General features: G+C 48.9%; 1 protein-coding gene and 1 pseudogene across 1 annotated transcript; both read left to right on the top strand.

Annotated features, from left to right (window-relative positions):
* Positions 1-1547: 1547 nt before the first annotated feature.
* On the top strand, positions 1548-8160 carry LOC136483812 (disease resistance protein RGA5-like; annotated as a pseudogene).
* A 19240-nt stretch (positions 8161-27400) lies between these two features.
* On the top strand, positions 27401-34020 carry LOC136483813 (RNA polymerase II C-terminal domain phosphatase-like 3). The gene is made up of 11 exons (XM_066480981.1): positions 27401-28348; positions 28442-28586; positions 28657-28712; positions 28802-28862; positions 28951-30219; positions 30506-31075; positions 31159-31305; positions 31390-31658; positions 31742-31853; positions 31931-32235; positions 32360-34020. Exons 1-11 carry the CDS (start codon positions 27696-27698, stop codon positions 32418-32420), a joined length of 3648 nt encoding a protein of 1215 aa, XP_066337078.1. The 5' UTR covers positions 27401-27695; the 3' UTR covers positions 32421-34020.
* Positions 34021-72089: the final 38069 nt, after the last annotated feature.

Here is a 72089-nt window from a genome sequence, read left to right on the forward strand (position 1 = left end):
TGCAAATGATATCAGAATGACCAAATCTCAGTATTAATCATTAAGCGGCTGCCTGCTGCTACCCATAGGCCCATATGGTCAAGGCTATAGAAAAACCATTCAGTTCTAAAGGTCAGAGAGATCTAGAGAGCGTGATTAATAAAAGAATTAGAAAGCAAAAAGGGATTAAATCAAGCACAAATATGGGCCTAATGAGATTAAGTCCCATTACGCAGAGATGCGAGCACAAATATGTATGTGTGTGCATGTGAGTCGTGCGTTAAGCCGCCCTTCATCCGCACAAGTCGAGGGCTGCGATGAATCTAGAAGCTTGAGACTGCTTACCGTGGTGGGCACTTTTGCCCGCCTCGAAAAATCGATTTACCGAGACGGGCACCTTAAAATGCCCGCCACGGTTAATAGGTATTAACCGTGACGGGCATTTTAAGGTGTCCGTCTCGGTAAATCGATTTTCCGAGGCGGGCGCGTTATAAGGCCCGCCACAGAAAATGGCCTGGCCCAACCGGCCCAAGACGAAGCCCGATAGCCACTCCAGATATAAATAGGCACACTTACGGTTTCCCAGCCACAGCCGAACTCCCTCCCTCCGCCTCCGTGAGCACGGATAGCAACCACTCACAGGCACACAAAGCATCAAACAAGATATGGCTGTGACTTGAGCGAGTTTGTTTCGTGTCATCCCATCCCGTGCGGTGGTTTGCGGCCAGGTCTTCTCTGGCGCCGGCGGCCCTTCCACGGCGAAAGCTCTCGCGGCCGCGAGTCTGCACCGGAGGTGCCCGCAGGTGGGGGACCCGCGTGACTCCAAGCCCGCGGCCGGCGGTGATGTTCTGCGTCCACCCCCTGCGACGGTGGCCGAGCACGGCCTTGGCCTGGCGTCTGCAGCCTCCGTGCTCGGCCCGCTCCTTTTCCCTTCCGCAGAGCAGATCCAAGCAGCCGTATCTTGTTTGATGCCTGTGAGTGGTTGATATCCATGTGTAGGGATGTACAAGTTCCTCCTGACATGCTTTGATCCACACGGCGCCCCTGCTCCCTCTCCTCCAACTCTCACTCGTGCCCCTCTCCCTCACACCGTCTCGGCTGGGGCGTCCACGACGACGACGGTGACTGGGGCCAGATCCACGACGGTTGGGGCCAGATCCATGGCGGCGGCACCTGCTCCGGCGGGGATCCACGGCGGCGCGGCGCGTGGAGGTAGGTACAGCACTTCCCTCCCTCTCCCTCTTCCTTCATCTCCCTCTCCCTCTTCCTTTGCAGATGACGACGATGAGATCCGGCCACCATGGCCCAGATCCAGCCCCCACGGCGCGTATCCGGTGGTGGGTCCATCCACGGCGCCAGATCCGTGGCGTGTGGGCCGCTCGACTGAGGTGGTGGGCGGATCCGGTGCGGAGGAGCTCCCTGGCCGCGGTGGTGGGCGGATCCAGCAAGGTGGGAACGGGTGCGTCGGTGGGTTGGGCTGGGAACGTACGGGCTCGCTGGCGGGCTTGAGAATGGGCTCGCCGGCGGACTCCTGGGTTTTTTTTGTTTTTTTAAATGATTTACCGCGGCGGTAAATCGATTAACCGCAGCGGGCAAAGCGGCCCGCCGCAGGAAGGCCACGATTTACCGTGACCTTTACGCGGTGGCGGACGCGTTTGCCCGCTGCGGGAAAGCAAATTCGTCCGCCACGAAAAACGTTTCTGTAGTGTGTGCATGTGAGTCGTGCGTTAAGCCGCCCTTCATCCGCACAAGTCGAGGGCTGCGATGAATCTAGAAGCTTGAGGCTGCTTACAAGCTTGACACGATACATGGGAGCTCATCAGATTATACGTGAACAGTGAACTCCATGCACCTGCTAGCATGCTTGGAGCATAGAGCACATGCCCATGCATGTCCCTTGCATGCAAGCACGTAAGGAGTATTAACACATACATGAATAATACACATGTAACATGCTAGCCTCTTTCTTTTTATTTTCAGAGATAAATAGCACACGTGAATATACGCGCGCACACATGTTGCCTATTTATTTTCTTCTCTTGAGATACAAAATCCTTCTTGATAGCACATATAAATATACACACATGTGGGAAAATTTTGGTACAAAATCTCATCAGACATTATCATTCTCCCCAAGCTCTACGACTTTCGTTAAAGGGTCAGGATCATTTGCACTTCAGATTAGTTGCTAATTAAGCCCTAAGTTGACACCGCCAGACGAATGCCAAAGCCAGAGGACCAAAGAGTGGCACGGAAGGAAACACAACTTTCAGCAAGTTACTATAGCTAGAGGGTAGTTTTGACTTTTCGCAGCTCCATTTGATACCCAGCTAAAGTGGACGGAATGACGCGTTGGGCAAAAGAGATAAGCATCATGGCACCAGGGTCCGTTCCAACTTTTTAGTGGCATGGAGGAAGGGACCATCTTTCATAATGACACACAGGAAAAAGGCTCAGTTATCATCGTCGTCCACTAATGGCTTTTAAATTAAATTAAAAGCAAAGACGACCACCAGGGTAAACTACCAGAAGTCGTCAAGTCTTGCAGGCTTTTAAAACTTAAAGCACAATAGTCATTTTGGTCCCTCAATTATTATTCGAGGCTCAATTTCATCCCTAAACTTTCAAAACGGCCGTTTAAATCCTCAAACTTTAGTTTTAGGCTCAATTTCATCCTACAACTATGAACATGATCGTTTCAGTCCTCAAATATTGTGTTTTGGGCTTAATTTCATCCATAAACTATCAAAGTGTATTTAACTTTTATTTTCAACTCAATTTTGTCTATTCAAAAGAAAACTTTATATTTTAGGCACATTTCAACCATAAATTATCAAAATTATAGATCTGCTATTGTTTCAATATATCTATGTATTCTTAAAGAATAAATAGTGTTCGATGCAACTGTAATTGCTCCCACAAATATCATTTAGTCGGATATATATAAATGGTACCATTATAAGGTAACACTAAAAATAACAGCTTGGAATTATTAATGGCCACAAAAGAGTTTTTGGATGAATATTATTTTTCTATCTCCAATCGCTGGTGGTGTTAGAGCTAACCAGGTGCAACAGTGCAGCGTTCCACGTAGAACGTAGACAAAGTTGAGTTGAAAATAAAAGTTTAAAGAACAAAATACACTTTGATAGTTTATAAATGAAACTGAGCCCAAAATGTAAAGTTTGAGGACTAAAACGATCATCTTCATAGTTCTAGGATGCAATTGAGCCTAAAAGTAGAGTTTGAGGACTAAAACGGCCGTTTTGAAAGTTCAAGGACGAAACTGAGCCTCGAGTAATAGTTGAGGAACCAAAACGGCTATTCTGCCGAACTTAAAAGCAATAGTAGACCACCAGAATAAACTACCACAAGCCGTCCAATATCTGATGGAACTGCACTCCAGCTTCCATCTTTGCTAGGGACGCTATGTCATAATGTAAACATTCTTATCCTCCTTAGTGCGCTATTGAATGGCGCGTCGTGTAAAAACTATCTCCTACTTAATAAAAAGATGCGCAATTTTGCGTATTCAAGGAAAAAAAACTCCAGCTCCATCAACACACATAACTGACCCTGTACCAAAACTGATGGAACTGAAACAATAAGGTTCCTTGACGAACATAGGATAGGAAAAATACCCCACAAAAAAAAGATAGAAAAAACAAAGGAATAGTGGAAACATAGAAAATGAGCTACCATATATTTCTCTAATCCTATGGAAATTGAAACAATAGGAAAGTGAGGGCCTTTGGTAGCACCTCATGTAAATCAAAGAAACTTTTGATGCTTCAATTTTCTTTTTAATTTGAACGATTAGCCGTTGCAATTGGTGATGCGCCTATATATATCTACACACCTGTCTATACATGTGTACGTTTGCATTTGCATTTCATAAAGAAACTCCACCGTAACGACCAACTCATCTGCACGTCGAGAGACCTGACCAGCCGCTTCATCGTATGGTTAGTCATAAGTCTCATAATTTAACTTTCCTTTGTGTACGCAATTATTGGAAGTGAAAGTTATTTGTTTGTTGCACATCTCAAATACTATCATCTAGTAGAAACACAAAATGATTATGAGTTCATTTTATTTATTCTCCTTACCACAGGAGATTCATGGCAACCATCGTTCTAGTAACAAAAAACTGATGCATACACCAAAACTATTAGAGGCGTATGCATACCGGTTCCAAAGATTTTATTTTTCTTCGCAGGATTGGTTTGTTGCCTCGGTTTGAGAAAGGGTGTCAGTAGCACCTCAGGTCCTAGGCTTCACTCCTCGTAGGAACGAATATTCTAGGATTTAACGGCGTGCTTTCAGTGGTAGACGATGTTCTATTTGACAGTGCTTTTAGTGGTAGACGATGTTCTATTTGATAGTGAGACGCCTGTGGTGACTTTGTTAATCTCAAAGATTTTTTGTCATCTCAGTCTTCAAAGAAACTCATAAGAGTAGAGTTTATGTACGTGAGGGTGAGCGTGCATGCGTTGTAGCATGTAATTCTAAAAAAAAAGATTGGGCCGCCGGACAGCTGCCTTGGCCATGAGGTGAGGCCGTCTTCCCAACGAGGTTTGGTCCTCTCCCGCGAGTGAGGTCCATTTCGGTTCTTCATCTCGCTAGCTGTCGCTATTCCTTCGCGGTTTGTTGGGTGCCCGATGGACCTCGTGACGGGCGCGATGAGCACGCTGCTGCCCATGCTGGGCGACCTGCTGACGCGGGAGTACCAGCTGCAGGCGAGCGTCCGGGACGACGTCGCGTTCCTCAAGGCGGAGCTGGAGAGCATGGAGGCCGCGCTCCTCCGGATCTCCGAGGCGCCGGCGCAGGACCGGCCGCCCGACGCGCAGGACAGGCTGTGGGCGCGGGAGGTCCGGGAGCTCTCCTACGACGTGGAGGACTGCGTGGAGGCCTTCCTCGTGCGCCTGCACCACCACCACCACCACCACGCGCTGCCACCGGCGCCACCCAGGGACAAGGACCTCCTCCAGGGCCTGAGGGGCCTCATCGACAGGGGGCGCGGCCTGCTCAGGAGGGCCAAGATCCGCCGCGACATGGGCGCTGAGATCAGAGACATCAAGCGACGCGTCGTGGAGGTCGGCGAGCGCCGCGTCAGGTACAAGGTCGACGGCTTCCCGGCGGCGGCGAATCCCGGCCGTGGCCCGCAGGCCTCCGACGGTGGCCTTCGGCTGTCGGCTCTGTACGCCGCGGCGACGGAGCTTGTCGGTACCCAGGAGAGGAGCCGTCAGCTGGTCCGGTTGCTGATGGTGGAGCGCGATGAGGCGTCGAATCGGCTGCCCAAGATGGTTTCGGTCGTTGGTTTTGGAGGATTCGGCAAGACGACTCTCGCTAGGATTGTGTACGAGGAGCTGAAAGGCCAGTTCGACTGCGCAGCTTTTGTTTCCATCTCTCATGATCCTGACATGGAGAAGGTGTTCAGGGACATGCTCTTCCAACTTGACAAGAACTGTAACACCAACATTGTATCTTGCAGTGAAGCACAAGTTATCGAACAGCTAAGGGAATTCCTTCGAGACAAGAGGTGCATAAGTACATTTTCCTTCATCCTCATAGATGCTTGTTACACTTTGACATGTATTAATTCCTCTCAGTTGCCCCTTGTAAATTGTATGATCCTCTTGAATCTGTTTTAGATTTTATTTTTAGTACTGGAAACTGGAAACGGAGTTTCTTTCACTACTATTACACATTCAGTGCTTAGATTTGGCATTGCCTCATCACCTACATACCATTATTCTCTCTAAAAGGTCATTGCCTCATCGGCAGCTGATTTTTTCGTTCACGTCACCTCTATACTGATCTCTGCAACTAAATAAACTGTATTAGGAGCATTACTGATTAACATGGTTCTTTGCTGCAATGATCCTCTTGAATCTGTTTTTAGATTTTTAGTACTGCAAACCGGTACCAGAGTGTCTTTTATGACTATTACACACTGATTGTGCTTAAATTTGGCATTGCCTCATTACCTTCATACCAATGTCTGTTTAAACAAATAGGCGTATAACCATGAAAGAGAGAAGTTCAATGTCAGCTGAACTTTTTGTTCATGTTAACAAAATAATTTTAATTATAAGCTTTACTAATTAACATGGTTCTTTGGTACAATCCAACAGCTACTTCATTGTCATTGATGACATGTGGACTTGTTCAGTATGGAACACAGTCAGGCATGCTTTTATTGAGAATCAATGTGGAAGTAGAATAATCATGACAACTCGTATCCTTGGTGTTGCCAAGCAAGCCAATAGTATCTATGAACTAAGACCTCTTTCTCCTGCTGACTCAAGAAAGTTGTTCTACCAAAGAATATTTGGCACTGAAGATGCAGCTCCTCCTAATCACTTAGCTGAAGTATCAGAAAATATTTTGAATAAGTGTGGCGGTGTACCTTTAGCTGTCATTACAATAGCCAGTCTATTAGCAACTAACATGAGAAAGGAAAACACAGATAAGCAGTGTATCAATCCATGAGTTCTGGACTTGAAGAAAGCACGGATGTGAAGGACATGCGAAGGATACTGTCTATCAGTTACTATGATCTGCTGCCACATTTGAAGACTTTCTTATTGTATCTGACTTTGTATTCAGAGGATAATGGTATAATAATCGAGAAGGTGATATACAAATTGATAGGTGAAGGTATTATCCGGAAACATCATGGGAAAACTTTTTATGAAGCGGGAGAGGATTACTTTGAAGACCTCATCAATAGAAGTATTATCCAACCAATGCTTTTTAACCATGGGAGTAAGGTATGGTCTTGTTTTGTGCATGACATGATGCTTGATCTAATTGCTTCCATATCGGAGGAGGAAAATCTTTTACAAGCACTTGGTGGTTCCCAGACGATGTGTAAGCCAACAAGTAAGATCCGCCGATTGTTCCTACAAAACATGAAGGTCGAAGATGTCAAGAAGGTGGTAACCATGAACCTGTCCCATTTGAGATCACTAACCGTGTCATCGGAAGCATTCACTTTGTTGCCTACCCTGTCCGGCTTTCCGATCATACGTGTGTTGGATTTATATGGCTGTACTCAGGTGGATAACAGTCACTGCAAGCACATCTGCAATTTGTATCACCTGAGATATCTAAATCTATCTTTGACATCCATCACTGAGATACCAAATGAGATTGGGAACCTACAGCTTCTGCAGTTCCTGGACTTGAATATGACCAACATAAAAGCGCTTCCACCAGCATTTGTCCAGCTAAGAAAACTAGAGTTCTTGTGTGTCGACAATCGGACTAGACTACCAGAATGCCTTGGGAACTTAATTTCTCTACAGAAGTTATCACCATGTATAACAATCAGGTCCCCAACAATGCTGTGTGAATTGAGCAGGCTGACCGAGCTGAGGCGTTTGATGCTCCGCTTCGATGACTGGGACGACGAGAGCTATGAGGAACCTTTTGTGCAGTGTCTATCCAACCTGGTCAATCTTGAATCCCTGCAGATATTTGATTGCCACAATGGCCTTGGTTCCAATTCCAACATTGGCATGTTGTTAACACCAGGGCCTCAACAGCTTCGATCCATGAACATAGGGCCTGGCACCGTAGGCTGTGTGCCAAGATGGATGCCATCACTCTTTGCCCTGTCCGCACTAGACATCACACTGCTGACACTACAAGAGGAGGACCTTCAAGTCCTTGGCAGCATACCATCACTTCGCAGCCTCTACATATGGGTGAAGGAGCACAGAAAGGACAGGCACAAAAGGTTGGCCATCGGCAGTGACGACTGTCCATTCCGTTGCCTAACCAAGTTCAGAATCGGGCCTGGTGCCATGGAGGTGGAGTTTGCATCAGGAGTCATGCTAATGCTCCGAACACCTTGGATCAGTTTGGCGACTTCGAGTGTGGCCTGGAGAGCCTCTCCTCGCTCGACTGTGCTGTTGTTCATATGAACTGTTACGGCGCAGAGCTTGAGGAGGTGGAGGAGGGGGAGGCTTCGATACGGAAAGCGCTGGACTTGAATCACAAAAGACCCACGCTTGAGCTGGAGAAGGTAGCGTAATTCTGCATACCTTATATATGTTTGGTTGCTCGTTTATTTATTTCGTCTCGTTTATAACACTTCTTACTTACATCTGCATGACTTGTCAACTGAAGCATGGTGGCTCATGGAGATCTGGCTGATGTGGTATCTTTGATGCGTATTTAAGCTGAGCTGGAAGGTAATAAATACTGAAATACTAGTAGCATCTCTTTTTGTTTCTTCCTATCTTTTTGTGTGCTTGTTTTTACATATTTACGTTACATCACTGCCCAAGCTGTGTTTTGGTTGGTCGGTGGACATTATAACCAGTTACGTGTGCCAGTATATGAAATCCATACTCCAAGGCAAATGTGTTGTGTGGACGACACTGAAGCTAGCACTGTGGCAGGTGTAGGTTCTAGTACGTTTTCTGTAGGTTTTGCATGCGCCAGTACAAGCGTAATCAGCGAGGCCAATGTCGATGGTTACATGAAACAGGGGACTGTGTATGTAATGTAACGGAAAAGCAGCACCAGCAACAAAAAGCGTAGATAGCAAATCCGTGTAGATCCCGCGTTTTGTCTGCCACTCAACAGGATATGAACGTTGCCGTTGCCGGTAGCAGTTATCCCCTTCTCCAGATCCTTGTCCTGAAGAGGTACGGCGGTCAGCAGGGGTGCAAATAGTAGTATTTGGTACTACATCCTCGTTCCCTTTTCGAGGTGCATCGTACTTTTTGGGTTCAACATGCTCGTATTTTGGATGAAACCGCGCTGTCCAACGCCGTACTATCTGTTTGCACATTTTTCCCGGTTTCAGACCTAGTAGTAGTTGCATATTATGTTAGCATATATGTATGTATCCCTTGATATATATATATATATATATATATATATATATATATATATATATATATATATATATATATATATATATATATATATATATATATATATATATATATATATATATATATACTACAGTACAGTACCATTTTTGTTATTACATTCCAACTGGTGTATGTGCTCCCTCCCACCCTGAATGAATGGCTGAATGCCTGAACCTGTTCTCTGCCTCTGAAGTATATACAATTATTCTCAAGTAATTATTAATTTGTTTCATTTTTATATATATCTGAATAAGTAGTCCTTTAATGTTTGTTTTGTTGTTGTTGTAAAAGATGGCGTACTGGAACTCTTGGATGTATGGTTCGTTAAGGTTCAAGGCAGGTTTTCATGAAGAGGTGGATAAATTTATTGAAGCCGCAAAGAAGCATGCAACGACATTGAAAGAGAATAAGGATATAATTATTTGCCCATATAAAGATTGCAAGAACCGTATGACATGGACAGATGTGACTATCATCAGATCACATTTGATTATGCGAGGATTTGTTGAGGACTACACAGTGTGGATTCATCATGGTAAAACGGTTATTGTTAACGACGAGAATGAGGAGGAATACGACGACGAAACCATAGAATCACTGTCCTAATATTCAGCAGAGCATGATACACGAATGGATTTCGAGTTTGGCAATGAACAAGGTGGTGATGCTGGTGGTTGGGATGGTAACGACGAAGGTGGTGCCAATAATGATGGTGGAGCACGTATCGGGGATGAAGATGATTTGGAGGACATGATTCGAGCCCTTGGATCAGAGATTTTACTAAATAGCCCGAAAGGTATAGAAAATTTGAAAAGGGTGACAAAAGCATCGAAGGAGACTGTGTATGGTGTTGAAAAGGGTTGTTCGACACATTGGACATTGCTACGTTTTGTGCTTGAGCTGCTCATCCTGAAGGCTAAGTACGGCTAGTCAGACTGTAGTTTCAATGATCTATTACATCTCCGGTCATGGGTGCTGCCACAACCAAACTCAGTTCCCACCACCAACACATATCGATTCTCAAGACGTATACATATCGACAATCCTCATTAGCTTATATGTTTGTATACATACTTGTAACGTTCACTTTTGGATACTAACAAGTTGTATTTGCTAAAATAATTCGAACAAGGCATTTAGGTTCTATGTCACTAATCACCATGGAAGGCATGATCCAGCAAGGAAGGAAAAGCTGGCTATAAAAACACTATGTGCGGTAAGTGTAACTTACTTCTTTAGTACTCCATTACATGGCTGTCAAAAGCATTACTTAACATTTTCATATGCAAAACACACAGTGCCCCAAGCAGAAGCCTGGGAGTGTACATTGTGGATACTATATATGTTCTATAATGAGTAACACCGGTGCCTACAGGAGACACCCCTTAAGGGTAAGTTTGAACCTCTTCACCAGTAGTATAAAAACTTCGTAAATGGTATGAAATACTAAACCGAAACTTGTTCTCTTGTAGTGGAGAGAAGAGAAAGGAATGAAAAGAGATCCATACAAGGATGACGAACTCTTAGAGCTTGTCGGCGACCTTTGCAACTTCATATTGGACCAGATTGTACACGTCAGAGGCGTCTACCATGACCGAGAGTCTGAGTTAGGTACAAATCCTTAGTACCAACACCTTCGTGAGACTGAAAGGCTAGCTCTAGGACGTTGATAACAATGTGTATGGAATTTATATATTTAATTATGGATTGTATATATTCTTGTGAATTGGACTTGTAATTGTAGTTTATAGAATAATCTTGTGCTTGTAGTCGCGGTCGCGGGGCGTTCGGCAACGCGAACGCGGTTCGGAACGCTGGTCGCGGGGTGTTCGGCAACGCGAACGCGGTTTGGAATGTTGGTCGCGGGGCATTCGGCAACGCGAACGCAGTTCGGAACGTTGGTCGTGGGACGTTCAGCAACGCGATTTTGAATTGTAAATTTGAATTTTTTTTTACGGGAAAACATACTGTAGGGGCGGTTCTACAAATACCTGTTTGTAGGGGCGGCTGGTACTACAACCGTCCCTACAAATCGATTTGTAGGGGTGGCTAGTAATACAAGTCACCCCTACAAATTGATTTGTAGGGACGGCTTGTAATATAAGCCGTCCCTACAAATCGATTTATAGGGACGGCCTGAGAACCGTCCGTATAAATGCATGATTTGTAGAGACCCTTGCGTAGAGACAGCTGGACAAACCGCCTCTACAAAAGGGTTACCAGCCGGCCCTAGAAATATTTTTTTAGTAGTGAAAAATACGGAGCCTGCAACCTTTTGCAGCATTGTGAGTTCTGAGGGGACGTGCAGCGCAAAGCTAGCGACCTTGTTCCTCTCCGACAGACCAGATAAAAACGTAAATTCTATGTTTTACTGCGTTACGTATCGGTAGTGAATGAATGAATTATCCCTTTACATAGATCCCATAAGCTGAACCTTTTTTAACCTCTCGTTTCCTTTTTATTTAAAAGAATATAAGATGGAGTAACAAATACGTTTTGCAAGAGCCTGCTTAACTTACCTTTCTAGCCCAACAAAAGTCTCTCTCACGAACCATACTCTCCCTCCCAAAATAAGTGCACATATCGCATCCCGCTGAGTCAACTCAACTCAAGTTTGATCATCCCTCAAAAAAATACTCAAGTTTGATCAAATATATACCAAAATGTACTAATATTTATGTACTAAATAAATATTATTAGATTAGTTATGTTACTTATTTTCATAGTAAATTTATTTAGAGATAGAAATATCAATACTATTTTTGATAAATCTAGTCAAATTTAAATTCGTTTGACTCCTTGGGATTTGAGATGTCCACTTATTTTGGGACGGAGGGAGTAGTACAATAATATTTCTTTATGCATTCCTCCCTACAACTAATTAATCAAATGCAGCTATGCATGAGTTTTAGATCTCGTCGAGCACTATTACTTTTGATATAGAGTGTGTCTCTATCCAAGGTCATTTGAAAACTTCAAAATTTAAAATCTGATAACTTCATTTATATATGGAACCCTAAATGTTCTCAAACAAAACTTTTTGTCAACTACAAAGTTTTAGATCTCGTCAAGCTATACAATTTTAATATAAATTTTGTCTTTATCTGACTTCATTTTGAAAATGTTATGAACTTATTTGTGCCGCGGCTATTTTTAAGGACAATTGACTTAGTCAACTAACCCTTAAAATTGATTTCTAGGGATTGTGGTCTTAACAAAACCGCCCCTAAAAATAATCTATTTTCATAGGCGGTTGACTTAAGCAACTGTCCCTAAAAATTATATGATTTTTAGGGGCGGTTCTTTTAAGCCATCCGTCCCTAAAAATATAGTAAACCGTTATTGAAAAATATACCTATTTTTAGGGACGATCAATTCAAAAGAACCGCCCCGGAAAATGGGTTTCCAGAGGCGGTTTGTAAGCTATAGGTGTGAAAGTGGTGTGGATAACTCACCACTCCGATTTGAATCCAAAATTTTAGGATATGGAGAAGAATTTTTAATATCCATGCGAATACAGATAATTCGAATCTAATTATATGCGGATGCAAAGTAGGATTGGAATAGGCAAAATCCGCGCGATTGTGGATTGTCCCCAAATTCTATGTAGATTATCCGATGCTTAAAATAGGATATGCGATTATACTTTCTTTCACTTGACGAAAACCAAGAGGAATGAAGAATTTAGAAAAAGCTTGTTAGTAGAGAACACTAATTTTGTGATGTGGTTGTTTGAAGTTCTAGTTTTTGAATTGAGAAATTGCTGGATGTTATTACTTATTGGTTAATAACTTATCATTTGTGAGTGAAGATACCATGTTAGGTGTTAATTGTGTCGGTATGATAGCAACAACATGGAATGCGACGCAAGATTATTATCCATTTCTTATTCTTGGTTCTTTACTAAATCATTTGGTGACAAGCATAAAATTCTCTATATATGCACATATTACTCAACTATTTAAATTTGTCTTTGATCCAATTCCGCTCCATATTTGTACCAGTTCCGATATTTGAAAAAAAAATCTGCATCTGCATTCACATCGTGTATTATCTGCTCCGCTTCGAATCCGACTAAGAAAAGCGGGTTAGGATATGAGGAGGCATTTTCGTTTTCATCCCTAGTAAGCCCCAGTGCTCATAGAGCTAGTTAAAATCAGTTTGCTGTGTAGAGCGTCTTTGGAAAAATAAGAGATGCCAATAAAAATAGTTTGTACTAGTGACCTATGATTTTTATGCTTCAGTAATAGCAAGTTTGGCCGGATCTTCTTTCGAAACATCAAGTATTTGTGAACCCTGGAGTAGCTACACCCCGATCATCAAATAACTTTTTTTTTTGCTCTGAATAACGAAGAATATAGCTCACTCTATCAAGGAAAAAAGAAGTTCACTAACATAAGCCTCATCAATAAAAAAAAAGGAAAAAAAAACAAGACGCTTGACACACGGGAATAATTGAGGAAGTCCCTGTCCCTTCTTTCAGTTTCAAGAAAAGGGTTGTGGTTGACCCGAATCCTAGAAGAAACTGGAAGGTTCATTCTTTCCTATGGTCAGGAAAACTCTGTCTACAGTGACGTATCTATTGATTCTGTTCTCAGACAATTTTTTTTCTCAAAACAAAATACGAAAGCATATGTTCATATACACATGTGCAGTGTCACATAACACGCATACTCTACCTTATTAACATCTTAGGTTGGCGGATCTTGCCATCTTGACGTTGATAAATTTAACTAAAAATCTCTGTCAACCGTTTGTCTACCACTGAAAAATAATAATTAGCCAAAAATATGAACTTTTGTCTCGAGCTTAGTTTTCTCTTTTATTTTTTCTTAATTGATTTGCTTGTCATTTTCTTAATTGATTTGTTTGTGAGGTTGCACCTATGTTTGAGCTCGATTAAGCATTAAGGGCCTGTTTGGATACAAGGGCTACAAATTAGCATTTCCCTTTTAGCCCTTAGAGACCCAAACAGTAGCCCTTCGTTAGCTCATTAGGGCATGTTTGGATCGCATGGCAAAAGTTTAGTCCTACACTTTTAGCCCTTTTTTGCCATAAGAAACCAAATTGGTGAGCTCAAAGTGAGCATGACTAAGTTTAGTCCATTTGCTCCACAAGGGGCCCTAAACTAGGCTAAAAGTGCCACAGAGGGCGCACTGGACATCCCATACCCCCCACCCACCCGGCGCTCTCATCCCTTAATTAAATGAGGGGCAAATCAGTCATTGTATGATGAAGGACTAAAGTTTAGCCCAATGATCCAGATGGTCCAGCAGGGTTAGGGGCTAAACTTTAGCCTATGGACTAGTGATCCAAACAGGGCCTTAGTCTGTTTAAGTTGGGTTAAAGAGGGCTAAAAGTACTAACATGTGACTTTACTCACTTTCTCTCTCTTCTCCCTTTCACCTGTTAGTCACCTTTATTTAAGCTTTAGTCACGTATCCAAACAACCAAAGAGACTAAGCTTTAGTCCCTTCTTTAAGAACAAATCTTTAGGCCTAGGCTAAACTTTAGCCTAAATGAAGTAGCAATATATACGGAGCCAACTTGCCAGCCAAACACCAGCACTAACAGAATGATTTCATATAGATGAACCAATCATGGAGCTTCGGGCAGGTGTTCTACTGCTGCCTCTACAAAGGTAGTGGTTCGGTTATGAAGGCCTGAAAGGACCTAGGATGTCGCCGAGAGGGGGGGTGAATAGACGTTTCTGAAACTTAACACCTTTAATTGCGGAAATGATTAGTAAAGGGAGTTTCCAAAATGAAAACTCCAAATAAGAGTAATACCACCCCTCACAAGTTAGCCACAGAGTATACAAGGTATGAAGAATATATCTAGAAGCTATAACCCTGCAACACAAAATTAGAATAGCGAATAAATATTTTCAGCACAGAGCTCTAATACCGGACGTGTCCGGTATGCACGGTTTCTGCAGAACAGCCCCAAACTTGCTCCTTTCGATTTCTATCTTCAAACCAAACTGTAGGTACCTACTAGAGATATCAATATACACAGAGAACCTGCACAAGAGTTGGAGCAACACAAATATCAAATGAAATGTGAATTGAGACACGATATTTGTTTTACCAAAGTTCGGACTCGTTCGAGTCCTACTCTCCGTTGAGGGGGCTGCGGGCAACCCAGCGAAGGTCAGCCCTAGAGGGTACCACGAAGGTCACTCTAGCCGGAGTCTTTTCCAACTCCTTTTCCTCCTTCCACTAAATGATTCCAAGGCGGCGGAATCGACTGTTATAACTTTCCGTAGCACACCACAATCTCTCGGGTGCTCTCCGGCGACGCCTAACCATCTAGGACCGAAGAGTCCAAGAGTAACAAATGCGAATCACAAGATTGACAATATGCACAAGTGCTCAAGTGGTGGCTTGCTCTCTTTTTCAAATTCTCTTCTTAACCCACAAATGGATTTTGCAATTTGTATCACACACTCACTAAGAGAGGGTTTAGGAGAGTTGGCAAGGCTAAAAAATGTGTGTGTATGTCAGCAGAATCAGCAGCCTCCAAAGGTGGAGGCTTGGGGGTATTTATAGCCCCCTTGAAAAACTAGCCGTTTTATAGCCATTGCCATACCGGACACGTCCGGTATGACTTACACTGCGCCAACGGTAACTAAGTTACAGTGAAGTTGTGAGGCGTTGGAACTCCCGATGAATGCCGGGACTTCCGACCGTCAGAACTTCCGACTCACGTCGGAACTCCCGACCCTCAGCAAATTTGAAAAACATGTAACTGAGTTAAAGTTAGTGAGGTGTCGAAACTCCCGACCCTCAAGGCTTTTGGAAACTAGCCGTTGGCTTCTGGTCATGCATACCGGACAAGTCTAGTATGAATACCGGACACGTCCGGTATGACCAGGACAGTGAACCCTCCAAGTCAATTAGAGTGCGAGACGTCAGAACTCCCGACCCATGCCGAGACTCCCGATCGTCGGAACTCTTGACTTACGTCGGAACTCCCGACGAACCAACCCGAGAACAACAGTTTTATAGCTGCTGGACAAATACCGGACACGTCCGGTATGAATACCGGACACGTCCGGTATTGCCAGACCAGCAAGAAATCAGTTAGCTCTTTTGTCTCTCAAATACTTAAAACTCACATGGGTTGGCTTAAGCACTTATGAATAATTATCTATCAACATGATGCATCCCTCTTAATAGTACGGCATACCTATTAAACTCAAGATCAAAGGAAACATGAATTTATACCACTTGAGTTGATCTCTTTTGAGTTGATGCCATCCCTTCCAATCTTCATCAAGTAAGGATGCAAACATGTTGATGTTGATCTTTTCACTTGAGCATAGCCATCTTGAGCATGTGACTTGATTCCATTCATCAAATTTGAATAATCCCAAATGTATCAAGTCACTTTCATCAAACACTCCATTATAGATTTGATCCTTCACATCAATATGACCATCTTAGCTTGATTAGTACCTCAACTAAATGCAAGTACTTTCTTCTTCACCCTAGCTAGGTTCTTCGGCCACCAAGCCATCGCTTGCCCTTCACCCTTGCTTAGTACGTCGAAGCCTTTCCTTGCTATCTTCACCATCTCAAGCCATCAAGTCACATCTGGTGTTGAATCATCCATTCATATGTATTGTTATCTTTTTTATTTTAATTTAGCAAGCTTCAAATATGAGACCATTGCATATGCAATCCCTCATGTCTCATTAACTAATAATCACGAGCTTGATTTCACATAGTACATGAAAATCCCACAATAAATAAGCCTTCACATGAATTCCATTTGCATTGTTGTCTTGTGCTTGAACTAGATTGTTTATACAACAACACATCATTTTGGCTTTCATTAAGTACCTGTGAGATAACCTATTACCTGTCCACACTTAGCAAACGGGTTAGTCCTTTAATCATGTTGTCATTCAATCATCCAAAACCCACTAAAAGGCTAGATGCACTTTCAATCTCCCCCTTTTTGGTGATTGATGACAACTTGATTAAAGCTTACACAAGGATATAAACATTTAAACTTTTGGGTTCAATGATTTATGAGAGGCTCCCCCTTAATATGTGCTTATGATTAGAATTCACAAAATGACCTCAAATGTCAATTACACATACTAAAACATATAGGAGACTCCCCCTAAATCATTGCATCCGTGGGGTGCATGTGTGTGTGACAAAGTGAAACCGTGATGCATATGACAAGATATATCACACAAGAATAAATAGAAAGGCATCACATCAAATATTTTCATTCTAGCATGCATAGTCCTTATGACAATAAATATAACTCATGTAATTCATACATAGCACTCATTACAAATTTTCTCAAGTCCATAAGCCACTGAAATATATATATTAAGATCATGTCTCACGAGATATATAGATAAAGCATAAGTCTCATCTCTCACATGATACATGTCTATCTCAAATCCAAGATACATCAATGAAGTTCAAAAACAAGAAACTACAGCCTGCAGTACATATCTTTAGGTATAAAGATAAGCAAATGAAACTATCCTGAAGCTTTAATCAGTCTCTCTCCCCCTTTGTCATCTATCACCACAAAAGTCCAACAATGACATACTAAGGACAAAGGGGCTACAAGCTGTCACTAATCTCTGGCATCACTCATCATCTTCATCTTTGTCTCTCCCAGCATCTTCGTCATCAGAGCGGGTAACACCAGCTGGACGAGAACTACCTGCACCAGAAGGGTCATAGCCACCAGAGCCGTAGTAGCCGCCACCACCTGTCAGGTCACTCCACCAATCTGTAGCATAGTCGTCTGCAGTGCTGGGACGTGGCTGAGAGTGAGTAGGCACATGAGCCTAAAGTGGTAGAGTGTCAGGGTGCTCAAGTGCCTGCTGCTGCTGCTGTCGCTGTATGAACTCAACATACTCTCTGTCATATCTGGCCTATTGCTACTCCTCAGTCTCCTGCTCACTAGCTGCCTCATCTAATAGTGGAGACCTAGGAGGCTCAAGCTCAAGCCTAGAAGCAATTTGCTTCAAAGTCCGAGTATCCTTCCTCCTAGCCTCCCTCTCCTTCTGCTGCCTGGTCTGGATGTCTCGGCACATCCCAAATATGGAGCTGAAAAGCCTGCGGATAGGCGAGGGAGGACTGCCACAGTGTGAAGTAGAACGTGAAGGAGCACGTGGTGAAGGTGAAGCTCCTACTGGTGCACCACTCCCAGGTGCATCTGCCTCTGGTGCTGCTGCTGCTCCTCCTGGTCCTGCTGGAGGTAACCCTGTCTCAGGTAGATCTACAACAATCTTCAGGGCCTTGTGAATCTTATCATACTCGAATATGTGCCCTGTCACCTGCTCGATCATATGCATGATATAAGGAGCAAAACCACATCCCTTGAGGGGCCTCTCTCCGACACTCCTGATCTTAGACCAAATAAAGTCAAACTAGCTGAAGGGCCGAGCATCAGGTGCCATCCTGTGGAGTAGGTTCCTAGAGTAATTAGCAATGTTGCCCTTGTCTCCACCCTTGTAGTCAATAGTCTTCCTGAACATCATGTCTAGGTATTTGTAGGTAGGGTGAAGACCTAGAACCTTCCCCACAGCTCCTCTCTCACCACCAGGAGGATACATATATGCGAGCTGCTCAGGAGGTAACACCTGCTCGGTGTGGATCCCGTCCCTCTAGAGATCATCCTCTGAGAAGCCAAGCTGGGCGGCAAAAACATCATAGTCAACACTATACCACTGGCCCTCAAGCATCCAGTGCATCCGCCTCTCATCCTCCTCAACGAACAGAATAGCATAGAACTGAGCCACTACCTCTGTGTTCCAGTCATGCTGGAACTCCATGATCTCATAAACTCCTGTGCTCTGGCAGATGGCAATGGCATGATCAACTGAGGCCTTCTGCAACTCTCTAATATATTGCCAGTCAATCCACTAAGACCTGGCAATCACTAGGTTCCTGGTGAGAATTACACTGGAGTAGAAGTCCAGGTGAAAGGCTATCTGGAAGCGGTGATCGTATTGAACCTTAGGTAAGCCCCTCGGATCAACCCTTTGCTCATCTCTAGCTCTCCTGGTCATATCCTTTCCCCTGTAGTCAACTCTGGGAACATAGGAGGGCACATTTGGTAGACGTGTCTCAAGGAGACCATAATGCATCCCCTGACTAGGCTGGTGCTGAACTGGAGGAACTGGCTCCTCCTCCTCAATCTCCTGCTCCTCATCTGAGCTATCACCATCTGATCCTCTGTCAGTGCTCTTCCTCTTTCTTTCTTCTCTAGACTCCACTCTGAACTCATCAGTGTCAGTGTCAGAAGAAGAGCTCCTTGATCCCTCTGCATACTGAGCTGTTGCACTAGAGGCAGCCCTGGTAGACCTCCTGCTGGTTGGCTTGAATCCAGGATGCATCTCCTGTCTCGCCTTCTTGTACTTCTCAAGTGCTGGATCATGCCTATGCTTGGACCTTGGCTCCTGTCGTCCACTCATGGCTGCTGTCCTATATCCAAAGATTTTCATAGAATTTTAGATACATGCCCATAACTTATTCTCGAATTGCGATTAGACATAGAATCTTTTATCTATGGTTTTACAATCATCTTGACATACAACTGTCAAAAAGTTTGCAAAACGTAGATACAAAAGAAGCTAAGCCTAACAAACAATTCTAGGATAGGATTGAATCAAAGGAGAGCAGAGAGCCTGCTCTGCTGGGCCATACCGAACACGTCCGGTATGGGCGACCAGCAACCCTAACTAGGGTTCCTTGATTCAAACCATCACGGATCAATTCCAAACTTTGGGCATTGCTTCTATATCACCAATGCAGCATATTTACCGAAGGAATTTCAAAATCATGCATTGACCATGTAGATCGGACGAGGTCCGTGATTAGGGTACCTTGAGAGGAGAGATGAGAAGGCGATGAGAAATTCAAGTCCCCGGGCCTTCAATCTTGATGCAAGCCTTCTCCAATGCGATCTCCTTCTCTCCTTTTTCTTAGTGAAGTCCTTGGTCGCCCTAGGTGAGGAAGAAGGGCGTCAGCTGGTTGGTTTTGGAAGAACAAGTCTGTCTGGGCCGAAGGGGTACGCTCGGTTATATAGTCTCGCTCATACCGGACACATCCGGTATACGCGAGCTAGCCCAAATTATTCCAAAATGTGTTTTCTCTTTTCCAATCCCCTTTTCTGTTATTTCTCAGTCCAAAAAGGTATATAATCTTGATCCAAACCGAGTATCATCACTTTCTTTATCCAATGCCATGAAATGATTTTCTCTTATCCAAATATTTGGCATAAACAAGATTTCACTTACTTGAGAGAGAAAGGGTGAGACAAAGTAGATTGTGGACTTAAGAAAGCCATGTCATGTGTGATTAGCCAATCAAACAATCAAGGAGAGCTATAATCATCACATGACAAGGCTAGGTCACAAAGACCAAGATTCAAATTATTTTTCAAATTCACACCACCTACACATGCTAGTTAAGGGTTTTGAAAAACATCTCTCCTATGTCACACAAATGCACATTCTAACATATAAAGGACCTTAGATGCACTTACAATGTATGTATGTAAACATATACCTTTGCCTTGAGCCCACAAGTATACCACTAAGAAGATAAACAACATGATGATCTTTATGTTGACCTTAATTGCCAAATAATCATGCTAGATACATTTTCATCCAAAGAACTACAAAGAATGCTAGATAAATTTGTTAGTCCACAATGGTGCAAAATAGAAATTTAGCTCCCCCTAAATAAGTGCCTCATGTAATTTGAATGACTTTCAACAAGCACATTATTCTATTAAGAATTTGGGAGTCAATTTTCTATTTTGAACCACAACCAAATAATTTGCCATATTTGAAAATGAGTTCAAGAGATGCTCACAATCCACTTAGTTTTGATAAAACACAAGCTTCTGAGTAAGTTAAGGATATATGAAAAAAATACGGAATAAAGACTCAGTTGTAATTCAAATTGTGTTATGGTTGCTGCAATACCGGATACGTCCGGTAGGTATACCAGACACGTCCAGAATACACAGAACAGAAACACTCGATTTCTGTTCCTAGTCATACCGGACACGTCTGATAGTAATACCGATGTGATCACAACCTCATGAGCTACCTCAAGCATGAAGCTTGATTCTACTACTTTATCATGAGACCACTTTGGATGAACATAGTTTGCTTGTAGCACATTATACTTGTTTGATAGTTCATCTAGCCTTGCCTTGAGCTCCAAGTTTTCCTTCTCTAGTTGTGAAATACTAGAAGAGGATTTAGTAACTAAAGCATGCTCAATTGACAATTTTTCATACCTTTCACTTAGAGCCTTTAGTTCTTCCATCTTGGAGATGAGAAACAATTCTTGCTTTTGAAGTGATTGCTCTTGCTTCTCAATCTCTTCTTCAAGCTCATCATTCTTTTCAACTATCTTCATGATGATGAACTTGTCTTTGCGGTTGAGATGATCAAGGTTGTAGTTGTCTTCAACTTCAACATTACTCTCATCTTGATCATCTACTTGTGCTTTCTCCTTTTCTTGATCTTTCTTGTTATTCTTTTTCTTGCTTTTCTTGGCCATGAGACACAAGTGATGAGTATCATGAGATACTGAGGTTGACTCATCACTTGGTTGCCTCTGGGCTTGAGCATCGTTGCAAACAGCTACTTGCTGGTCTGCTGCCACGGCCATACCGGACACGTCCGGTAGGCATACCGGACATGTCCGGTATGTGCAGGCAGACAGCAGGTCATGCGCTGCTTGCTCCAGCTCGGCGCTCTTTAGGTCTTGTGAGGCTTCTTCGCTGTATGATGACACAATGGACATACTTTTCATTGACTCGACCTCAAGTGCATCATCACATTTGGATTTTCCATATAAATCAAAAAGTCTAGTCCAAATGAGATGAGCACTCTTCGGAGGTGGTTGTCCATTGAAGATTGCCTCATCTTGAACCTCTACACTCAATGTACTCAAAATAATATTAATAGCTTGAGCATTGAGTTGCACGCATATCTCTTCCTCTTTTGACACATTTTTGTAGTTGCTCCAATCAACTATAGGAAGATGTATGCTTGCATTCACAATATGCTCAACAAAAGGACTAATATCTCTAAAAGCATTTAGTACATGTATTGACCAAGTTAGAAAGTTTGAACCATCATTTTGGAGAAGCACCGGCTCCAACTCGATAGACGTCGACATCCTTTTCTCACGGCGGTGAAGCTTTAGGTGAGAACCTCACTCTGATACCAATTGAAAGGACCTAGGATGCCACCGAGAGGGGGGGTGAATAGGTGTTTCTGAAATTTAACACCTTTAATTGCGGAAATGATTAGTAAAGAGAGTTTCCAAAATGGAAACTCCAAAGAAGAGTAATACCACCCCTCATAAGTTAGCCACAGAGTATACAAGGTATGAAAAATATATCTAGAAGCTATAACCCTGCAACACAAAGTTAGAATAGCGAATAAATATTTCCAGCACAGAGCTCTAATACCAGACGTGTTCGGTATGCACGGTTTCTACAGAACAGCCCCGAACTTGCTCCTTTCGATTTCTATCTTCAAACCAAACTGCAGGTACCTACTAGAGATATCAATATACACAGAGAACCTACACAAGAGTTGGAGCAACACAAATATCAAATGAAATGTGAATTGAGACATGATATTTGTTTTACCGAAGTTCGGACTCGTTCGAGTCCTACTCTCCATTGAGGGGGCTGCGGGCAACCTAGAGAAGGTCAGCCCTAGAGGGTACCACAAAGGTCACTCTAGCCGGAGTCTTTTCCAACTCCTTTTCCTTCTTCCACTAAATGATTCCAAGGCGGCGGAATCGACCGTTACAACTTTCCGTAGCACACCACAATCTCTCGGTTGCTCTCCGGCGACGCCTAACCATCTAGGATCGAAGAGTCCAAGAGTAACAAATGTGAATCACAAGATTGACAATATGCACAAGTGCTCAAGTGGTGGCTTGCTCTCTTTTTCAAATTCTCTTCTTAACCCACAAATGGATTTTGCAATTTGTATCACACACTCACTAAGAGAGGGTTTAGGAGAGTTGGCAAGGCTCAAAAAACGTGTGTGTATGTCAGCAGAATCAGTAGCCTCCAAAGGTGGAGGCTTGGGGGTATTTATAGCCTCCTTGAAAAACTAGCCATTTTATAGCCGTTGCCATACCGGACACGTCCGGTATGACTTACACTGCGCCAACGGTAACTAAGTTATAGTGAAGTTGTGAGGCGTCGGAACTCCCGATGAATGTCGGGACTTCCGACCGCCGAACTCCCGACTCACGTCGGAACTCCCAAGCCTCAGCAAATTTGAAAAACATGTAACTGAGTTAAAGTTAGTGAGGTGTCAGAACTCCCGACCCTCCAGGCTTTTGGAAACTAGCCGTTGGCTTCTGGTCATGCATACCGGACACGTCCGGTATGACCAGGAAAGTGAACCCTCCAAGTCAATTAGAGTGCGAGACGTCGGAACTCCCGACCGTCGGAACTTCTGACTTACGTCGGAACTCCCGACGAACCAACCCGAGAACAACAGTTTTACAGCTGCTGGACAAATACTGGACACGTCCGGTATTGCCAGACCAGCAAGAAATTAGTTAGCTCTTTTGTCTCTCAAATACTTAAAACTCACATGGGTTGGCTTAAGCACTTATGAATAATTATCTATCAACATGATGCATCCCTCTTAATAGTATGACATACCTATTAAACTCAAGATCAAAGGAAACATAAATTTATACCACTTGAGTTGATCTCTTTTGAGTTGATGCCGTCCCTTCCAATCTTCATAAGTAAGGGTGCAAATATGTTGATGTTGATCTTTTCACTTGAGCATATCCATCTTGAGCATGTGACTTGATTCCATTCATCAAATTTGAATAATCCCAAATGTATCAAGTCACTTCCATCAAACACTCCATTATAGATTTGATCCTTCACATCAATATGACCATCTTAGCTTGATTAGTACCTCAACTAAATGCAAGTACTTTCTTCTTCACCCTAGCTAGGTTCTTTGGCCGTCAAGCTGTCGCTTGCCCTTCACCCTTGTTTAGTACCTCGAAGCCTTTCCTTGCTATCTTCACCATCTCAAGCCATCAAGTCACATCTTGTGTTGAATCATCCATTCATATGTATTGTTATCTTTTTTATTTTAATTTAGCAAGCTTCAAATATGAGACCATTCCATATGCAATCCCTCATGTCTCATTAACTAATAATCATGAGCTTGCTTTCACATAGTACATGGAAATCCCACAATAAATAAGCCTTCACATGAATTCCATTTGCATTGTTGTCTTGTGCTTGAACTAGATTGTTTATACAACAACACATCATTTTGGCTTTCATTAAGTACCTGTGAGATAACCTATTACCTGTCCACACTTAGCAAACGGGTTAGTCCTTTAATCACGTTGTCATTCAATCATCCAAAACCCACTAAAGGGCTAGATGCACTTTCAATCTCCCCCTTTTTAGTGATTGATGACAACTTGATTAAAGCTTACATAAGGATATAAACATTTAAACTTTTGGGTTCAATGATTTATGAGAGGCTCCCCCTTAATATGTGCTTATGATTAGAATTCACAAAATGATCTCAAATATCAATTGCACATACTAAAACATATAGGAGACTCCCCCTAAATCATTGCATCCGTGGGGTGCATGTGTGTGTGACAAAGTGAAACCGTGATGCATATGACAAGATATATGACACAAGAATAAATAGAAATACATCACATCAAATATTTTCATTCTAGCATGCATAGTCCTTATGACAATAAATATAACTCATGTAATTCACACATAGCACTCATTACAAATTTTCTCAAGTCCATAAGCCACTGAAATATATATATTAAGATCATGTCTCACGAGATACATAGATAAAGCATAAGTCTCATCTCTCACATGATACATGTCTATCTCAAATCCAAGATACATCAATGAAGTTCAAAAACAAGAAACTACAGCCTGCAGTACATATCTTCAGGTATAAAGATAAGCAAATGAAACTATCCTGAAGCTTTAATCAGTCTCTCTCCCCCTTTGTCATCTATCACCACAAAGGTCCAACAATGACATACTAAGGACAAAGGGGCTACAAGCTGTCACTAATCTCTGGCACACTCATCATCATCATCTTCGTCTCTCCCATCATCTTCGTCATCAGAGCGGGTAACACCAGCTGGACGAGAACCACGTGCACCAGATGGGTCATAGCCACCAGAGCCGTAGTAGCCGCCACCACCTGTCAGGTCACTCCACCAATCTGTAGCATAGTCGTCTGCAGTGCTGGGACGTGGCTGAGAGTGAGTAGGCACATGAGCCTGAAGTGGTAGAGTGTCAGGGTGCTCAGGTGCCTGCTGCTACTGCTGTCGCTGTATGAACTCAACATACTCTCTATCATATCTAGCCTGCTGCTGCTCCTCAGTCTCCTGTTCACTAGCTGCCTCATCTGATAGTGGAGACCTAGGAGGCTCAAGCTCAAGCCTAGAAGCAATTTGCTTCAAAGTCCGAGTATGCTTCCTCCTAGCCTCCCTCTCCTTCTGCTGCCTGGTCTGGATGTCTCGGCACATCCCAAATATGGAGCTAAAAAGCCTGCGGATAGGCGAGGGAGGACTGCCACGGCGTGAAGTAGAACGTGAAGGAGCACGTGGTGAAGGTGAAGCTCCTGCTGGTGCACCACTCCCAGGTGCATTTGCCTCTAGTGCTGCTACTGCTCCTCCTGGTCCTGTTGGAGGTAACCCTGTCTCAGGTAGATCTGCAACAATCTTCAGGACCTTGTTAATCTTATCATACTCGAATGTGTGCCCTGTCACCTGCTCGATCATATGCATGATATAAGGAGCAAAACCACATCCCTTGAGGGGCCTCTCTGCGACACTCCTGATCTCGGACCAAATAAAGTCAAACACGCTGAAGGGCCGAGCATCAGGTGCCATCCTGTGGAGTAGGTTCCTGGAGTAATAAGTAATGTTGCCCTTGTCTCCACCCTTGCAGTAAATAGTCTTTCTGAACAGAAAATGAACTGGAGAGAGCCGTTTCGGAAATCGAGGCAGAAAATGAACTGGAGAGAGCCGGATTCGGTGAAGCCATGATTTCGAGCTTCTCCGGCTCCGTGTTACAGTACTGCTACAGTGACGGCTGTTCCATATGTTAGAAAAAATATGATTTGATATGATTAATATATCTTAGAAAAATCATATCTTTTTTTTTGCAAAATTAAATAAAGACAATTTTTATATGAAAATTATAGATCTCGACGAGATCTACAACTTTCTAGTTTTGAGTTTTTTTATTTGAAGTCGTTAAGATGCTAAAAAAAATTAATGACATATTTAGACTTAAGGGTATTTTCGACTTTCACACCTGCAGTTTGACGACATTAGAGCCCAGACTGACGGCAGTGGCATGGAGGGCACAAAAAAATTAGAGCAGTGGCGCTGAAGACCGCTGAACTTTTCCAGAGACACACAGAGCATCGAGATCTTTTTTAATGGCACACAAGGAATTCCCCCTAGATTTATTGTGCCTCGTTCTTAACATATACGGATAAATGTCGAATATTCCATATTTTTGTTGCATACGGATCTGGAATCAGATAGAGAAAAATAATGAAAAATAAAATCAGATACACCCATTTAGCATCATATTAGACACGGACGAATACGGATATCCATGTTACATGTTTTACGGATACAGATTCGGATTTCCATACGTCTATTTCTATTCCTAAGAGCCCATGTGCTTGCTGTCACCATTGCTTTAGCTGACAAATGCAGGGAGAAGGACTGGCTAGTGTTGGGTAGGTTAGCAGCTCCAGTTTTTCGTGCCTACGTACGAGTACGTGGTTTCCAAGTTTTTGCCGAAGCCAACGATGGTGAAGCATCGACCTGTTTGACTTATAAGCCACGATTAAAAATACAATTAGCTAATTTAATATAAAAAAATATTATTCATTAACTTAAATTATGATTTATACCCCCGGCGCGAACAGGCGAGCTGTTGCTGCCTGACGAAAATGGATATAGGGGCTTGTTTAGATGATGGTTGAGAATCAGTATTTTACACTGTAGTATTTTCGTTTGTATTTGATAATTATTGTTCAATCATGGTCTAATTAGGTTCAAAAGATTCGTCTCGTAATTTATAATCAAACTATGTAATTAATTATTTTTTTATCTACATTTAACATGTGTCTAAAAATTTGATATGATGAAAAGAGAGTGAAAAAACTTGGAATCCAAACAAGGCCTCGGTAAATGCAAAGCAGAAAGCAGTGCAGAATCAGCCGCAGGACTGGCAGGGGAATCCAAGCCGGAGCGTGACATCAGCCTACAGCCGCGCCGCCATGTCGTATGTGTAGTGTAGCCTTGTGTGCACCCTACCCAACGCGAAGAGCCCCGGCAAGACGTGTCCGCATCGAGCACCGTCCAACTCAAAACCCCAACGGCCGGATCCGACCCGGCGTGCTCTACATATCCGTCCCGTCACCCCGCTTCCCCGCTTCCTCTTCGCTTTTCTTCCCCCCAAATCTCGCGTGCTTGTCTGTCTCCGTGTCCTGCTCCGCCCCGCTTCCCCCAAGCGCGTGCGCCTCCGATCCAGCGGGTTCCGGCGCTGCGCCCGTCGATTGACGCGATTCGTCTGCCAGGGTACCGGCCGGCGCCTGCGCGCCCCGCGGATCGAGCACCGGGGTCGCCGGATTTGGGCGCCGCGGACGAGACCTAGCTCGGCGCTGGAGTTTGTGACGGAGCTAGCTTTGGCGTGGTTGGTGGAGGGGAGGAGGAGGAGGAGGAGGAAGGGAGCGGTCGGTCTCATATGCGCGTGACGGTCACGCCCAAGGACGAGGAGAGGATGGTCGGCTTGATGGCGCGGGAGCGGTCGCGGTCGGCGGTGGTTGCGGCGGGCGGAGATTTGGTCACTGCTCCCGGCGGGGGCGAGGGGTCGGATGGGGACTCGTCGGGGTCGATAGAGGAGATTTCAGCTGACGACTTCAGGAAGGACTCGTCGTCGGCGTTGGGCGGTGCCGCCGCGGCGGCGCCGGCGGGGCCGAGATCTAGGTCTTGGGTGGCCCCGCCCGCCGTGGGTTATATGGCGCGGAACTTTGGGCACGCCTTCAACAGCTTCGCGTGGTCGCAGGCCGTGCGGAACAAGCCGCTCGGACTACAGCCGCCGCCTGCCCCGGACGAGGACGAGGTGGAGCACGCCGTGGACGCTGCCTCCGATGGGGAGAAGGAGGAGGGCGAGATTGAGGAGGGGGAGGCCGTGGAGGCCTCGGCCTCGCCTGCCCGTGCCCAGCCTGAGACCATCGACTTGGACGCTGACGCGCCGGAGAAGTCAGAGTCGGTGGCTGGCGACGTTGCCGGTGCTGTGCCCGCCTCAGCTGCTGAGGAAGAGGAGGTGAACCTTGATCAGCGTGTCGGCAGTATACTGGAGGAGCTCGAGATGGTCTCCATTGAGGAAGCTGAGAAGTATGGACAGATGCTTCATGTTTTTGCTGAACAAAGGCTTCGTTTCGGACGAAGACTGAGAAAACCGGTTGTAACTGCTGCAATGTTGTGCAGGTCGTTTGAGGGTGCATGTAGACAACTGCATACCTGCTTCGAGAACCTGAAGCCGCTGTTCCAGGAACTGGAGAACGGGAGCCCGATGGCTATACTTGAACCCCTCATGCAGCAGGCGTTTATTGGAATTGACACACTCACCACTGTAAGGCCTACACCAAATGTTGGTTGGTACCCTCCCTTGATGTAGGGCTGATGCTTGTTGCGTACTGCAGGTGGCGATTTCGTATAACTTGCCAAGGAGTGAGCAGAATAAGACAACACTATTGAAGTATGCAATTGATCTTCAGCTAATTATTAACAGTTGAAAACTGCCACCACCACTTTTGTAACTGACATGATGACCATTGAATGATGCAGGTTGTTGTTCCACATAAAGAACAGATATTCAGACATGCTGACGCCTGAGCAGCGTGACGAGGTTAGTAATGTCTCCATTCCGTTTTGTTGCTTATGTGCTGAATGCTGAAGCCGCAACCTCAAATTTCTGTCCTGTTCCTGTGTATCAGTTGGACAGCCGCGTGAGGAAGTTAGTTTTTGGAGAAAAAGACAATGTCAGTGACCCAAGTACAAGTGGCACCAATGCGATAAATGTTCCAGCTCCATCTGGGCAGGTTTCATCCTCAGGAGGACTGCCATTTGAATCAGGTGCAGCAAATCCATTTAGTAGCTTGCCGAGGTTGGAAGTACCTGCCAAAAGGATTAGTCCCTTGTTGGATCTTCATGCAGATTATGATGAGAACAGCTTACCATCACCAACCAGGGATAATGCACCGCCTTTTCCTGTGCCAAAGCCTATTGGTTTTGGAGCATTTCCAATGGCACCTGAGAAGTTATCTTTCCCAGAAAGAGTTGAGCCTGCAAAGAATTCGTTATATCCATCCTTAAATGATCCTCTAAAGGCTGTCTCCTCATATCAGCAGAAGTATGGACAGAAATCTGTATTTCCAAGTGATGATCTACCAAGTCCAACTCCATCTGGTGATGAGGGTAAATCTGCAGATAAAGGTGGTGACATATTTAGTGAGGTTTCCAGCTTCCCTGTTCCAAAGAGTATTGCATTACCAAGTACAAGCCAGATGCCTGCTTCTCAACCTAGCACAGTCAGCAGCAGTGGTATTAGTTATGCATCTGGTCCACCTGGTTTTGCTAAACAAATTGAGCAGTCAGCTGCAGGTCCAAATCATGCAACTAAGGCAGCATCTAAAAGTAGAGATCCGAGGCTCAGGTTTTTGAACCGTGATTCTGCTGGTGCTACAGACGTGAATCGGCGTGCAAATTTTTCAGAACTGAAGGATGGGAACCTGGGTGGAGCGTCAGTTGGTAACCGTAAACACAAAGCAGTTGATGATCCTCAGGTAGATGAAAATGTGTTAAAAAGATTTAGGGGTGGAACTGCGAATCCTAGAGAAATGCAGCCTACAGGGAATCCCAATCAGCTTATAAACATTAGGGCTCCTACAAATAGTAGCGGTATCAATATGAAAACTCTGCAACCCCCTCAAACTACTGCTCCACATCCCAGTGCAGGTCCTGCTGGCCTGTTGCCTTCTATGTTGTTAAAGGACATTGCTGTGAACCCAACATTGCTGATGCATTTGATCCAAATGGAACATCAAAAGAAGTTAGCATCAGAAACTCAGGGTGGCATGTCTAGTGGGATGACCAACAATGGAATTGCAGGCACGGTTTTCACACCTGGCAATGCTCCGAAGACTACAGAAGCTGCACAAGTCCCCTCTGTTAGGCCACAGGTCCCAGTGCAGACACCTCCTTTGGTAAAGCTCTTTGTACTCTTAAGCGTCTTCTGTTGATACTTGACTACTTGTATACATCATTTATTTGCTTGATAGCTATTTCCTTTGGATCATTATATTCTGTAGTTTTAATGTGCTTATTAAGTGGTTAAATGATTAGAACCTGGGGTTGTCTCTTGTGATCCCATGTTGGCTCGTATGTTGTGTTAGTCAATAATTAGGTGTGTTAGTCAATAATTATGTGTGCTATCTTTACATTTAATGCCAGCTCTTTTTAGAGTATTACTAACTTTTGCTATTTCTGTAGGACTCACAAAATGATGGTGGAATCGTTCGCATGAAGCCCCGTGATCCACGGCGCATCCTACACAGTAACATAGCACAGAAATCTGACGCATTGGGCTTGGAGCAAGTGAAAATTAATGGAATTACCCAGCCAGACTCTCAGGGCACCAAGGACCAGACTAGTTCAATGCCTTCTCAACCAGCTTTGCCATCTAGCATTGCAAGGCCATTTGGCAGCACAAAACATGTTGATCCTGTCTCTAATTCACAGCTAGCTGCTACAGCTATTATGGCTCCTACACAACAAGCTTTGGGCAGCATAAATAAGGTGGACCCAAGACTAGCAGTTGAACAGAATGGACAAAATGCTGATGCAACAACAAATGATGCTTCTGCAACAGCACTTGAAGCTACGCAGCCTGTTAGCCCATGGGGTAATCTTGATCATCTCCTTGATGGATATGATGATAAGCAAAAAGCTCTGATACAGAAGGAAAGGGCAAGACGAATAACAGAACAGCACAAAATGTTCTCAGCGCGAAAGCTAAGCTTGGTGCTTGATTTGGATCACACCCTTCTTAACTCTGCAAAGGTATATTGATATTTTGGCATATGAGGTTATGAGTTTAAAGTTGCTTAATTATTTTTCTGTTCATGCGGCCCATACCTTTTCAGTTTATAGAAGTGGAACCCATTCATGAAGAGATGTTACGGAAGAAAGAGGAGCAAGACAGGACTTTGCCAGAACGTCATCTCTACCGTTTTCATCATATGAATATGTGGACGAAGCTGAGGCCAGGAATATGGAACTTTCTTGAGAAGGTTTGCTGTGTTCGCATTTTTTTGTGTGCAGAATTAAGTGTTTTTGCTCTGCTGTTAATTTTTTACCTGTGATGATTTGTGCAGGCTAGTAACCTATTCGAGTTGCATTTATACACTATGGGAAACAAACTGTATGCTACCGAGATGGCCAAGGTTCTTGATCCAACTGGGACCTTGTTTGCTGGACGAGTCATATCAAGAGGTGATGATGGTGATCCCTTTGACAGTGATGAGCGAGTGCCGAAAAGTAAAGATCTGGATGGGGTACTGGGTATGGAATCTGCAGTCGTGATCATAGATGATTCTGTAAGAGTCTGGCCTCATAACAGGCACAATTTGATAGTTGTAGAGAGGTATGCATCAATGCTTTCGTTCTTCCTAATGAACTGTTGTCAAATGCATCTGCCTAATCCCCTTTCCATGTGATTTTCTGCAGATACACCTATTTCCCCTGCAGCAGACGTCAATTTGGCCTTCCTGGACCATCACTTCTAGAGATTGACAGAGACGAGAGGCCTGAGGATGGTACCCTTGCTTCGTCACTTGCGGTATGGTACTTTTTTTCAACATATGTACCAACATGTGAACTTTGATTATACTCACGTGGTTCTCATTCTGGAAATAGGTCATTGAGAGAATCCACCACAATTTCTTTTCACATCCTAACCTCAATGAGGCTGATGTGCGGAGCATACTAGCATCTGAGCAGCGAAGGATCCTTGCTGGTTGTCGTATTATCTTTAGCCGGGTTTTCCCAGTTGGAGACGCCAGCCCCCACTTGCATCCTCTGTGGCAGACTGCGGAGCAGTTTGGTGCGGTCTGCACAAACCTGGTTGATGACCGGGTCACTCATGTTGTTGCCAACTCCCCTGGGACAGACAAGGTGAATTGGGCATTATCCAAAGGCAAATTCGTGGTGCATCCAGGATGGTGAGGAATATTGCTACTTCTATTTACATGAGTATTTTCTTTTCTATTTTATGACCTTTTTTTCTAACTTGTCGAGATAACCCATCACTTGATTGAAATTCTGTATCATGTTTGCCATAAACAGGGTAGAAGCTTCAGCTCTGTTGTACCGGCGCGCCAACGAACATGACTTTGCCGTCAAATAACACCCGTCCTGAGCCCCAATTCATCATATAGGCTCCAGGGAAGATTTCTTCTCGGGATGGGATATGTTCATGGTAACCTAACGTGATTAAAAAAACCATAACAACATATCTAAAACAGGACCATAGTAAGAAGGAAAACCACCACCAAAAGAATTCCAGGCCTTAAAAGAAACGGTAACGAAGAAAACGCTTTATGAAAGCCTGGAAAAGGGGACTGGGTCTGTGGTGGATGTCATTACCGAGGTGAGTATTTGGTCAAGATGTCTTTTAGAAAGAGCCAGCAAAGATGCGCGAAAAGGTGAAGATGAGCTGATGCTCACCGCCTCATCATCCTTTGTAACTTGTAGCAGTAAAAGTGGTGCAGTTTTGGTAATAGTCCTAGGTTCAGAAATGTTGCTTCAGGCCAAAGGGATTTGGGGGTTTTTGCCCGTTTTGGTAGCTGCCGCTTGTCGCCCATCGAAAGTGTGACCTGAACTGACAACGGCGGCATGAATCCTGGGACGGGGCATTTATAGGATGGGTTTGCTACGTCAGTATTTGTATGTGTGTTAGCTTGGGTGTAAAACTGGTTCCGTCTGTGCCGTCGAACGCTGCAAAGGCACGTGGACAGGGATACCTGGGGCCGCGCCTGCTGCTCTCCTAAACGTACTCTTTTTTTCGAAACTGAAGGCCGAAAAGAACCTTTTGTTCAGTTGGTTCAGTTGATGGGGTTGAAGAATTCATGGCGTCAGAGAAGAACCAGTTGGTTCAGGTAAATGGGTTGAAGAATTAATGGCGTCAGAGAAGAACGCAGAGGTTGTGATGGGTTGGTTGCTATGTGGAAGGTTGTTATTCCGAAAGGGAAACGCGAGACATGGTGAGTGTCAGCGAATCTAGGGCCACGTCATGAAAACCGACTCGTCTTCTAACCGAAAAGGCCAAAAACCGTTATGATTTAACCGTATCTGCGAGAATTGATTCTTTTGGGTTGATATTTGCTGACGGTTTTTTTTTTCCAAACAAGCTTTGGTTTGCGGCCTTACTGACAAGTATGTTTTAGCCATTTTGGTTGTTTCAACTTTCAATTGGATTTGGAGAACGATTATCCGTGCTAAAACTTTTTTTTGCAACTTTCAACTTCATACGTAAGAAAAAAAGTATACTTTATGATCTTTTGAACGACATGGACATTTTTCTGTTGTAAGTAAAATAAGAATGCTATTTTCCAGAAAAACCCCCACATTGAATCTAGGATCACCATTTTTGCATCACTATTTACTAGTCAGATACACTTATAGTCAGATATACTTGATAACCATTTTTTTAGAACATGTTACTGCTTGACGGGACTATATATTAATAGACTTACCATTTTATAGAACAAGTCATACGGTGATACTTTCCTTAAAAAATGTTAAAACTTATTGTTTCACATATTAGTAAACAAGTATTCACAAGAAAATATTAGCATAAAATGAACATGAAACAATGCATGATCCATCCAAATGCCAAGTAGTAATATTAAAAGCATATCCAAGATTCTTCTTTCTCTCTAAATCATCATTTGGAGGGTCATTTGTAAAAAATCATTATCTATATCTTTTCACTCTTTAGTAGTTTTTTGTCGGTGCGAAAAGTGATAAACAAGTAAATATTTGTCGTTTTGTCGTACGTTGTGATCGGATGTGGCCTAGTACTCAATGACACAGGTTTTATACTGGTTCAGGAAATGTGCCCTACGTCTAGTTTGAGTCAGTCGGTGACTTTATTCCTGAGCTCAGGTGCTCGAAGTTTGTTATGGGGTTACAAACGAGTGGGAGTAAGATGAGGGGTGTTAGAGGTCAGGTTGGACTTTGGACCGAAGGGCCGAGAGTGACGGGAGCTCCTACGTGCGTTAAGTATTGAAACGCATGCTCTGTGTAGCTTTAGAATGTTTAAAGCTAGCAGAGAATGAGTCGAAATGATTCGTCTATCGTCTGTTTGTTGTTGTCTGTCCCCATTGTGAGAGGGCACATCCCCTTTTATAGATGAAGGAGACTGCCTTACAGGTGAGAGAGAGTGTGTGCTACCTAGTCTTATCCACGCCGTCGGGTACAAGATGGTTTGTCGGCGTCCACAATACTGTTGACGCCCAGATGCATGTGGTAGACCCCATCGTGTTCTTCTGGTATGGTAAATGTCGGAGCCTACCATACTGTAGGACAAATGTCGGCGCCCACAACACTGTTCATGTTCTGTCATGTCTGGAAGGTTGCAGAGCACCCTTTTGACATGGTCTGGCGGTACTGTCCTACAGGTGTGCAGGGTACGATCCTCGGTATTGTGGCTAACTGGAGCGCCTTACCTTATCTGCTCTGCCTGGTTTCTTGGGTCCTCACCGAGCAGGCGTCCTCGGCCGGTCGTTCCCAGTTGGCTGCGACCGCGCCTGTCGGAGAAGAGCTGTAAGTAGAGGTTCGATGTATTCACGGTCGGAGTCGGAAGAGAGCGTCATCCCCTCCTTGGTCAGGCCTTCCGGTTGGCGACACGGGTCGGAGTCGGAAGCGAGCGTCGTCCCCTCCTTGGCCAGGCCTCTCGGTCGGAGACGCGGGTCGGAGTCGAAAGCGAGCGTCGTCCCCTCCTTGGCCAGGCTCCTGGTCGGAGACGCGATTGCTCTTTCGGTCTGTCGTTTAGGTATCTGGGCCGGCCTAGGAGTTGCGCGTCGTTCGTAACGTCGTCTGTTGGGGTGAGCTTTTGCTGGGGAGCAGGCCCATTAGGGACCCTAGGTTTATGAACCCGATAGGAGCCCCCGGGCGATTCGGGTAGAATTGTTTGGGGAATTTTTCATTTTGACAGCGGGTACGCGCGAGCGCACCCGGTGGGTGTAGCCCCCTATCCCCTGGACGATTTTGGGTAGAATCATCTGTGGGATTTTTTAACTTGCCAGCGGGTGCGCGTGAGCGCACTCGGTGGGTGTAGCCCCTGATCCTGCGTCCGACTGGTGAGTCGGTTGGAGGCTAAATATCTTGGTACTCTTTCCTAGGGCCGCAGACTCCTGTGTTTTTACCGTTCGGGGTGTTTGCCCATGTTTGTCCCATCCGTGACTTGCGGGGCCGGTTGTTTTTCCCGAGTCAGCGTCGGGCGACCTAAGCCCTTGAGCCTCGTTGGGTTCGGTAGGGGTTGGTCTAGTTTCGTGCGTTACCTCGTCCGTGGTTTCCGCAACCGAAGGGGCTGAGGTAACGTCGCTTGCATCGATGGCTCGAGTGACGCGCTCGGTGAGCTCACTAACGGGTGCGTTCGAGCGGAATCCGGGTCCGTTGTTCGTGACGGGGTTTGAGGAGCTCTTATCGGATATGTTCAAATGGGATCTGGTGTCCGTTGTTCCTGACGGAGACAGCATGGCCCGCACAGGGTGTCCTACTGCTCCTTACCTATCTCTCGGTAGTCGCTTGAGCCGTCCGATCGACTCAGGAAGCCCGTCGGTCTCTCCTCGATGGAGATCCTATTGTTGGGCCCTTCCAAGCCCTGCCTAGGAAGACAGAGGGCTGTTTACGTGCGGTTGCGCCTTGTTTCTTGCGCCCGGCGTGCGGTAGTGGTGGGCCATGCCCGGGCCATGTCTCGTCTAACCAGGCGTCGTTTTGTTCGGTAGGGCGCGTCCCATCAGTTTGGACACATCCTGCCGCATGCCTATCCGCAATTAATAGGGGAAGGGAGAATGTTTTTCGCCCCAATCCTTCCAACTGCTGCATCTCCTCTTTAAATAGGGGAAGGGAGAGGATTTTCGTCCCATTCCTTCGCCTATTCTCCAACTGCTGCCTCTCCTCCTTCACTCTCGCAAGCGCCTATTCTCCAATTGCCGGGTCTCGGCGGTTCCTAGGAGAAAAAAGGGTAAAGCAAGGGAGAGGAGAACTCACAGTTTCGTTCATGAATTCGGAGCGCAATATCGAACTAAAGGCCATCCAACGTAGATGAGGCGGTGCTGGCCGCCTTCGTCGAGAAGGGGCTGCTTCGGCCGAAGGTGGTGGCGTACTGGAGGGCTCCTACGCCAGGGGAGGCTGTTCCGCGATCTCTATCCGATGAGGTTGTCTCCTTCCTCACCTTCCACGAGCGTGGGCTAGGACATCCCGCGCACTGGTTCTTGCACGAGCTCCTCAATGAGTGGGGCCTAGAGCTACAACACCTCAATCCGACTGGGGTGCTGCACGTCGCCGACTTCGTGACCGTCTGCGAGGCCTTCCTTAGGATGGAGCCGCACGTGAACTTCTTTCGGCGGATCTTCACCGGGCGAGCCGTGTCGGAGGGGAAGCCACCTAGGACCACGCCGGTTGGGGGCTTCACGCTGCAGAAGAAGCCGAGGCCGCTGGGCTCCTACCCCGCGTACTCCCCTTGCGACTCCAATCAGGGGTGGCATGGGGAGTGGTTCTATATTAGGAACCCAGTGGAGGCGCCGTTCCTGTTGTTCACCGGAAGGAGGCCGAAGAGACGGGAGAGCTAGTTGTGGGGGCCCTCCAGTCGGTAGAACAAGCTGGAGGTCATTGAGGCGGAGCTCCAGAAGGTGGTGCAGCACGGCCTCGATGGGCTGCGGGTGTTCGACACCTTCCGTCATCGAGTCGCCTCGCTGGCGGAGAGGAGGAGGTCGATGTGGAACTACTTGGGCCCAATAGATCCTGACTGCGCATCGCCGATGGAGTTGGTGAAGGACGAGGTCTAGAGTCGGCTCGACCGGGTGCTACAACTTAGGGCCCAAGAGTCCCTTGAATGAAAGCCCAGATCCCTCCATGCCGTGAAGCTATCCACTCTGGTACGTTCCCCTCTCCTTATCCCATTTCTTTTTCCTGTTTTGCTCTCTAATATTTTGACTTCGAGTCGTCTGTGTTGTAGGGACTTGCCGGCTACAAATCCTGACCGCATCTTCTAAGGGGGCCAGAGGGCGCAGGTCGGCAAGCTGCCCTAAAGGAGGCGGCGGACGCCAAGAAGAAGAAGAGAGCTAAGAAGGCTCGAAGGAGGCATGGGGAGGAGAAGGAGATCGCCCGATGGGTGCGGGCCGGCAAAAACCGGAGCGACATGGAGGCGGAGCTCAAGTCAGAGGAGAACATGGAGATGGGTGGCGACATGAGCACCTCCGAGGACGACAGAGATCGAGGCGTCATTGCGACCTCAGTGGAGCATCGTGCGCCTACGGCTGTGTTCGCTAGTGGTGGGCGGGGTGCGGAGAGGCGCGATGACGTTCCTGTGTCAAGGAAACATGCCACGAGCTCGGACGCCACCACCGAGCGAGAGGTGAAGCGGGCGCGGTTGCCGCGCCCTTCGGAGGTGTCACTGGCTTTGCCCCCCTTGCTCCAAGCGTGGCAGGGCACGCCAGCCGATCGGAGGAGTGTGCCCATACCCCCACATCTTCAGGGTCGATGTGTGTGCGCGAGCCACAATGGGGAGAGTCCTCGTTAGTTGCTCTGGAGGGCGCGGGTTGACTCCTCCCTCGATCGATACAAGGGGGCGCGGGTCGTGACCCATGAGCAGTCCTCGTCCAGCGGGCTCATTGCCAGCGGGTCAGGGCTTCAAGGCCCTGCCCCTTTCATCTAGGTATGTACCAGTGTTTCTTTTGATCTCACAGTTGAGTTCTTTGAGCGCGACTGGCCTGTACCTTTTTGACAATGGCCAGGGATTGTCGGGATTGAGCATCGCCCTGCCTACCGTGCGAGAGGAGTGGAGACCTAGCCTGCAGCGAGTTACGATGAGCGGTGGGGAGAGCAGGCTGGCGGCGGTGCGTCCTTCCCTTCTAGGGGTTGCGCCCTCTTGGCCGGTCACGAGCACGGCGGTAGTGGTAGCGGTGGTGATGGCGGCGATCCCCATGGCGACGGCGGAGGCTGGGTTGGAGGTGACCCTTGTGATCCCTCCCGCACCACCCGCGATGGAAGAGAGGAGGGAGACCGGGCTCCTTGCCTCGCCCGGTGGAGGGACGCACGACTCGCCCTCTTGGTCGGAGCTAGAGGTGTCGGGAGGTGACGCGACCAGGCCAAAGGCAGAACATCCGTCGATGAGCCACGGGGTCGAGGTAGCGGAGATCCCCTGCTCTGGCGAGGCAGGCACTATGGTGGAGCCGTCAGCCATCCCACCATCGTAGGAGCTGGCGGTGGTCCGGTCGTCGCATGATGCTGCGGCGGCTAGATCTTCCAGCGGGTTGGGGGTGACCCGCGACCTGGTGTGGCCCTACCCTAGTGACCCGAGGAAGGCTCGGTTCGTCCTTCACAACAGGGAGGAGGTGGCGCTCTTGCACTTCCTGGAGGAGAGCGGACTATCGATGGAGTCCGACCTCACCCAAACCAAGGTGAAGCTCAAGGAGGCCTTGGAGCAGGTTGAGCTTGTCCATCAGGCGGTCTCAGTTGACCTACCGCGTGTCGCCGAGGTAAGCCTTCTATGTTTTTAGTGTTTGTCCTCAACTCCTTGGTCTTCCATTGGTTGTCTCAGTGTGCTTGCTTCTTGCTTTATAGGAGTTAGAGGCTACGTCGATCCGCAGGTCCCATTTCCTTCGAGAGGAGCACGGTCGGATGGAGCGGGAAGCCATGATGTTGCGGCGAGTCGACGAGCTCGAGCGCCAGCTGGAGTCTACCCGCCGCGAGCCCCAAGACCAGGCGGCCGAGGCGACGGGAGCATGGGCAGCGGAGCTGCTTGCGGTGGAACAAGCGACCGCTGCCGAGTGGGGACTCATGGCGGTGAAGGTCCACCTAACGGATACCAAGGCGGCACTCCAGAAGTCCTTGGAGACCCTGGATATTGAGCGGAAGGCCCGGTCGGAGGCCGATCTAGAAGTGCTTGCGCTCTGGGGGCGGGTGCTTGGGATTGAGGAGTCAAACGCTCGGCTGCTCGAGAAGGTGACCCAGAAGGGGAAGGACTCTCCATCCTTGAGAACGCCCACCTTGGTATGTACCTGTTACGCCTTTGGTTGATGTCTTGGTTTTTTCTTTCCCTTGCTTCTAAACTTGTTGTCGTTCTTCCAGAACTGGGTAGAAGGATTGTATTGCTAGAGCGGGAGCTAGAGACAGCCAAGGTGGCAATCGATTGGAGCGCGGAGGTGCTGGCCAAGTCCCTTGAAGAGCGATGTGCTCTCGAGGGGGAGCTCAACCAGATCCGCAACGTCGCCCAAGTTGTTGTTTCGTAGGTGTTCTGGTCGGCGCCGAGCACCAGCACACCCGCCATCCAGCTGGCGGAGGTCCCAAATGAGGTTCGAGCGCTCATCTCCGATGGGATGTTCTACGAGACATTGAGGGTGCTGACCGTAGTGGCGACACACTACCCAGACCTAGACTTCACCGCCATCTGCAGGGGGTACGCCGACGGCTGGAGCATTGACGCCATCCATGCGCTCAAGGAGAGCTTGGTGCCATGCGCTAGATGGTTGCCGAGCAAGTCTCCATGCAGTGGGTGATGGAGGCTCACCTTGCGAGCATGGCAGAAGGCGTGCGTCAAGAAGACGTCATCCAACTTGTGGATGGAGTGGAGGCTGGGTCAGAAGCGAGCGTCATCCCACCTTCGGCCGAACCAAACGTCGCCCCGTCGGAGAGCGAGCAACCCTTATCTTCGTCAGTTGCGCCGTCAGCCGATGCCACTGGGCGGCCACAATAGTTTTTAGAGTAGAAGTAATCAACATATGTAAATGATAAGTTCGTGGGGACCCTTATGGTGACTGAGCTTCACGGGGTCCTTCAGTCGGTAGGCGCCCGGTCGGATCACCTCAGTCACCATATAGGGTCCTTCCCATGGTGGAGAGAGTTTGTGCTTCTCATTGGTTGATTGGGTTCTTTGGAGCACGAGGTCTCCGACCTCGAGGATCCTCCCTCTGATTTTTCTTTCGTGGTACCTATGGAGAGTTTGCTGGTAGCGACCAGAGTGGATGACGGTCGTCTCGCAAGCCTCCTCGAGCAGGTCAATCACGTCCTACTGAGCCTCTGTGGCTTGATCACGGTCGAAGGCCTTCACTCTTGGGGCGCCGTGGTCGAGGTTAGAGGGCAACACTGCTTTAGCTCCGTAGGCCAGGAAGAAGGGTGTGAACCCAGTTGATCGGTTTGGGGTTGTTCTCAGGCTCCAGAGGATCGCTGGGACCTTTGTAACCCATTGCCCGACATACTTATTGAGTCAGTCAAAGATGCGTGGCTTGAGTCCTTGGAGGACCATGCCATTGGCCCGCTCAACCTGACTGTTGGTACATGGATGTCCGACCTGATGCCGTATCCATCACAAAAGTCCAGGAACTTCTTGCCGATGAAGTTAGTTCCATGGTCAGTGATGATATAGTTAGGAACACCAAACCGGTAGATGATGTCAAGGAAGAACTTGACCACCTTTTTCGAACGAATGTTGGTGATGGGCTTTGCCTCTATCCACTGGTGAATTTGTCCACTGCTATGAGTAGGTGAATGAAGCCGCCCAGGCCCTTTTTGAGGGGTCCTACCATGTCAAGGCCCTAGACCACGAATGGCCATGTAATGGGGATGGTTTGACGCTCCTATGCCAGCAAATGAGTTTGCCGAGCGTAGAACTGGCATCCCTCACACCTGCGGATGACTTCCTCTGCATCTTGTAGCGTGGTGGGCCAGTAAAAACCTTGGCGAAAGGCTTTTCTAGCCAGCGACCTCAGGGCCACGTGATGTCTATAGATTCCAGCATGGACCTCGAGGAGGAGTTGTTTCTCTTGGTCGGTAGGGATGCACTTCATGAGTATTCCCGACGGCCTTCGCTTGTAAAGTTCATTACCGAATGTGACGAACATCTTGGCACGTCGACTAATCCATCGTGCTTCAGTCCCTTTGGGTGGGAGAACCTCCTCGAGGAGGTGGGCGAGTAGCGGTGCTCCCTAGTCGGCTTGATCGATTGTTACCATGGCAACATCGGCGGGCGATGTTGTCACGGAGGCACCGAGGTTGAAGCCCCCGAGCGCCAGGTTGACATCGGGGTGTGTCCGGATCGGACCTTCCAGGATGCGAGCGGATGGCTCGTGAAGGGTTGATGAAGACCCCATCTGGAGATGGAACTCACCTGGCAACCAATTTTGCGAGAAAATTGGCGGCATCGTTGTCCTTTCACGGGACATGATGTAGTTCGATCTCCTAGAATTTGTCCTCGAGCTTGCGCACCTCCTGGCAGTATGCTACCATGAGGGGGCTTTTGCAAGAGGACTCCTTCATGACTTGGTCGATGACCAACTCCGAGTCACCATGGACATAGAGCCACGTAGTGCCGAGCTCGATGGCGATGTGTAGCCCATTGATGAGGGCCTCATATTCCGCAGCGTTGTTTAAGGCTGAAAAGTGGAGACAGATCGCGTAGCGGAGCCTGCTCCCATCTGGGGAGATCAGAACCACTCCAGACCCCGAGCCGAGCACCATCACTGACCCATCGAAGTACATCGTCCAGTACTCGTGGGTGACGTCTAGGGTCGGGAGCTAGACCTACGTCCATTCGGCGACAAAGTCCATGAGACCCTGAGACTTGATAGCGGTGCGGGAGATATACCTGAGGTCGTGGCCCATTAGCTCGAGTGCCCACTTGGAGATTCGTCCCATGGCGTCGTGGTTGCGGATGATGTCTCCCAGCGGGTATGAAGTGATGACTAGGACTTCGTGGTCGGTGAAGTAGTGTAGGAGATTCCGGGTCGCCATCAGTACGACGTATAGAAGTTTCTACACCTGGGGGTACCGAACCTTGGCATCGGTGAGTACCTCCCCGATGAAGTATACGGGTTGTTGGACCAGAAGGTGGTGTCCTGGATCCTCCCTTTCGACAACTAGGGCAGCGCTCACCACATGGTTGCTTGCCGCGACATAGAGGAGGAGGGGTTCTCCTCGTTCGGGGGCGACGAGGATTGGGGCCAACGTCAGTGATGTTTTGAGGCTCTCCAAAGCTTGCTGTGCTTCTTCAGTCCAGATGAACGCGTTCGTCTTTTATAGAAGCTTGTAGAGAGGCATTCCCTGCTCGCCTAGCCGAGAGATGAACTGGCTCAGGGCAACCAAACAGCTAGTGAGCCTTTGTACGCCCTTGACGTTGCGTATAGGGCCCATGTTGGAGATGGCCGTGATTTTTTGGGGTTGGCCTTGATACCGTGTTCTGACACGATGTATCTAAGCAGCTTCCCCTTCGAAACCCCGAAAACTCATTTTTCGGGATTCAATTTGATGTTGAACCTTCATAGGTTCGCGAACGTTGCGACCATGTTTGCGATCAGGTTGCAAGCTTGAGCCATTTTAACCACTATGTCATCAACATAGACGACGATTATTGGTTTTGGCCGCTCGACTTGGTCAGGCTGGTCGAGCGGGTCGATTTGGTCGGCGAAGCTTTGCTGCATGCACCATTGATTGGTGGCGCCAGCGTTCTTCAGACCGAAAGGCATGGTTACATAGCATTACTAACCATATGGTGTGATGAATGAAGTTGCGAGCTGGTCAGACTCTTTCATCGCTATCTGGTGATAGCCTGAGTAGGCATCCAGAAAGGAGAGAATTTCACATCCTGAGGTGGAGTCGACTATTTGGTCTATGCGTGACAAAGGAAAATGGTTCTTCGGACATGCCTTGTTGAGGCTAGTATAATCAACGCACATTCTCCATTTCTTGTTCTTCTTTTTAACTAGAACAGGATTGACAAGCCAGTCAGAGTGGTATACCTCCTTGATGAATCAGGCTGCCAGGAGTTTGGCGACCTCGCCTATGGCCCTGTGCCTCTCATCGTCAAAGTGATGCAGGCATTGCTTGACGGGCTTTGAGCCTAGGACAAGGCGTAGTGCATGCTCGACGACCTCCCATGGTATGCCTAGCATGTTAGAAGGTTTCTATGCGAAAACATCATGATTGGCGCATAGAAAGTTGGTGAGCTCGCATTCCTATTTGGCTGGGGGCTGGGTCCTGATCCGCACCATCTTGGTTGGGTCGGTGGGGTTGTTCCCCACCGCCTTAGTTTCCTCGAGCGGGCAGAAGGCAGTCAAGGAGGTTGGCTTGTTGTAGTCTGGGACTGCTGGGGTCGACGATTCTCCGAGCCGAGGGAGCTTGGCTGAGTTGATGACGGCACTAGTGAGCTCATAATGCTCGTTGTCGGGGACCTAATACCGGGGTACCCCAGAAGGTGGAACCGATAAACACCGAACGTGAAAAACTTCTGGACACATAAGGGCGCCATGTCATCCCTTGTTTGAGTGACAGGAGTTCGGTTCTGCCTCGCCCGACACCTTGAGGGCGGGCTCGGTCTCGCCCGAGGGCCGAGGGATAAACTCCGTCTCGCCCGACGCCTTGAGGGCAGGCTCGGTCTCGCCCGAGGACTGAGGGATGAATTCCGTCTCGCCCGATCCTGGAGGGGCGAGATCAGCCTCACCCGACGCCTTTGTGGGATAACCCTGCCTCGCCTCAAAGGCTCAAGGCTGATCTCCGTCTCGCCCGACGCCTATAAGGCGGGCTCGGTCTCGCCCAAAGGCTAAGGGATGGATTCCGCCTCGCCCGATCCCGGAGGGATAGGGTTAGTCCCGCCCGAGAGATAGGGAATGGTCTCCGTCTCACCCGATGGCCCAGAATGAGCCTCGCCCTGATCGATATCTATCCCTCATAATGATGGGTACAGGACGAGACATGACGTTCGGGTCAACCATGGCTCCAACGACCATACCCTGCGCCCTGGCAGGAAAAGGACTGCCAGGGAACGACAGGACTGATGCTTTAGACCCTTCTGGGTGCCGCAGAGCCCAAAAGGTATTACAGGTGCGTGCATCTCACTCTGTAGAGTTGTAGGCGCCGCCTTCAGCTCTGGGACACGGAACCCAACGAAGATATACGACAACTACTACGCTCCAAGAGCGGATTTGCTATCTCCACGAACGACGGATACTCTGTCACCACGCTGTGGACCCGAGGGAGCGGCGCCCTCTTCCCGACCCCTCAGGTCCTCCCAGTCAGAAGGCCTTGGCCACGGCGCTACACCGGACCCCGACCCCGAATTCTCCCAACAAGGAATCATGGGAACCAGAAGGCGTGCGGAGCAAGGCTGGAGGAAGGCTCATAAGTCAAAACCACTGTACTACAGCCCATACCCTACGGGTAGCATTCTGTGACTAACCTAACATCCTACAGAGACATCGACAACATTGTAAGCACTTATCTTCCTTCGCACTCATCAGAATGGGGGACCTGACCAGGTAGACATGAACCACAAGACTAAGTAGAGTACGCATCTTGGAGCCCTCACCCTTGTAAAGCCAGCCCCTTCATCTATAAAAGGGGAGGCGCTTCCTCCATCAAGGAGGACGGAAAAAATAGGACTGAACAATAGAACGCACTCACACACACACATTCAAGCGGCTACGAAGCGCTTGACGACCTTTCAATCCTTCCATCAGAGACTTGGGCCCGATCCCTCTCTCGACAGTTTGTACCCCTTACTACAGATCGTTCACGGTGCTAATAACACAAGCAGCAGCAAACTGGACGTAGGGACATTCCGCCCGAACCAGTATAAATCTTGTGTCCTTTAGCGCACCATCCGAGCCTAACACGCATTACTATAAATTTACTTACCGGTGCTTGTACGAAACACCAACAGTTGGCGCGCCAGGTAGGGGCTTTGCGTGTTCCAAATCAGGTCTCGGATGGCCACCCACGCAATCACCTGGGCCCCGGGCGTACGCGTGCGTTTTGGTGACCTAGATTTCATCATCACACTAGGAGGAGAGCTAGCGCTGACTCACTCGGCCGCCCCATCTCCCCCTTCGATCAACCTCAGCCGTCTCAGGCTTGAGGGCCCACCGGGCAACTCCCGGGGAGTCCCGTCACCCAAGGAGACCTCTCACAATGCCACCATGTGTCCGGAAGGGCCCGTATGGAGCGCCCCGACAGCGTTTCCGTTAGGTCTCCACAACGTTGCGGCAACCGCTAGCCGCCTTCTGGCGCTACGTGTGGTTCAACCACCCACGGACATCGAGTTCGTGGGGGCGATTGAGCGGGATATGGAGACCCTCTACGAGCTCCTCAACGAGGAGCCTGTATCGCTCTCCAGCTCAGATTCCAGTAGGGGGAGCCACCACCCTTCCCGGGAATGCTACATGACGCAAACCCCCGAGGGTCACATCGAAAGCGCCTCCAGGGAAGAGGCCACCCCTACAAACAATCCTGATGGCAGATCCGGGGAAGAGGGGACAGCCCCATCTCACCTGAGGATGGAGCAGCTAAGGGCTCGTCAGCAAGAGATCGATGAGGCCGGGCAAGGGCTCGCACGGGAATATGCGGACATCAATCGCGAGATTGAACGCCGCAAAGACGGGGGGCGCGCGCGCGCCACAGCCCGCACCGTACATCAAAGGATCCTCACCGACGATGGGGCCTTTCCTCACTTTGCTCGAGCCAGCCAGAACATCGCCGCAGCAACCGCCTTGCTGCATGGCCTCCTGGAGGCCGCGACGTCCGAGGATTGACGCGCTTATCGGGAGATTCGCACATTGCTCGAGCGTGCAGCAGCACAGCAGGCGGAAAGTTTGTTGTCTCGACGACGCGAACCCGACACCAGCCAGCGCGCGCCCTCTGTGCGTCCCACCAAGGACGCATCCGTACACCAAACACCGCCAGCCGGCGAGCAGCCCTCCGTCGTCCCTGTACATCAACGCCTTGGCCGTGGCCGCGACGTACGCAACATCATCGACGCCCGGAGGCGTGCCCACGGCGACGAGGGAGAAGCAGCGCACCACGGCTATCATCCCCGACGTGGCGGGCGCTACGACAGCAACGAGGACCGAAGCCCGAGCCCCGTCCTGCCAGGCCCTCAGGCCTTTGGCCGGCACATCCTCAACGCTGCGTTCCCTCTAAGGTATCGACCGCCTACGAACATTCCCAAATATTCTGGCGAAACAAATCCCGGGCTTTGGCTCGAAGACTATCGGCTTGCATGTCAGGCCGGTGGTGCGAGTGATGATAACTTCATTATTCGCAATCTCCCGCTGTTCTTGGCCGACTCGGCACGAGCATGGCTGGAGCACCTACCGTCCGATGCTATTCAGAGTTAGGCGGATCTGACTGAGATCTTCGTGGGTAATTTCCAGGGCACGTACAAACGCCCTGGAAACCCATGGGACCTCAAGAACTGCCGTCAGAAGGCCGATGAAACCCTCCGCGGGTACATCCGGCGCTTTTCCCGACAGTGCAATGAGCTCCCGAACGTCGCCGACGCCGACGTGATAGGAGCCTTTCTGTCCGAAACGACCTGCGAATCCCTAGTCCACAAGCTGGGACGCAGGGGCCCGCGAACTACCAAGGAACTCCTGGACATCGCCACCAGTCATGCCTCTGGAGAAGAGGCGGTCGGAGCCATCTTTGATCGCTCCGACGGAAAGACAAGGCGGGACGAGGACACCAGCGAAGGCGCCTCCAACCGTCCCGCCAAAGGGAAAAATAAGAAGCAACGGCACGACAACTCACTCGTGGCCGCTGCCGACCGCAAAGGTGGCCGGAAGCCCGCGGAGGGCACTCCGAACCACTTCGAGAAAATGCTCGAGGGGCCATGTCCAAACCACGCCTTCCCGGCCAAGCACCTATACAAGGAATGCGGCCTTATGCGCAAATACTTGGCTGGGGGCCTGAACAAGGAGGAGCAGGGGAAGGAGCCTGTTCCCACCACTAACGACACGGAGGAGAAGGACGACACCTTCCCAACACCGACCGGTGCCCTCATGATCTTCGGAGGATCAACGGCCTACGACTCCAGGCGCCGCCAGAAGGTCACACGTCGAGAGGTCTATACCGCTGGACCAGCTATGCCAGCCTATCTCCGGTGGTCGGAATCCGCCATAACCTTCGACCGGACCGACCATCCGGATGCCATCCCACACCCGGGAAGGTATCCGCTTGTCATCGACCCGATCGTCGGTCCAAAGCGGCTCACCAAAGTACTGATGGATGGAGGCAGCGGCCTCAACATCATGTACGCCAAGACGCTCGACGAGATGGGCGTCGATCGAACGCGCCTCCGTCCCGTCCGAGCACCTTTCCATGGCATCGTGCCTGGAAGGCAAGCCGTGCCACTAGGGCAGATTGACCTGCCTGTCACTTTTGGGGATCGATCCAATTACCGGACTGAGACCCTCACCTTCGATGTAGTGGGGTTCCCGGGGACTTTTCACGCCATTCTGGGGCGACCATGTTACGCGAAGTTCATGGCCGTACCCAATTACACATACCTGAAGCTAAAGATGCCGGGCCCCCGTGGGATCATCACCATCGGCACCTCCTTCCAGCGTGCTTACGAATGCGAGGTCGAATGCTACGGACACGCATCCGCAGTCATCGCATCCGAAGAGCTCGCCACCCTCAGGGAGGAGGTCATTGAAGGGACACCCGACGCAAAGAAGTCGTCTGGATCGTTCGAATTGGCAGAGGGCTCTAGGGACGTCCTCTTGGATCCCAGTAGCTCCGAGGGCAAAAAAGTCCGAATCAGGACCGCGCTCTCCTCCACATAGGAAAGCGCGCTCGTCGACTTCCTCCGTGCCAACAAGGACATCTTTGCGTGGAAACCCTCGGATATGCCGGGCATCTCGAGGGAGGTCGCCGAGCATACTCTCCAAATCCTCCCGGGCTCCAACCCGGTGAAACAACGCCTGCGCCGCTTCGATGAGGAGAAACGCAGGGCCATCGGCGAGGAGATAGCCAAACTACTGGCCGCAGGATTCATTAAGGAAGTATACCACCCAAAGTGGTTAGCAAATCCTGTTCTTGTCCAGAAAAAGAGCGGGAAATGGAGAATGTGTGTTGATTATACTGGCCTCAACAAAGCGTGTCCAAAGGATCCATTTCCTTTGCCATGAATAGACCAAATAGTCGATTCCACCTCGGGGTGCGAAACCCTCTGTTTCCTTGACGCATACTCAGGCTACCATCAAATCGCGATGAAAGAGTCCGACCAGCTCGCGACATCTTTTATCACGCCCTTCGGATCATTTTGCTACGTTTCAATGCCGTTTGGTCTGAAGAACGCTGGGGCAACGTACCAGCGCTGTATGCTTAGTTGCTTCAGAGACCTCATCGGGCGAACCGTTGAGGCCTATGTCGATGACATCGTAGTCAAATCCAAGCGGGCTGACCACCTTGTCGCCGACCTTGAACGCACCTTTGCGAAACTCCGAGCGAACGACATCAAACTCAATCCCGAAAAATGTGTTTTCGGGGTCCCGAGGGGCATGCTGCTCGGTTTCATCGTCTCCGAGCGTGGCATCGAAGCCAACCCAGAGAAGATATCAGCCATCACGAGGATGGGCCCGATCCAAAGCATAAAGGGGGTTCAGCGGATCACAGGATGCCTTGCCGCTCTCAGCCGATTCATTTCACGCCCCGGCGAACGAGGACTCCCCCTTTATCGACTCCTGAAGAAAACTGACCGCTTCGAGTGGACAGCCGAGGCTCAGGAGGCGCTTGACATGGTTAAACGATTTTTAACTAAGCCGCCGGTCCTAGTTCCTCCATGCGACGGAGAATCTCTCCTACTATATATATCGGCCACCACCCAAGTGGTTAGCTCCGCCTTAATAGTAGAGCGAGAGGAAGAGGGGCATGCCTTCAAGGTGCAGCACCCTGTATATTTCATCAGCGAGGTGTTATCCGACTCCAAAACCCGCTACTCCCAGATCCAGAAACTCCTCTACACCATCCTCATCACCAAAAGGAAGCTACGCCACTACTTCGAGTCACACCCCGTGACAGTAGTGACGTCATTCCCCCTCGGCGAGGTCGTTCGTAGCCATGACGCTACGGGAAGAACCGCAAAGTGGGCACTCGAGCTGATGGATCAGGGCATTTCTTATGTCCCCCGAACGGCGATCAAATCTCAGGCACTAGCTAACTTCATCGCGGAGTGGACCGAGGTCCAGATGCCACCAGCAGCCGTCGACCAAGAGTACTGGATAATGTACTTTGATGGATCGCTGATGAAGAAGGGCGCCGGAGCAGGACTAGTCTTTGTATCTCCCCTCGGGGTGCACATGAGGTACATGGTTCGGCTTCATTTTCCCTCATCAAACAATACTGCAGAATACGAAGCGCTCATCAACGGCCTACGAATCGCCATCAAACTGGGCATCCGACGCCTCGACGTCAGGGGCGACTCTCAGCTGGTCGTCAACCAGGTCATGAAAGAGTCAGGCTACCACGATGTCAAGATGGAGGCATACTGTCAAGAGGTCCGACGTCTGGAGGACAAATTCGACGGCCTCGAACTCAATCATATCCCCAGGCGTCTCAACGAAGCGGCCGACACACTCGCAAAAGCAGCATCCAGCCGAGAGCCAGTTCCAACAGGCGTCTTTGCCAGTGATCAACACAAACCCTCGGTACGCTATGCGGGGTCGGAACAAGCCGACGATGGCCCTTCTAGTCCGATCCCCAAGGCCGATCCGCCAACTGTTCCTCCCGACCCCGAGGTCATGGAGCTTGAAGAAGACCCAGCAATGGAATCCGATCCTCCCAATGACTGGAGAACGCTTTACCTCGACTATCTCCTCCACGACGTACTACCGACCGACAAGACAGAAGCCCGACGGCTCGCGCGACGCGCCAAATCCTTCGTTCTTGTAGAGGGCGAACTCTACAAACGAAGTCACATCGGAATTCTGCAACATTGTATCCCTGACGAACAGGGAAAACTCCTACTGAGCGACATCCATGGTGGGGCATGCGGACACCATGCCGCACCAAGAACCTTGGTTGGGAAGGCATTCTGACAGGGTTTCTACTGGCCCACCGCAGTAGCCGATGCCGAGCAAATTGTACGCACCTGCGAAGGGTGCCAATACTACGCTCGGCAAACACACCTCCTGGCCTAGGCTCTCCAGATGATCCCCATCACGTGGCCCTTCGCGGTCTGGGGGCTTGACCTGGTCGGGCCACTTAAAAAGCGCCCGGAGGCTTTACCCACCTGCTTGTCACCATAGACAAGTTCACAAAATGGATTGAAGCTCGGCCAATATCCACAATCAAATCCGAGCAAGCTGTGCTGTTCTTTCTCGACATCATCCATCGCTTTGGAGTACCGAACTCCATCATCACAGACAACGGCACGTAGTTCACCGGTAGGAAATTCATTCGTTTCTGTGATGAACAACACATCCGAATCGATTGGGCAGCCGTCGCGCACCCCCGGACGAACGGACAGGTCGAGCGCGCAAACGGCATGCTTCTTTAAGGCCTCAAACCCAGAATTTTCAACCGGTTGAACAAGTTCGGCACGCGTTGGCTCGCTGAGCTCCCGGCTGTGCTCTGGAGCCTAAGGACGACTCCTAGCCGGGCCACCGGCTACACACCCTTCTTCATGATCTACGGCTCCGAGGCCGTTCTCCCGACGGACCTCGACTATGGAGCACCAAGAATCAGAGCATATGACGATCAGGGAGCTGAGGCATCTCACCAAGACGCCATGGACCAGCTAGATGAGGCCCGCGACATCGCCCTCCTCCGTTCAGCCAAGTACCAGCAAGCGTTACGGCGGTACCACAGCCGACGGGTGCGGGGTCGAGCCTTCAACGTTGGAGACCTCGTCCTCTGTCTTGTGCAGAGCAACAAGGATCGCCACAAACTCTCCCCGCCCTGGGAAGGGCCCTACATCGTCGCGGAAATACTTCGCCCAGGCGCCTACCGGTTGAAAACCATCAAAGGCGAGGTCTTCACCAACGCCTGGAACATTGAGCAGCTACGTCGTTTCTATCCTTAAAATAAGCTTATACTTTTCCTTATCAGTTTTTGTCTTAACGGAATCCCGATCCTTAGTGACTTCCGACCCTTGCAAAACGTGAGGGGTCAGACCTCACTCGGGGGCTGGCATGTGATCATAACATATGTCATGTGTAATACGAATATTACGCTTGCAAAAAAACCCTGTGATATACTAAGTTTACCATTCGCCTCGTAAAAGAGTCTCGAGGGCTAAGATCTTGGGAACCAATTCTGAATACAACCGGTAGGACCGCGAGACACACACGCCCCAGTGGCTGCAACCTCTTTGCTCACCAGTTCAATCGGAATTAGTTCGCCCACGTTCCTAGCTTCCTATGACTTAGACCATGAGAAGAGTTGGAAAGCGCTAAAATTGTTCCTACAGAAGAGGGAAACATAAAAAATGACTTGCCATAAGCAAAGGAAGTAATTTTGTTCATTTTTTACACAAATTCACCGCTTACAAAGCGATGTCATTACAAAAAAGGAACAATATACTCAGAGGACTGTTTACTCGGGGGCTTCCCCACAACGTTATTTCATTACAGTCTCGGCTCAGCTCTACCACAAGTGCTACTGCGGTCGCCGCGCCACGCTCTCCATCGGTGACGTCCGGGGTGTGTACACGGGCCAGCTCGTCTACTGCGGTCACCGTGCCACGCTCTCCATCGGCGACATCTTCGCTGGATCCTCAAAGGCGCCACCATCTACGACGCCTCCGCCGGAGCGTCCGGGGACTACGCCATCATCGTCAGCCGTGACCCCAGCAGCGACGCCACCGCCATGACGTCTGGGGACTATGCCATCATCCCTAGCCATAACCCTGACAACGGCATATGGGCAGGAAACGCCTCCCGCCAAGGGAGGAGCATAGCGAACGACGGCGTAGTCAACGACGTACGACGCCCACCGACGCCTCCTTTCCTTCAGCAGCGGTGACTCCTCAGCAAGGGCCGCGTGCACCATCTCATCTACGTTGGATAACCTCCGGCTTGACATCACGCACCAGACTCACGAGCAAGTTTGTAAGTTCTCTATCTCTCTCTGGCATTACTCTTCCTCACTCAGGAACTGCCACGACGCATGGACGTGTTCGGCGGAAAGGAAGAAGAAGGAGAGACAGCGGCTCGGAGGCAGAAGGGGAGGTGGGGTGAGAACTCCTCTTCCCCTCCCTATTTAAAGAGGAGGCGCCGTAACTAAGGAAAGGCGAAAGGTCGGACGAAAAACCCTCTCCCTTCCCCTTTTTTAATACGCAATCAATGCTGATTGATATCTGAGGGGACGCGCTAGAAGTGACGGGACGAACCCCGGTCTACGAGGCGTCCCTCTTTGGTCAAACTGAACACTGCCTGGGTATGGCCCGCCACTGACCCGCTCCGGACGCGGCGATTAAGGCACCCACATAGGCAGACAACTTTTTCGCCTCCCCATGCAGGACCACGGACGACCCGACGACGGGACCTTTCAGATCTCCTGGGTTAGCCGTTCGGCCCAGAAGACACGACGAACGAACGACCAAAGAAAGATAAGCCTCTCAGCTTTCTCACTTTATGCGTTAAAATTTGTTCGCAAGATTCCGACCCCGTCAAATAGCAGGGACGCGAACATCACTCGGGGGCTGTCGAGGATGACTACCAATCCAGACATCCTCTTCACCCGACCCCTCCATACGCTTGAAACTAAGGGCGCGATATACAGGCACAAAGCTTTGAGTAAAACTAGACGAACTAGCAAACCCGACGCCCCGATAGCTACGGTGTTTCTGTTCACCAGAAAAATCATACTCAACGCCCCTCGTGTCTCTAGTTTCGACGTCTGCCTTCTCAAGGAAGGATCGGAGGGGTCCGCCTACAGAGTCTCCCCCAAAGGAAGAGCTGTCAGGATGCCCAAGTTAATCGAATGGCTCGGATCGTCACCGAGACACGAAAACAAAGAATAGCAATTCTTACACAGGTTATTCCAACCTCGTCACAAACGTCGGGGCCCGGACCCATCTGGTAGGAGCTTTTCCGCCACTCATACCACCAAGGTAACGTTACCGACCCCACCTTTATTTTCAATTTAATCTTGCATTCAAAACATTACATATGCAGAACATTGCGTCCCAACGATTCGTGTTGCACCACGAAACGGCTGCCGCCTCATTCGATGTAGGCAACCACAGACTGAGGTTCAAAGGTCGGCCCACGAAGGGCTTGAGGCCGCCTCACGCCGAACAGAGCCAGGGAGAGATAACCGAGACGAGCCCCAGCGGCCCTGCCCGACCCCGCTCAGAAGCAAACCGGGACGTCTCGACCTTCTCTCGTTCGATTCTAACCTCGAGCCAAACCCACAGAATCTCCATCGAGGAGAGGCCATCGGGCCCCCTGAGCTTATTGAACGACTCAGGCATCTGCCGGGAGGCGGGTTAAGAAGTTGTGGAGTGCCACCAGAGGGCTCTGCCGACCCCATCCGATGATGGACCCGGATTCCGCACGAACGTACCTGTTAGCGAGCTCGTTGAGCGCGGTCCTCAGGCCATCGAGGCAAGTGTCGTTCACTCAGCCCCTCCGATTGCAAAAACCGAGGACGGGGTAACACGCAAATAACGGCCGACCCCTATCAGACCCTAACAAGGCTCGGGGGCTCGGGCCAAACAATGCAGGGACACAGGTTCAAAGGCCCCACCTTGCCGAGCCCATAGAGTCCCCAGTTGGGATTTCTGTTGGAAGACAGGGCGGGGATTATTGCGATGGCATCCGTTATCACCAAAACCACGATTCCGGTCTCCAGTAACACCCGACCCCAGCAGGTGCGGGGGTCGGACCTTACTCGGGGGCTGTTAAGGTACGACCACCTCCTTTCCTTCCTTCGGAACAATCTCCTCGCATTATAATCAGCAGCATAATTCAGGGGAACATATTGGTAAGACCGTAAAAAATGGAATCGCAAAAAATCAAACAAAACGAAATTAAGACGCAAAAGCACGAAAGGTGTCCAGACTCGAAAAGTACCGACACTTGTCCACATATTACATATAAGCTGTTCTCAAAATTGTTCGATTAATTACTCCCGCGAAGGGAGAACCATTTCTTTCAGATTGTCTGCCAGGTTCTTCGCAAGGGGAGCGACCATCTTCTCCATTTCCTCCAGCTCTTCATCCTCGTAGGTGGACGGAAAGCCTTCGCTCATCACCTTCAGGTTTATTTCCTTCTCATAATGGGCGTGGGCGACGGTGAAGGCCTGGGTAATCCTGGCGTGAAAGGCACTCTCCTCAAGTTGGCCCACCCGAGCCGTGATACCTCCGACACGAGCCGCGAGCGGGCTGGTCTCCACCGGCTCCGTCACATTCAGGGCGTTAAGGACCACCCCGACCGCAGCTTGTAGAAGATCGTGCTCATCGCTCTCAACCTAAAGGGCCCTTTGCGTATAGGCAGCCTCTTTCTCTAGCTTGGTGGCGATGTTCTCAGCACTCAACTTTCTTTTCACCGCGTCATCAAGCTCCGCCCGGAGAGAGCGGACCACCTCGACGTCCTCGTCCACCTTCTGCTGGAGGGCTGTGGCCCTACTCTCGGCCTTCTGCCGGAGGTCCCGCTCCATCTCCAGCTCCTTCAGGACTTTGCCGGCCTTCTCATTGGCCGCGGCATTCCTCTGCAGTAGCTCGTCTCGCTCTTTTTTGAGTCTGGCAATCTCCTCTCCATCCAGCTTAGACCTCGCCGACAGGTCCTCGAACATCCCATGCGCCTCCTCCGCATCCTGACGTGCCTGGGCCTCCCGCTCCTGGACAGTAGCAAGCTGGGCAGCCATGTCTGCTCGCAGCCGGGCCTCCTCGAAAAGGCGATCCCTCTCCGCCTTCTGTTCGCGGAGGAATTGGGATTTATTCCGGCTACGAGCAACAAGAATCTGAGGAGGAAGAGGATTGGTATCAGAAATGCGAGAACACAAGAACACACGAAGAAAGAAGAAGGTCCAGAAAATACCTGAGTGGTAGGGATAACGATCTCATGAAGGGCTCCTCTGGCCTGGTCCAGGGCGTTCAGCATGGTCGAGATCCTGATGTCAAGACCCTCCCGCTCCATGCTCTCGGAATGATCATCGAGCGAGAGAAGAGCCGACGTCGGGTCCTGAGCAGCCATCCACTGGACAAAGGGGCCGGTGGCGGCTCCCTCCTGACCCTGTGCAGCACCACCGCCGTACTCGAGGACCCTCCGGCTGGACCCTCCTCCGTCTGGACCGCTTCGGGCACCACGGGCGGATCCACATGGGCGCCTGGCGGCACGGATTGCACCACGCCCTCGGGTGCCACCACGACCGCACCCGGCTGATCCTGGCTTGGCGCAGTCACGATCACCTTCACCGGCGGTATGCGGTCCTCGGCCGGCTGTTCCATGCCCGCCACGGAAGAGACCGCTCGCTCAGTAACCTCCGCGGGCGTGGGAGCCACCATGGACGCCATCGGTTCGGCCAACGCGGCCCCGACATCGGCACCACCCCTGCCCGAAACAGGGGTGGCTCCAGGCGACGCCGTCTGTCCCACTTGAAGGGCGAGACTCTTCTTGGGCGCCAGCCCCAGGGGGTGACCCGTCCGCAAGAACCTACACAAAGGTAATAACCGTTAAGTCAAAATAAAAATGGAAAAAGGATGAAAACAGAGGAGTCAAGAGCTTACGTTGACGTCCTCGGCCGGCGAAAGCGTTTTGGGGACGGATCCCTAGATCCCTGCCCTGACTCGTCCGGACGGGACCGTTTCGTGCCTACCCCCTGCTCCGGGGCAGGGGGGATCATCTCGTCGGGCGCAGCACCGAAGCCGTCCCCCTCCATTGTCTCGCGGGGCGCAGCACCGGAGCTGCTCCCCTCCATCACCTCGCAGGGTGCGGCATCAGAGCCGGGCGCGGCTCCGGTGCTACCCTCTTCCACGATCGCCTCAAGGTCGGTGGCAGCAAGCCCAGCGTCCCCCGTCCACCGATCCTCGGCCGGCACGCCGTGCGAAACGGCGGACTCGCCGGCCTCCACTGACCTCATCGATTCACTTCCCTCTGTGTGAAAAGCGAAGGGCCCCTGCACGGGTGGGTGGCCACTTGTCAGCATCTCCTCATCCTCCAGGACACCCCAATCTACGTCGACGGCTACCTCATCGTCGTCGTCGTCATCATCATCATCGTCGTCATCCTCACTGCTCACGTCCTCTCCCCGATCCCGTGCCTCCTGCTTCAGTCGTTTCGCCTTCTTCATCTCCTCCTTTGCTTTCTTGTCCCGCTCGGCCGCGAATTGATTCGCCGCCGCCACAGCCCTGTCCTTCGGTAGCGGAGCCAGACTATCCTTGAAGACTAGCCCCCTCGGCTAGCCCCAACATCACAAAAGCAAGTATTAAAAAAGGGAGATTCAGGAGAAAGAAAAGAGTGCGGGAGAAGAGGGCTTACGAATTCGAAGAACCTAGGCTCCGGCCGCATTGGAGGATGCCCGGGCACCGGATACACGATGTCGAGGACCATGCCGGCAGAATCCTTCGTCGGCTCCGTCGCCTCCTTGACACGCTGCGCCACTTCCGAATAAGGGAGCGCCTCGTCGACGAGCACCGTCCCCTCGAATGATATCCCAGGCATCATCCGATGCAGGGGAAGCACACGCGCCATCAGTGGCGCCACCCTCCTCGCGTGGTAGGCGCCGATAATCCCCGACCCCTTTACACCCCGACCCTTCAGGGCATGGAGGGCGGAGAGAAGGTCGGAGATGTGCTTCTTGTCCTTAGACTGGATGCCCCAGCCCCACGACTCCGGAGCATCCACAATAAGACGTCCGGTGTACTTCGGTAGGGTGGCACTCACATCATCCCTAACATAAAACCACTGCGAATGCCATCCCTTGTTGGATGTAGCCAGACGCATGTATGGGTAACCCTTCGACCGGGTATGGCGCAGATGAATGCTGGCACACCCCATCGGCGCGTTCACTTCTTTCCCCCCAATCTTCCTCTTCGACAGACTAACGCTAAAGAAATACCGCCACAGATCAAAATGGGGATCGATCCCCAGGAAACCCTCGCACAGGGCAACAAACGCTGCCATATGCTGAATCCCATTGGGAGTTAGATGCTGCAGCTCTACCTCATAGTAATCTAATAGCCCCCGAAGGAATCTATGCGCGGGTACCCCGAATCCCCGCTCATGGAAGAGGGCAAAAGAGACGACATACCCTTCAGGCGGCACCGGCTCACCCTCGTCGCCAGGAAGCAACCACTCCTGGACGGCGGACAGTGGGTGGAGAAGGCCACGGCGGACGAGGCCCTCCAGACGCCGGGAGGTGATGCTTGATCTGCCCCACAACTCCATTGAAGCAGTAGGGGGGAAGGGCAGGCGCGAGCTTAACGACGGCTGGAACACGAACGCAGGCCGGTCGACGGTAGAGATGCGGACGCGAGAGGCTGGGAAGATTGGCGGTGGATGTTTCAGAACGCAAAGGAAGGGGAGCGAAATACGGGACCCTGGGGGCGAACCCTGCGGTTTTATAGGGGGCGATGGACGCGAGAAGGGCAACCGTCCGCCTCGATCTCTGGGCCTACCATGCGCGCCACCGCGTCACATCGCGGGACACGCGCCCGCAGTCCCTATCCTCTCACCCCAAAAATCTCGGCGGACGGTTCGCCTTCCCCAAGCGAATCCGAACTCTCTACCCACCGGGGAAGCACAAGCCACAAAGGCCTGTTCTTTTCTCTTTGGCCCACCTAGGGCCCAGAAACTCGCCGACCGGTCCAACTAAGAAGGAATCCGCAAACGATCCACCATCAAGGGCAGAAGCACCAGTTAGGACAGCCCCGAATCAGTCCCCAGTGAATGGGACGCCACGACCCACTCGGAAAAACACCTAGTTGATGAAAAACTAAGTCCTTCAGCCTTACCCGCGAAGGGGCCGATACAACCCCCCGGGCGACTCTACTCGAGTCACCCGGGGGCTCGGGGGCTACACCCATCGGGTGCGCTCGTGCGCACCCTCCGGCAAATTAGCTTCGACGAAATCAAAAACACCCTCCAGGCGGTTCTACCCGAATCACCTAGAGTCTCGGGGGCTACTGTCGGGGACCTAATACCGGGGTACCCCAGAAGGTGGAACCGATAAACACCGAACGTGAAAAACTTCTGGACACATAAGGGCGCCATGTCATCCCTTGTTTGAGTGACAGGAGTTTGGTTCCGCCTCGCCCGACACCTTGAGGGCGGGCTCGGTCTCGCCCGAGGGCCGAGGGATAAACTCCGTCTCGCCCGACGCCTTGAGGGCAGGCTCGGTCTCGCCCGAGGACTGAGGGATGAATTCCGTCTCGCCTGATCCCGGAGGGGCGAGATCAGCCTCACCCGACGCCTTTGTGGGATAACCCTGCCTCGCCTCAAAGGCTCAAGGCTGATCTCCGTCTCGCCCGACGCCTATAAGGCGGGCTCGGTCTCGCCCGAAGGCTAAGGGATGGATTCCGCCTCGCCCGATCCCAGAGGGATAGGGTTAGTCCCGCCCGAGAGATAGGGAATGGTCTCCGTCTCACCCGATGGCCCAGAACGAGCCTCGCCCTGATCGATATCTATCCCTCATAATGATGGGTACAGGATGAGACATGACGTTCGGGTCAACCATGGCTCCAACGACCATACCCTGCGCCCTGGTAGGAAAAGGACTGCCAGGGAACGACAGGACTGATGCTTTAGACCCTTTTGGGTGCCGCAGAGCCCAAAAGGTATTACAGGTGCGTGCATCTCACTCTGTAGAGTTGTAGGCGCCACCTTCAGCTCTGGGACACGGAACCCAACGAAGATATACGACAACTACTACGCTCCAAGAGCGGATTTGCTATCTCCACGAACGACGGATACTCCGTCACCACGCTGTGGACCTGAGGGAGCGGCGCCCTCTTCCCGACCCCTCAGGTCCTCCCAGTCAGAAGGCCTTGGCCACGGCGCTACACCGGACCCCGACCCTGAATTCTCCCAACAAGGAATCATGGGAACCAGAAGGCGTGCGGAGCAAGGCTGGAGGAAGGCTCATAAGTCAAAACCACTGTACTACAGCCCATACCCTACAGGTAGCATTCTGTGACTAACCTAACATCTTACAGAGACATCGACAACATTGTAAGCACTTATCTTCCTTCGCACTCATCAGAATGGGGGACCTGACCAGGTAGACATGAACCACAAGACTAAGTAGAGTACGCATCTTGGAGCCCTCACCCTTGTAAAGCCAGCCCCTTCATCTATAAAAGGGGAGGCGCTTCCTCCATCAAGGAGGATGGAAAAAATAGGACTGAACAATAGAACGCACTCACACACACACATTCAAGCGGCTATAAAGCGCTTGACGACCTTTCAATCCTTCCATCAGAGACTTGGGCCCGATCCCTCTCTCGACAGTTTGTACCCCTTACTACAGATCGTTCACGGTGCTAATAACACAAGCAGCAGCAAACTGGACGTAGGGACGTTCCTCCCAAACCAGTATAAATCTTGTGTCCTTTAGCGCACCATCCAAGCCTAACGCGCATTACTATAAATTTACTTGCCGGTGCTTGTACGAAACACCGACACTCGTGGTCACACGTGTAGGCGTGCAAAAAGGTAGGTGTAGTTGGGGATCGCCATGAACTTGGCACAGCATGGCCGCCCCAAGATGGCATGGTAGGACCTAGGAAGTCTACCACCTCGAAGGTGAGGACCTCTGAGCAGAAGTTGGCTCGGTCGCCAAATGTGATAGGTAGGTCGATCTGCCCAAGCGGGTATGATGCGTAAGGCGTTGAGGGTGTCGATGTAGAGGATGTTGAGGCCACTGCCTCCATCCATTAGCACCTTGGTGAAGCGCTTCTTGTAGACAATGGGGTCGATGATGAGCGGGTAGCGACCCAGTCTAGCAATGTGGGAAGGATTGTCCCTCTAGTCAAAAGTGATCGGAAATTCTGACTAGCTAAGGAAGGAGGGGATGGCCATTTCAGCGACGCATGCCTCTCTATAGCACACTTTGTGCGGGTGCTTGGAGTAGATGGCATCAGATCCCCCAAAGATCATGAGGCATTCCTCGGGATTGGGAAAGCTGTCCCCATCCTTGCCCACCGTGCCTCCTTTCTTGGCCACTGCCTCCTTGCTTTTTCCTTCTTTCGGCCCACTAGCCTGTCACAGAAAGCGCTTGAGGAGTTCGCAGTCATTATAGAGGTGCTTGATAGGGTAGGCATGGTTGGCGCATGGACTCTCCATGAGCTTGTCGAAGTGGTCGGGCAGGCCCTGCTGGGGCTGCTTGCCCACGCGATCGGCTGCGGTGACCAAAGCGGAGTTGGTCGGTCGACGTCGATCCTTCTTGTTCTTCTTGCCCTTTTGTGTGGAGGGGCCCTCATCTTGATCCTCATGCTTGGCCTTGCCCTTGTCTCGGCCTCCGTTAAAGACCACTCCGACTGCCTCCTCGCTAGAGGAGTGGTTTGTGGCGACATTGAGCAGGTCGCGGGTTGTCTAGGGCTTCAGACAACCAAGCTTGTGGATGAAGGACTCATAGGTTGTCCCCAAGAGGAATGCACTAGTGACGTTTGCGTCAACGACATTAGGAATTGAGTTGCATCACTTTGAGAACCTATGGATGTAATCTTGTAGGGACTCGTTGGGCTCCTGCTGGCAGCTCTTGAGGTCCTAGGAATTCCCAGGAATGACATACGTCCCATGGAAATTCTCGATGAAGATCCTCTTGAGATCTGCCCAGTCGTGGATGCTTTCATGCGGGAGGAATTTGAGCCATGCTTGAACATGTTCCCCCATGTAGATGGGGAGGTATTGAATGATGAAGTGGTCATCATCCACTCCTCTGGCTCGACAGGCGAGGTGGAAGTCTTTGAGCCATATACCGGGATTCGTCTCCCTGGTATATTTGGCGACGTTTGTAGGCAGTTGGAAGTGCTGTGGGAATGACGCTCTCTGGTTGCGACGACCGAAGGACCATGGTCCCGAGACATCCAGGCTGGGACTCCGCTCGTCTGGATGGTGACCATGCCTGGGTCATGTTTCCTCGCTCCCCTCGATGGTCTGACTGGGGTCCGTGCCGCCTGCTCTTACCACCGTATGATGGATGTCATCATCACGCCGGGCCTAATGCCAATTGTTCATTACACTATGAGCATCTCGGTTCGTCCCAAGCCATTCGTGCATAGGCGGTCGGTGTGGAGCAGGCGTGGGGTTATGCCGTGGTGCAGCTACGTCCTCCTGTTCCATGCTCGGTGACTGTAGTCGTGAGCAGATGGAGCTATTCGTCTGGTTCACCCCCATTCCTCCGGTGGGGAGAGAGGCCGCGAGTCGGTCTCACAATGTGGAGCTCTTTGCCTGCTGAACGCTGGCGGTTTCCACCAGCGCTCGGAGGTTCCGGTGAACCGCCTGCTCCTGGGGGTCGATAGGCTCTGGAAGGCCGCGCAGAAGCATCACCACAGCAGTGATGTTTTGGCCAGCCCGAGCAAACCGTGGGGGATCATTCCCCCCATCCATGATGTTGCGCTGGACCTGGTGGGCGTGACCTCGGGCGCCGCTTGCCGGGTTTCGTGCGTGGGGCGCAGTGTGCTACGCCAAGCGCGGCGGCACAGGTGGTGGCTGGCTCTGCCACCTTTGTCGTAGCTCCTCGCTGTGCTCCTACGCACACGCGTGGGCCTCTGCACGAGGGTCCAGAGGAGTGTGAGTCTGTAGGGACTCTGCTACCACCGGTGGCTATCTCGGAGCATCTACCATAGTGCACTCTCGGGATAGAGGGTGGCTAGGTGACACGACGTCGCCGATGCTGGAGCCGTTAGTTTCAACCTCATCATCCATGAGGTCATGGAAAGAGGCGGGATCGTAGCCCGCCATCCCCATGAATTTGGATTTGAGAGGGGGCGGCGTCACCATCTTTCAGAGCCCCCGTGCGTACATGTCCACAGGGGACATGAGGCCGTAGGGGAACCGGTTGCATGGTGGTCGTGGTGGGGACAACGGGGTCCCTCCGAAGAGTCGGCAGAAGATATTGAATAGTGAGTAAAGAACAATATGTACGTTACTCACAGTGGGGTTTGAGCCCAGCGTGGGCTCAGAGCGGAGCGCAGGCGCCTCGTCGTTGAGGCTGCCGGGTGGCCTAGAGCTGACGGAGGGCGCTCCTCCTCCGATGGGCACCGGGACAAGTGCCTCCTCGCGGAGGTGAAGCACGCCGAGCCGGTCGACGATGAAGTCTAGGCTTTCGAAGAGGAAGGCCTGGGATGGCTCGAAGATGGGAGGAACCCACATCCCAATAGGTGGGAGTGTGGGAAACTCCAGCAAACCAAAGCGAGTCGTATCGCTTGAGCCTGCCATGCCGAAGATGGTGGAAAGGTGGGCCATCCGATGACCAAAAGCGTGAACGTATGACGTGCTCCCCACGGACGGCGCCAACTATCGGTGCAAAAAGTGACCAACAAGTAAATATTTGTCGTTTTGCCATACATTGTGATTGGATGTGGCCTAGCACTCAATGACATAGGGTTATACTAGTTTAGGTAACGTGCCCTATGTCTAGTTTGAGTCAGTCGGTGACTTTATTCCTGAGCCTAGGTGCTCGAAGTTTGCTGTGGGGTTACAAACGAGTGGGAGTAAGATGGGGGGTGTTAAAGGTCCGGTCGGACTCTAGACTGAAGGGCCGAGAGTGATGGGAACTCCTATGTGCACTATGTATTGGAACGTATGCTTTGTGTAGCTTTAGAATGTCTAAAGCTAGCAGAGAGTGAGTCAGAATGATCTGTCTGTCGTCTGTTTGTTGTTGTCTATCCCCGTTGGGAGAGGGCGCATCCCCTTTTATAGATGAAGGGGACGGCCTTACAAGTGAGATTGAGAGAGTGTGTGTGCTACCTAGTCTTGTTGCCCATGCCGTCGGGTACAAGATGGGTTGTCGATGCCCACAATACTGTTGACGCCCAGATGCTTGTGGTAGACCCCATCGTGTTCTTCTGGTATGGCAAATGTCGGCGCCTACCATACTATAGGACAAATGTCATCGCCCATAACACTGTTCGTGTTCTGTCATGTCTAGAAGGTTGTGGAGCACCCTTCTGACATGGTCTGGCAGTACTGTCCTGCAGGTGTGTAGGGTACGATCCTCAGTATTGTGGTTGACTTGAGCGCCTTACCTTATCTGCTCCGCCTGGTTTCTTAGGTCCTCACCGAACGGGCGTCCCCGACCGGCCATTCCTAGTTGGCTCCAACCGCGCCGGTCAGAGAAGAGCCGTAAGAAGAGGTTCGGTGTATTCCTGGTTAGAGAGGCGGGTCGGTGTCAGAAGCGAGCGTCGTCCCCTCCTTGGCTAGGCCTTCCGGTTGGAGACATGGGTCAGAGTTGGAAGCGAGCATCGTCCCCTCCTTGGCCAGGCCTCCCGGTCGGAGAAGCGGGTCAGAGTCAGAAGCAACCATCGTCCACTCCTTGGCCAGGCCTCCCGATCGGAGATGCGGGTCGAAGTCGGAAGTGAGTGTCGTCCCCTCCTTGGCTAGGCCTCGCGGTCAGAGACAGGGGTTTGAGTTAGAAGCGAGTGTCATCCCCTCCTTGGCTAGGCTACCGGTCGGAGACACGATCGCTCTTTAGGCCTGTCGTTTAGGTAACTAGGCCAGCCCAGGAGTTGCGCGACTTTCACAACGTCGTCTACTGGGCCGAGCTTTTGCTTTGGAGCAGGCCCATTAGGGACCCTAGGTTTATGAACCCGACACTTTTTCTATTTTTGGCTAGCAAGAAATTCAAAATAGGGTAATATTTGGTACTTTTTTCCATCAAAATCTCTATTCCTATTAATTAGGAAGAATATAAAGAGGCTCTTATGCTCTCAGGGCGTGTAGAGTGTATATGGTAGAATCAGACTCTAAGGGCATGTGGGGTGTATAAGGTAGAATAAGACCTTAAGGTACAATACAATGATGTGGTTGAGGCCCACCTTTCAAAATAAGGGCCAAATGTTGCGCATAGCATTCATAAGATGTCCTAGAAAAATTGTCGCTGGGCTACTATTTTTTTAAAGTTTTGCTTCTGCCTTTATGAAAGCAATGTGATACATGATTCTGCTGGGGCTACCAGCTACAGAAACAAAATCAAAAGCGTTAAGCCTAGTACAACACTTAGATTTCAACGACATCAGTAGGTGTAATAGAGCTAGGGTAGAAATTCTTGAGCCAACGCATGACTGCAACCTTCACTTGATCGAACCGCTTCCTGTCCCATTCCTTAAGCAACATCCTCCAACTCTGCCTCAAGGATATAGCAACGTAGATCACATTAGTTGGTGTTCTAGGAAACTTTGAATCGCCATCTTATTCTTGGACGTCCACATAGGCCATGCAAAACATGCAAAAGTGAAGCTGAGCATTCTAATTGGTAAGGCCCCCTTTGAAGACTTTTGCAAGCATATTCTAGATAAACTTAGCTATATGACATTTGAAAAAAAAAACGATCCACAAATTCCACTTACAAATGAAACAATCCTGTCTGTTCCAACTCCTTTTGATGAGACTCTGAGCCACCTATAGTTTGTTATTGAACACTTGCCACACAAACACTTAATTTTCAAAGGAACCTTGCCTTTCCAAATATAGCCAGCCACCTTGCTAGCTACCCTCTGTCAGTCATGAATGTATAGAGAGACTTAGTAGAGGAATTCTTATTCTTATTCAAGGCCAGGCACCAGAATCCTGATGACTATTTATTGTGATATTCTCCAAGTCATCCAACAACTCCAACCATCTATTATACTCTTGCATAGATAAGGATATCCTAAAATCTATAATGCACTATCCCTATCAGACACTTAGGTTCTCTCACCATTTTGAAAAGGTTATCATAGAAAAATTTTAGTGGCACGTCATGTAACTAGCAACCTTGCCAAAGATTGCAATAATTACCATCCCACTCTAAAAATAGCCCCCACTTGAAAAGATGTTTAACCTTGTGAAGACCTTGCCATAATTGTGAGCTCCCTTTTACATTGGAGCAAAGGAACCCCATGCCCCCATATATTTAGCCTTTAGGATCTTGAACCATAATTCATTAGGCTCTTAAAAACTCTTCCAAAACTACTTCACTAATAAACAATCATTCCTAATCTTGGTAGTAATGATTCCTAGATCCCCTTGGTCCTTAGGTCTGCTTACCATCTCCCATTTGGCCATATGGTGCCTAAATTTCTCTTTAGCCCCTTGCCAAAGAAACTTAGCTCTAATGCCATCCATTTGTTTATGTATGACCTCCTGTAGTTGGTAGAAACCCATGCAGTATAGAGGGATACTACTCAAACATTTATTAGTAAGAATTTGTCTCCCCCCAAATGTAAGGTGTGTTCCTTTCCAAGGGTTAGTCTTTTAACCACGTTTTGAGTCACTGGTAAAAATGCCCCCATATTCAGATGATTATCACTAATAGGGATACCCAAATACTTCAAAGGCAACTCCCCTAAGGCACAGTTTAACATGTTAGGTATCTCTTCTTTTCTCCCTATTGGGCCCCAAAAACAAAGACTTCGCTCTTGTGAAAATTAATCTTGAGCCTTAACAACCATTCAAACAATATAGGATAAGCTTAAGATTTTTGATTAAGCTCTTAGATCCATCAATCATATAACAATATCATCTGCATATTTGATGTGAGAAATCCTCTAGGAATTAGTTCCTCAAGTACACTCCCTCTATGTGCCCCCTTATGTATGGCCTTTTCCAACATAACCCCAAAGCATTTGCTACTAGATTAAAAAGTAATGAGGATAAAAGGGTATCCTTGCCTTAAGCCTCTAAAAGTTCTAAATAAGGACACCTTTCCACATTCACATTGATAAACACTCTCCCCCTTTTGCATTATCCATCACCCACAAAATCCATTCTACTAGGAACCCTTTATCCACCATAAATTGTTCTAGAAAGGCTACCTAACTCTGTCATAGGCCTCCTTGAAATTGATCTTTATGATCAGCCGTCTCCTATTAGATATCCTCAATTCATGTAACACTTCATGAAGCACCACCACCCCCTCTAGGATATTTCAGCCTTTAACAAACCGGGTCTAGTTCTTTCCATTGATCCTATCGGATATATGGGCAAAGGGTACCCGCACCACCCGTATATACGACCACATCTAGATATTGCCCTCGAAGCCATCAAGGAGAAGGCCCACGAAGGCTAAGGTGGTCGATCAATGTGAAGGCCAAGACAAGCCAAGAATATCCAAGATAGGCATATCTAGACGATAGCTAGGATCAATCAGTTGCGCATTCCATGTAACAAACTAAGAATCCAATCTGTTAGCCTGATCGCCCTTATTGTAACTCTACCCCCTCTGCCTATATAAAGGGGGGCAGGGACCTCGCGATTAGGATCCATCTCCTCTCATTCCAATCTACTACGTAGCTAGGAGCAATAGCCCCAGTAACCGAGCATACGAATACAAGAAGAGCAGCAACACCAACTGGACTATGGTTTTACGCGCACCATGGCCTGAACCACTATAAATCCTTAGGTCTCGTGTGCTACCATCTGATTCTATTTATGCGATCATGTTGCTAGGTATTGCCGGAGCTAATTCATTTGATAGATCATTTTTGCAATTGGTACTAGTCTGTTGGTTAAAACCTTAGTAAACCATTTGTAGTCCACATTAAACAAGCAAACTGGCCTATATTGTCTGATGCTGTTAGCTTCCCTTAAAAAACTTGACCTGCGAGGGTAAGACAGCCCTCGAGTATTGCATTAAGAAGAAGACCTTCTCACACTGTAAGGACCATGACGCCTAAGAGGGGTTGGGGTGAATTTGGCAACTTAAAACTCTATTTCTAACTATGGCATCTTTTTGCATTATCCATCACCCACAAAAAAATTAGGGAGGTCAGTACGGTCGTGGAAGGCGTGAAGATGACAAAGGTCCTGATGGACGGAGGCAGTGGTATAAACATCCTTTACAAAGATGCCTTTGAAAACCTAAACATCGGTGTAGGCAAACTGCGCCCCTCACACTCTCTGTTCCACGGGATCATCCTAGGATGTCGGGTCATGGCACTCGGCATGATCACTCTTTCTATCATGTTTGGTGACCAGGTACACTACCGCAAAGAGACACTCTCCTTTGAAGTCGTTGACTTCGAGGGCCCTTATAATGCCATCTTCGAAAGGCTGTGCTATGCCAATTTCATGGTGGTCCCTAATTATGCCTACCTTAAGCTCAAGATGCCAGACCCTGTGGCATAATCACCATAGCTAGCAACTTCTAGTATGCCTACGAATGTGAAAGGCAAGCCGTGGAGTAGGCCCAGTGAGATCTAATCCTCAATGAGCCAAAACATGACGACAGGGCGATGAGTTCGGGAGCCTCCCAATGCGCGCTCTTGCCCCTAGGACATTAGGCTATGCCAGTCACCCCGGCCAGCGTGTTGCCTTCCATCCCTTTGGCTTTAGCCTCTCCAATGACTCTAGTGCCCCAAGAGGCACCCGAGGAGATCAAGCTAGAGGGAAAGAGGAATGATCCGGCCATCAATGATAGCTCCAAGGCTGAGACCTAAGGCATCAATGATGTCTTTCACAATAAAGCCTTGGGCTGACCCCGAGTAGTTTGAGGACGTAGAACGACAAGCGAGACTCTCCTACGTCATTAGCATGTCTATTTTCTACATCTTATATAATGTCATGCATGTCATAGTTTGCTGTGAATACAAGTTTTGTGTCCTCGAGACCCAGGAACTACTTCCTTGGGTCACTCGAGGGCTAAATTTTAATTGTACGCAATAAAGAGTGTTTTTTCTCTTAATACCTTATAACGTTATACTAACATAACAAGGCATTTGGGGGCTACAAAACCAAATATTAGACTCAAGTCGTTGGCATAGCAACGCTAACCGACTAGAGAACCTCTTGAGTATGGCTACACTAGCCCGAACGACACTTAATTCGCATTACTCGGGGGCTACACATGGGAAACAACACTTGTGCCCAAGCTAAAAACAATCTTGTAACAACAACTTGCTCTACTCGGGTGAACACATTTATCAGATGCTTTTCTTTACAAGAAGAATAGATCAACGGAGTTCACTATAACACCTCAGGTGTTTGGCTTCCACATTTGCACTGGCATTTCATAAACATGAGCATCATTCATCCATTCATGAGCTTGGATTGTTGAAACATGCTTTTGAAACATTGCAACATATTGTTCTATTCCATGTGTGTTTGTTTTATGAAATGAATAGTGTGCAACACTCAAGTGCAACATGTGCAACTCACTCTTGACACATGTCACATACTTTAGTAACATGGTTAGTTAGTATTATGCAACAAACTCATGAAACATGGCTTGGAAACAAAAGTAACATTTCACTTGTTCTTCCTTGTTTCAATACATGTGATGCTTGATTTTTGTGTGATCAATGTGTGGTGTGGCTAATTATCCTCTTAAACAACTTAGTTACACTTAGAATGTCATTAGGAACAATGTTCATATTGACCATATTGCCTAATTATGTTTCCTAGTAATAGTTTGACTAGTGTTGACACCTAGAGCTCTTTTGTTTGACTGTTTAAAAAGTGCATCTTAGATTGTTTACATGGCTGTGCACCCTTAAGCAAAGTTGTAGGAAATTTTATAAGGAACAAAAGTTATTTTATGACCATCTCATGAAAATGTGCAGAACATGCTCAAAAAGGGCCCACAAGTCAGTTTTGAGGTCTATTTGGAGACTCAGAAATTTTCTAAGTCAAAAACCAAATTACAGTTTGTTGGAGCTGACTTTGGCTTGATTTTACTCATGATTCTTTGAGAATTAGACTATGATCCTTTAATAGGAATGGTAGCTGGTATGTAGGTGTACAACTTTGGTTTAGATTGTTTTTGCTAATGATCAACGGATTAGGAGTTTTATCATTGCCAAAACTCGCTGTCAGTCGGCCGAATGGCTCTCTGATGGCGCGCTATAGTGCCGACCGCTGTCAGGCTTTGAACGCCACATGGCGCCGCGCATCACCGCCGGCCTAACCGGCCAGGCCACGTCGGGCCGCTGCAGGCCTTCACTCGCCCACGCTCACCCGTGACCTCTCAGCATTTGCATTTCATCGCCCGGCCTTATCCTTCGCCTCCTCCGCTCACTGCCACAGCAGAGCACTGCCATCGCCATTTGCTCCATTGAGCTCACGCAAGCTCGCCGCTGCACCACAACCAACACCATCCCAACCATAGCTCCGCTAGTGCCTCACGGACCACATAGACGTTTTCTCTGAGCCAACCGAGCTCTAGGTAAGCGGCTTTTGCCGAATTCGCCCTAGCCAAAGCTCACCGGAGCACCGCCGCGCTCGCAGTCTGCCGTGGCCAGCATAGCACGGCACCTCTCCCCCTTCCCTAGCTCTCATCTCGTATTCCACATCACGTGTAGATGCTCTGGTGATGACGCTACCGACAATGCCGGTCCAGCCGAGCCGGAACATGGCCGCGCACCGCCGCACCATGGCTGCCGCCGGTGACCTCACACGGCCACGCTCGACCATTTCACCACAGCTGGTAGCAGTAGCATAGGGAGGTCCGCCATGGTCCTAGGAAGCCGATGCGTGCCTTCTCTAGGCATCTAGCATCGGGGTTCGTCGGAGCACCGTCGTGCGCCATGGCTGAGCCACCATGCGCCATGGCCGACGCACCTAGAGGTCGGTAGGGTTTAGGTTTAGGAGGTCAATCGATGCGGGAGGTCAAGGCGGACATGGTGGTACCCTCCTCATCGCCGGAGAAGCCACCATCGGTGAGCTAGAGCCGATTCCGCACAGTCCCGCGCCGTGCTCTGTTTTCGTTTCGCTGACAAGTGGGCCCCGGTTGTCAGTGACTTAGGGTTAGAAAGATAGTTCAAATATTTCAGATTTGAATGCTGTTTTGTAAAATTTATATCTCCAGTTGAGTGAATCCAAATCGGGTGGTTCCAATTTTGTTAGGATCTTGGTGAAGTGTAGTATTTAGGAAAAATATAACATGAACACTTGTAGTAAAGTTTCTGGAAGAATTAAATTGCAACTTAAAATGTGTTTTTCAATGAATGCAAACTTGTTTAATTTATATCTAGAGTTCTTTTGCTCCAAAAGTTATGAAATTTGGATGGTGAGCTCTTCTTGATGAGTAGAAGTTCTGGTAAAAATTTCAGAGTCAGTGCATGAATAGTTTTTGAGTTATTAATTTTCCTTTTATCATTAGATGATCCTTGTGTGAATTTTAATAATTAATCTATGAATTCAATGTCCATGAAAATTTTAGGAGGTTGTCCTAGTACCTTAGGTATGCTAAGAAAAATATAAAATCTGTTGCTCGACACTTTTCACTAGGGTTTCCTATTTATGTTATTTTAAGCCTTTATGCCTTGTCATTTTTATGTAGGATGTTATACTTGTTCAAATGATGTGAACTTTTTACAGTAGCCTACTTGGAGCATGTAGTACCTACTGTAATTTTTGTAGATTAAATGGTGTAGTTTTCATATATGTTTATTATTCCTCTTAAATAATTAAATAAATTAAGAAAGGCATTAAAAGAAATGAATTGATGGTGAACACTTTACTTTCTGGTGTTATTTTGATATGTGTGATGAGTTAGTAAAGTTGGTTTTGTCCATTTATATATTTGCAACATAAGTTAATAAATATTCTCTTGCATTATGTCTTTCTGGACAGTTCTGAGAACTTTGCAAAGTTCACCATGATAGTTTGGTTTTCTGGGAAAGTGGTGAATACAAAAGTTGTAGATAATTTATGTATCTAGCTCCTGTTAAAATTTGGAGGCATTTGGCCTAGTAGTTTAGGCGTTACAGTCGTTCAAAGTTGGATCACAGTTTTACTTGCTCTCTGTCTTGTTTAGACCTGATTATGTGTTTATGTAAATTAGACCTGGTAAAGGTTAGAATCATGCCTTGAGGTATGAAAATGAATTGTAGGCAATTTCATAAGCTTTCCAAATTGTCTTGATGCTTGTCATTTCAATTTGTAGATCTCCAGTTATGATCAGTTTACTGTACCGCTGTATAGTCCCTGTTTTTCTAAAATACGAATGTTTGGGTGTATGGTTTGTTGCAATGTTCTTGTTGAGTGTTTAGGTGCTAGCCTAACTTGAGAACATGCTTAGGTGCAGGTACTAGGTCCTTAACTGAAGATGAGCAATTGTACATTAGGTTGTATAAACTTGGTAAGTTAAAGTGATTTGAATAGAGTTTAAGTTAGAATATGCGGACTGCAGTAAGCATATGCATTCCCCGAGCATCCCTAAATTTGTTCATATGTATCCATGATATTTATCTTGAGCATACATGCAACAGGTATGCCGGAGGGAGTGACGCTTCTAGAGTTCGAGGGAGCAAGCCAGGAGGAGGAGCCCGAGGTTCAGGCAATCGACGAAGCAGCCGCCGAGGAGGAGTTGCCTGAGTGCCCTGACCACCGCCCATCCTCTTTCCTGAAAGGCAAGCCCTAGAGCATATTAAGTCTCTCATGTTTTTACAAATATCTTGAGTATCTTTTATTGTTGCTGATGCATTAAGTATTGGAATTGGTTGGAACCAATTGTTGCATTATATATATCTATCCTTGTCCAGATATCGCACTTGAATCCTATTTAAGTTCAGGAGCGGGTTAAATGCTTAGCCATGCTTAGTGCAGTAGAAGTCGGGTGATTTCCTATCACCTACGAGCTTTAGGATGAGGTGGGTCACGGTTGTCTATATTTGTTATCGTGGAAAAGAACCATGTTAATAATGAATTAAGACCGGGCAGAGTTTTGTGTAGGTTTGGACATAGTGACTCCGCCTGTGTTGTTTAAGGACCGATACGCTGTACGTCCTCATGTCATGTTGAACGCAGCCTAACACTTAGCTACCGGATAAGTCATTCCGACCGTGAAGCCTAGTAGCTCGACTCAGGCCAGGATCACGAGCAGTTGGTCGCAATCTAGATGGCAGGAAGGATGTGCGGAGAACCATTGGCGTAAGCCCAAGGGCGGGTTAAGTCACCGAGCACTCATGGTAGAGTGGTTCTCTGATTTTGCGGCA

Source organism: Miscanthus floridulus, chromosome 9 (genome assembly GCF_019320115.1).
Source record: "Miscanthus floridulus cultivar M001 chromosome 9, ASM1932011v1, whole genome shotgun sequence".
Classification (NCBI taxonomy): Eukaryota; Viridiplantae; Streptophyta; class Magnoliopsida; order Poales; family Poaceae; genus Miscanthus; species Miscanthus floridulus.

What these genes read in the sequence shown, in the direction of transcription:
- LOC136483813 (XM_066480981.1), top strand. Translation starts at nt 27,696, where the DNA reads ATGCGCGTGACGGTCACGCCCAAGGACGAGGAGAGGATGGTCGGCTTG. An exon ending in CCCTTCTTAACTCTGCAAAG is followed by an intron (nt 31,076 to 31,158) that starts GTATATTGATAT and finishes ATACCTTTTCAG; the next exon opens with TTTATAGAAGTGGAACCCAT. An exon ending in TTCGTGGTGCATCCAGGATG is followed by an intron (nt 32,236 to 32,359) that starts GTGAGGAATATT and finishes TGCCATAAACAG; the next exon opens with GGTAGAAGCTTCAGCTCTGT.